This window comes from Odontesthes bonariensis, chromosome 5 (genome assembly GCF_027942865.1).
Source record: "Odontesthes bonariensis isolate fOdoBon6 chromosome 5, fOdoBon6.hap1, whole genome shotgun sequence".
Lineage (NCBI taxonomy): Eukaryota > Metazoa > Chordata > Actinopteri > Atheriniformes > Atherinopsidae > Odontesthes > Odontesthes bonariensis.
In genome coordinates this window covers 10478833-10550921 of record NC_134510.1, presented here as the reverse complement: position 1 = coordinate 10550921, position 72089 = coordinate 10478833, and the positions used below count along the sequence as shown (strand labels likewise).

General features: G+C 41.1%; 2 protein-coding genes and 1 long non-coding RNA gene across 3 annotated transcripts; all 3 read right to left on the bottom strand.

Moving 5' to 3' along the window:
• Positions 1-35394: 35394 nt before the first annotated feature.
• Positions 35395-36509, bottom strand: LOC142380662 (uncharacterized). Its single transcript, XR_012769853.1, has 3 exons — positions 36069-36509; positions 35896-35948; positions 35395-35785 (listed from the first exon to the last, which is right to left on the bottom strand). It is a non-coding gene; the product is annotated as an uncharacterized LOC142380662 (long non-coding RNA).
• A 6070-nt stretch (positions 36510-42579) lies between these two features.
• LOC142380541 (general transcription factor II-I repeat domain-containing protein 2B-like) lies at positions 42580-56685 on the bottom strand. Its single transcript, XM_075466458.1, has 3 exons — positions 56625-56685; positions 42819-44060; positions 42580-42728 (listed from the first exon to the last, which is right to left on the bottom strand). The coding sequence occupies exons 1-3, from the start codon at positions 56683-56685 to the stop codon at positions 42580-42582; spliced, it is 1452 nt and encodes a 483-aa protein (XP_075322573.1).
• Positions 56686-62324: 5639 nt separating this feature from the next.
• On the bottom strand, positions 62325-71027 carry spag16 (sperm associated antigen 16). Its single transcript, XM_075466457.1, has 4 exons — positions 70745-71027; positions 69132-69772; positions 67310-67414; positions 62325-62972 (listed from the first exon to the last, which is right to left on the bottom strand). The coding sequence occupies exons 1-4, from the start codon at positions 71025-71027 to the stop codon at positions 62325-62327; spliced, it is 1677 nt and encodes a 558-aa protein (XP_075322572.1).
• Between the last annotated feature and the right edge of the window lie 1062 nt (positions 71028-72089).

The window sequence follows — 72089 nt, the reverse complement described above, 5'->3', positions numbered from 1 at the left end:
GAGGGGTTTCTAATTCAATTTGAACCGGAAAAAAAAAAAAACTTAATGCTGATCCTGAACTGTCTGTGGACGGCTCAGCATCCCGAAACACAGCCACTGGGAAGAATTAAACAACATTATTACTAACTAACAAGTGAGAATTAAGCAGATTATGCTGAAATTTTATTTTTAACGCTCTGACCTGAATTAAGAGAGGACAGACAATATTTATCCTAAACAGGTTAATCAGTTAGTCATTGGGAAGAAATGGCTGCTTTCTTGATGCTGTGCTGCTCCCAAAATGAGATCTAACCACAAACATTTCTGTCCTGCAGCAAAGAACAACACAGGAGGAGAAACTGCAGTGGAGCAGTTCGGCAATTAATGAAAAATTAATTAACAATTAATCATGGTTTACTAAAACTTCTCAAATTTTCCCAAAAATTCTGTGTGTGTTTTTGTCTTCTTTTGTTTTCTTCTTTCTTTTGTTCTGTGTTGTGTTGTGTTGTCTTGTGTCTCTGTGTTGATGTGTTCTCTAAATGATTTGAATTTTTTCCACAACAGAATAAGTTGATAATACAGAATTTCTCATGAATGCTGGACAGCAACTTGGTGAGAATTCTCGTATTGTCCTAAAAACAAGGGTTATTATTAGATTCGGTTCTTTTAGTAGGAGGCTCAAGAACGGACCGAAGTAATTCAAGTGAAAATGAAGTGTTTATTGGTAGTCACACATCAAAGCATATCAGCGCTGGGCTCAGTGGAACAGAGCTCCCGCAGGAAGTCTGTCAGACTGGCCATGATTTCCGGTTATCATGTTTATTTATAGTGTCATAGGTTGGACTCACATTCGACCGAGTATGATTGGACATGAGTAGGTTCAACATGCTTCGTCATATTCTCTGGATCAGCCCAAAACAATGTGTGTGTGTGTGAATCTGCCCTTGCTTTCCCAGGCTTTCCTAATTGTTTTGTCTTTCTACTCCTGGATCACTTTAGGTCATATGGAAAAGTACTGAGACTTATTTCATTCATAATGTCTAAGAACAAAGCCAATTTTAACAATCCCCCTTTTGAAGTGATTTTATCATTTCAACTAATTCAGTTAAATAACTGAGGTAGGAATGTAATATTCTGTATTGTGTCACATCTGTATTAGCAGTAGCCAGACTTTAGCAGCCACCCCCCAAACTGCAAGAGCCACTTACCTTTTGAGATGTAGCACAACCAGTTAGGAGACGTCTGTCATCCCCCTTTTGATGTGACTTCATGTGTTATTATGTAAGCTTATATGAAAGCTGTTCATCATTGCAATTAAAGCAGCAAGCAAGTCTTCGTTGCACAGGCATGGAAATAGTAAACATAATTCTAATGCTTAAGCTACACCTTCAAATCCGGACTATTCCATCATTTTACTCGGAACAGAACCTCTTTCCGAGAGGGTTAAGACCTTCATAAGTCACTGATTATAACTTTGCAAATGAGCACATTTAGAAAATAATTCTGATGCTTTAGCAAAACCTTCTATATCAGGAGTATTAATCAAGATTCTAGAAACAGAGACTCTTTTCTAGTAAGTTTAAAACCTTCCCCACTCAACTGATAATAACTCCGCAAATGAGCACATTTCTTAATAGATTATATGTAGAAAATGATAATTTGCTATATGTATTGTGTGTATGTGGCCTCGAACCCATCGTCTGTGTGTACTCTTTGTTCATTATGGCCTAAAACCTTATGTGGCTAGCAAGGCCTCGCTCCCTCATAAGTACCATAACAACACAACACTGATTAATCAAAAAATTTCACATCATTTCTATTCTACTGACACTCAAACATTGCATAAGGCAATTAACATTACCAGCAGGTTCGTCCACCGTTTGCAGCGAATAGGAGCGAAACCCGATGGCTTAACCGGGAAAAATTCACCTATGGCCCCTAGTTGCACTTGGCGACCGACCATTACCGTTCAAAGTCTAAGGTCCCGCTCCAAACACCCGAGTCACCCCACTGGCAATGGACATTCTAAAAATGATTCATTATCAGCCTTTAAGAGGAATTAGCTAAACACTTTAAAAAGTGAAACACAACAAATATAAATTTAACCAAGGCTCGACTATATGAGTATATTAGCCTCTTGAACAATTATGATTAACTTTTCTTTTAAATGATATATCTTTCTTAGATGACCACATGACGAGTCGTGTGGTCTCTTGTGGTCCAATCCTGTCGGTGCTCGGTTCTCCTCTTGGCTGAACGTCTGTTCAGCATTCTGATCCGGAACTAATCTTGGAAGGAGAGGTCACCAGTACATCGCTTCCTTGAGGGATATTCAGCATCCCCTCCCTAACTAATTTTCTTTTGTGACAATTTCGTTGTGTAGTTCTCCACCATCATCTTGGCATGATGGGAAAGGCCTCCCAGAACTCAAGCTTATGAGTCCTCCGGCTGTACGTCCTGTAGTGGTTCTGAATCTGTGGAATAATATTAGCAAATCTCGCAGCGCAGTAGTGCAAAATGTCATTTGCACTGTATTTCTATACTAGGGTATCTCTCTTTGATATGTTCAATTTCAATGCCCAATTCATTCTTTATTTATTTATTTTTCAGATGGACCCCAAACAAAACCAAAGTCAAAATAAACAAAACAAAAGAAAATCAAAGAAATAACAAAATAAACAGAACCCAAAACAAAACAACTGGTCAGTTGGTATAACCCTTGCTTTAAGGAACCAGAATAGTCATCAACCTGCTGTGCAGCCTCAATGAGAAATCCAGTGCCATCTCCTTATTTTGCTGTGAAAAATTCAAATTATTTAGGGAACACATCATCACAATCAACATCAACATCAGCACAGCTGGTATAATCCTTGTTTTTAGGATAATTCTGCTGTGGAAAAATCATCATTCAGTTTTGGGATCATAACAACACACAAACAAAAAACAAACAACACTCAACACCAGACATCACAGGTTAGGACAACAGATGACAACAGATGACAAACATATATCGCATTTCTGGGTTTGCCCAAGCAACCCTCATGTCTTCATTTAGGCCTAAGTAAACAAACAGTGGTTTTCATATTATGAGTTTGATCCATGTCTTCCTCTTCCAGGTCCGGGAAGTCTTAATGCAAAAGAAGACACAAACACACACAGAATTTTTGGGAAAATTTGAGAAGTTTTAGTAAACCATGATTAATTGTTAATTAATTGCCGAACTGCTCCACTGCAGCTTCTCCTCCTGTGTTGTTGTTTGCTGCTGGACAGAAATATTTGTAGTTAGATCTCATCTTGGTATCAGCACAGCATCAAGAAAGCAGACATTTTTCCAATGACTAACTGATTAAGTTGTTTAGGATACCCATTGTCAGTCCTTTCTGAATTCAGGTCAGATCGTTCAGCATAACCTGCTTTATTCTTACTTGTTAGTTAGTAATAATGTTGTTTAATTGGTTTAATAAAGTGGCTGTGTTTTTTTTTTTTTGATGCTGAGGCGTACACAGATAGTTCAGGATCAGCATTAAGTTTTTTCCGGTTCTAATTGAATCAGAAACACCTCATGTGGTACCAATGGTGTGACATCAGAGCTGTTCCTAACCACAACATGATACCATAACATGTTTCCATACAGATATTAAAAGCCTAGTTTAATTTTATTTCTTTATTTATCCTAATTCATTTTTTACTTTTCTTTGAGGATCACATTGTGGTCCCTGTTTCCAGTATGTGTGGCGTGTGTGTGTGCGTGGCTTTATATGTGAGTGTGCATGTGTCTGTATGTGGCCTTGGGTTTCACTGCTTCGTTTGATCTGAAAGGTCTTTGTTCTATATTTTCTTGGGTTGAGAAGTGCTATATAAACTGCTATATAAATAACGTCTGATTGATTAATCGATTTAGTGTAGTAGATTAAAACTTTCTGGTCATCTCTAATGGAACGTCTTCCGATGACCCAAAACAACTAATTACAGAACATTTCATTCATCCCATTCATATCCTTTTTCTTTCAACCACAGGCAATGACTCAGCACAGTTTGAATTTCCATCACGCCACCTACTGGCGTCCTTCTCCTCCCCCCTCAGGTAGCCCTTGTCCCCCAAGCCGTTAGTGCCCCCTTTGGGAACTCCCCCTTTGGGAACTCCTCAGCCCCCACTCACCATGGCTGTCGCTTGGCAACCGAACCTTTTTCCCCACATTAACACAAGTCCTCATAGTGTCCCAAAAAAGCTATGGACAGGGTATTTTCTCCCCGTCCAGGCCTCATGTGGGACAACCTGAAAACATTCATATATAGGTCATATATTATATATCATATAAAATAGTAGGTTAAATAATGCATAATATAATGCATAATAGGGATAGCTTCAGCCAAATTAAGTCTGTGTCTGCATAGATCGTTATTTTGGCTAACCAAGTCGCACTCTGCTCACTGTTTTTAAATGCGCCATAAAAACAAACCTTGACTTGTCTTGTTATGGCTCAGTCTTTGCTGCTGCTGTCCTGTTGCTATTCTCCCAATGCCCTAATCTATCCAAACTTCTATGAAGCACTTTGCTGCTTTATTAAGTTAGCATATTAATTGTTTCATAAATCTGTTGCAGTTAAGTAGTTAAATGATTTAGTTAAATAGTCAAATGGTTTAGTTTGAATCTAAATATTGGTGATAACTATTGACTCCGAATTGGTGACAAGAGGCAGGAAATTCCGAGCAGCTAAAATTTTAAAGTCAAGTTAATATCTCCTAATAAGAATAAAGGCCAAGCCTCAACAACTTTAATATGTTATCAAATTGTTTGACATCTGACCGTCTGGCCGCAATATTAAATCCTAAATCCTGTTTTTTTTTCCTTTTAACTTATGTCATTTGGTCTGACTGCCTGCTCTCAGTCCTGTTTCAGGTGGAATCATAAAGTTTCACTTTGTAAAACATTTTTTCAGATTATATTTTAATTAAAGGAGCAAATCTCCTAAACACTCTGCTTGTGTATTTGACTTTAGCTCTTTAAGAGAGCTGTTAAATCTTATTTTGCAACAATTTGTATGAATGTCTCAAAAACTGTTCTTCCTGGATTTATTGTTTCTTATCTCATCTCTGCGATTTTTTCATTATAAAGCTGTTTTCAGTTTATCTACATACTTTGGTGTCTTTCCTAATCATATGCATTTTAAAATGGATGGATGAATCAATCCTATTTGCTCTAATACAAACTTAAACCTCTATTATAAGCAGTATATCATTCTAAACTCAGGCCAATGATCACCCAGAGTCTGTTTGGATTGTTCTCACTCTCAGGGCTGAATGAGAGAATAAACAGGGTTGAGAAAAGACAATCTTAGGGTGTGCGCATTTATGATAAAGAGAACAACTATAAAATTAAATTGAGAATATTATGGCTCAAAAAGCGTTTGAGGCTTTTCATTATTTATTATTCATTATTCCTGTAATGCTGCTGCACAGCTGATTTTTAGTTAGTAACTTCAGGCCTCAGGTCAAGCCTCCAAATCTGTTAATTTTTTCCTTATAGGTCTCTTATTAGTACGTTGATGCTGAAAAACAAAATGATCAACTTTTGTCAACCTTCGGGATCAAATATATCATACATCAACTTTTTCCTTCTGTATCATGCATGTGCTTGATTCTTAGTCTCTCGTTTGTTTTGAAAACATTTTGAACACACACACTCAGCCTCAGTGGAGCAAACTCGCACACTCTTTTTTCTGCATTTCTCCAGTCTAATTTATCTGTCCCTCGTTTTACTTCTCTCCTCGGGATCATTTCTTCCATCTTTCATTCAATTTTTGTGACATATTCAAAAGTTATACACGTGTTATTCAAAGTAGCCTATATGGAAGACGTAATTGCCCAAATGCTGAAAGTAGTGAAGTAACTTCTATGCAGAACGCTGTGTTCTGTGCGCTCCACCTCTCGGGGTTACCCCACTTATCAAAGCATTTGTTTGTTCCAAAACTTTGGGTCACACCATAAAAATACTGATTTCCCCAAACAAAGCGACCCGTATAGCACACGCAGCCACTTGTTCTCCCCCCCTTTAATGTATACCAACCCCAATATTGAACACAACCCACTCGAGATCTGCTGGCGCAGTCAAATATCTTCGAACGGCGAATCCCCCCACAGTTGCATGAAAATTAAAAAATCTGACCCTGTGCCATGCAAGTATAAATTTATTCTTGTCAGACCGACTCTGTTTTGGGATTATAGACCGCTTCGCACTCCGGGAGACTCAATCCCTCATCCTAACTTTCGTCAGAGGAGAATCTTTCCGTGTCGGAATTAGACCACTAATTTTATTTATTTAGTTTACCCACATATTTTGGGATTTTATAAACTACTTCGGCCACACTTAGCTATTAGTGCACGGAAAATAATTTTGAAGACAAGTTCCCCTATTGGGATATTCATTTATAAAATGAATTTATCTTGTCACTTTGTTCGAATTCACTTGTCAGGACACTTATTCACTTTCCCTGTGTGAAAGTATGTGTTTAAACACTGGACGTGTTACCATTCAATCCAAACATCAGACAGTACATTAACACTTGGATTTACCATGACCAGAGGACAACTCAATTCAGACAACTTCATTTAGTTTACCCAATATGCAGAAATTTCACATTTAGTCATTAAGTGGTGTTCTGCTCACCTTAATCTTGGCGCCTGATTGTCTGAATGAAGTCGTCTCTCCTATCACCTCGAGGCGCCCTCCCTCGGACGGGGTCGGTCTCACGACACGGTGGTCCTTTAACCTTCCAACCTCGTGTCACGGCACCATTTATTAGATTCGGTTCTTTTAGTAGGAGGCTCAAGAACGGACCGAAGTAATTCAAGTGAAAATGAAGTGTTTATTGGTAGTAACACATCAAAGCATATCAGCGCTGGGCTCAGTGGAACAGAGCTCCCGCAGGAAGTCTGTCAGACTGGCCCTGATTTCCGGTTATCATGTTTATTTATAGTGTCATAGGTTGGACTCACATTCGACCGAGTATGATTGGACATGAGTAGGTTCAACATGCTTCGTCATATTCTCTGGATCAGCCCAAAACAATGTGTGTGTGTGAATCTGCCCTTGCTTTCCCAGGCTTTCCTAATTGTTTTGACTTTCTACTCCTGGATCACTTTAGGTCATAATGGAAAAGTACTGACACTTATTTCATTCATAATGTCAAAGAACAAAGCCAATTTTAACAGTTCTCTAAATGATTTGAATTTTTTCCACAACAGAATAAGTTGATAATACAGAATTTCTCATGAATGCTGGACAGCAACTTGGTGAGAATTCTCGTATTATCCTAAAAACAATCCCAACTGGCCAGTTGTTTTGTTTTGGTTTATGTTTATTTTATGATTTCTTTGATTTAATTTTTCTTTTCTTTTGTTTTTGTTTTGGTTTGGGGTCCATTTGAAAAAATAAATAAATAAATGATGAATTGGGCATTAGGATTGAACCTTTCAAAGAGACATGCCCTAAGTATAAAAATACAGTGCAAATGACATTTTGCACTACTGCGCTGCCCGATTTCTTGTCCTTCTAATATTATTCCACAGATTCAGAACCACTACAGGACGTACGGCCGGAGGACTCATAAGCTTGAGTTCTGGGAGGCCTTGCCCATCATGCCAAGATGATGGTGGAAAAACCACACAACAAAATGATCCCAAAAGAAGATTAGTTAGGAAAAAGGGTGGTAAAGACCCTTTATGGAGTGACGTACTGGTAACCTCTCCTTCCAAGATTAGTTCCGGATCAGAATGCTGAACGGACGTTCAGCCAACAGGAGAACCAAGCACCAAGCAGTGACAGGATTGGACCAGAAGAGACCACACGACTCGTCACATGGTCATCAGAAAAAATATATGTATCATTTTTGTTCATTTAAAAGAAATGTTAATCATAATTTCTCAACAGGTTCATATACTCATGGTATCATGCCCTGGTTAAATTTGTATTTCTGTTTTCATTTTTAAATCATTTAGCGAATTCCTCTTAAATGTTGTTAATGAATCATTTTTAGTATGTCCATTGCCATTGGTGTGACTCAGCTGATCAGAGTGGGACCTTAGACATTGATTAATACTCCTGATATAGAAAGTTTAGCTAAAGCATTAGAATTATTTTTACTATTTCCACATGCCTGTGCAATGAAGACTTGCTTGCTGCTGTAATTGCAAAGAAGAACAGCTTACACATAAGCTTTCATAATGACACATGAAGTCACTTCAAAATGGAGATGGCAGAAATCTCCTATCTGATTGTGCTACATCTTAAAGGTAAGTGGCGTCTTGCAGCTTGGGGGGACTGCTAAAAAACTTGCTGCTGCTAAAACAGATGTGACACAATACAGAAGATTACATTCCTACCTCAGTTATTTGACTGAATTGGTTGAAATGATAGAAATCACTTCAAAAGGAATTGTTAAAATTGGCTTTGTTCTTAGACATTATAAATTAAATAAGTCTCAGTACTTTTCCATCCAGGAATGGGAAGACAAAACAATTGGGAAAGCCTGGGAAAGCAAGGGCAGATTCACACACACACATTGGGCCTCATGCAAGAACCGTTCGTACGCACAGATTTGTTCTTAAACCGTGCGTACGAGTGATTTAAGAGAATTTGCGCATTCACCAATCTTTTCGTATTTTACGTTTTCTTTCAGGTACGAACAGAATTTACGAGTGATCCAGACCTGTCGTAGGAGATTCGTAAAATAATCCGCTGTTATTCAAATCAAGTTTGCTTGACTAATGGATTGTATATTTAATTACTTTGAAGCAAACATAAATAAATATATACATTATACCCATAATTATGCTGACATTATTCTGTTTGACTTAAAGGTTAATCTGACTCTGTATATAACACGAACCAGCGGCTGACTTGCTACTTTTGGATGCCTTAGTGCGTCAGGCTCTTGGAAGAGACCGTGTAGATATCCTGCGGAGACAGACGAATGGCTGACATCGCGATTAAGACTGCCAAGGACTGCGCTGCTGCAAATATGCAACTTGCTAGAGCCACAACTCCAGAGAGAAACACGCTGATCTAACCCAATTCTACCACACGCCCAGGTCCTCACCACCCTTGGAGTTTTGGCTACTGGAACCTTTCAGAGCGAGATTGGAGATAGATCGGGGGTGTCCCAGTCCTCTGTGAGTCGTGCGCTCCCCTTGGTCATCAAAACTCTCATCAGGTTATCACCCACGGTACATCAAATTCCCATACACCACTGTCCAAGAAGTGCAAATTAAATGAGACTTTCATGTCGTGGCTGGACTGCATATCATAATTGGAGCACGAGACACATATACGCATCAAGGCATGCCAGATTTGCGCAATATTTCCATGAACGAGGGTCTCCACCTGAACCAGCCCAGGCAGACCAGAAGGTGTGGTGCCAGAAGACCCCCCTCATGGACCACCCCATCAAAGAGCCATCATTTTTTATTTTATTTCTTTTATTTAACCTTTCTTTAACCAGGAAATGGTCCCATTGAGTTACAATAACTCTTCTGCCAGGGAGTCCTGGCCAAGAAGGCGGCTTAAAAAAGTTACATTACAATAAAACACAAGAGACCAGACAAAACCACTACTACATCACATCTAAACAGAAGTAGACATATTAAAAACTGAGTATACACAGACACTAAAAATCATAATGAAGCAACAACTGATTGCACGGCTTTAGTTGCAGTCATCGAGCGCCTGCCCATGGCGAGACGTCTGTCACGATTTGATGAGAAGTGTGGACCCCGGAGCGGATACACAGAGACAGGTGAAGTAGATGGTATTCCAAAGTATATTTATTTTAGGATGACGTAATCCAATATTCCAAAATTCCAAAAACATGAAACAAGACGATAACTCTGAAAGACCAGGATAACGCATCTAATGCAAAAACAATCTGGCAAAGAAAAGGGGAAGCAACCAAATATTTATAGAAGGAAGAATAATTAACAAACAAAAGAAAACTGGTGTGTCATGGCAGCATGGCATCCCCTCCTGCTGGTGGAAGGAAAAACCAGGAAAAGAAAAGAAACACTTAAGCTGGCCCTGGAGTTGCAGCAGTGGCTGTGACAACGTCTTTTTTTAAAAGCTATTTTCATATTAAACCATTTCTTTTTTTATTATTTCGGTGACAACTACAGGTGACACGAAATTAACAGCACTCCTAATTGCTTCCCATTTCTTCGCTTTAGCAGGTCCCGTAATTCCACTGCTGACACTGCTGAAAATGACAGATTTTCCTTTTTGGATCTCTGAAAGCAGAACTTCAGTCTCAGAGCCCCTAAAGTTGTTCTTTTTGCGCCTTGATGCCATTCTCATGACTCAACACTCAACACTTCCTGGCACGGGAGCGAGGAAGCGCAGCCTATTATGGTATAATCTTGGGCGTGGAGTATGCAAATCTACTATCCTCGTGCACGTAGATAGTAGATACGCACGAGTGGGATTCATCATTTACGCAGGTCGTTTACACACTTTTTCCGAAGTTAAGAGCGTTTGTTGAATCTGACGTGGCGTGTTCTGAGTGTTTATCAAAATCCCTTCCTATAATTGTACATTTTAGTTAATAGAGTCAAATAATCTGAGTTGGAGACAGGATTCTAAATTGTTAGTGTTGTTGGGTTTCAGGGTGAGAAATGAATTACATGTTAAAATGAAATGAGGGCTGAGTCTTTGTACTGACGAACAGAACTGGGAGTTCTATAGTTCACTTCCTGTAAAATACTAAAGAACAAACATGAAGATGGATCACTGAAGGTTTCTTTATACCTGTAATGGAAAACAAACACAGTTTTGTTGCTTCATATTTGTTCTAGCATCAATTTCACTGAAAAAAGAACTTGAATTTAGATTTTTTTTCTGTATTAGATACATAAAAAGGAAGAAACTGAAACATTTCCACTCAAATTCATATAAACTATAAACTGTAAGTTATCGTCTGACTCTGTCTGAATATTATTCATGTAAGAGAAGGACTGGATCAAACACTGTAAACAAATACAACAACACAATGTTAAAACATATTTTCAAGAGAGAGAGTTGAGGAAATCTCATCTGTTTCACTCATCATGTAAAAGCTCAATTATAAAATGATGAAGCTCAAAGGGAAACATGAAACTGTACAAATGGAACACAGAGATTCTCCTGTATGGATGCTGCTCCATTCATCAAGTTTTCAAAAACTGAGCTGGGATTTTCTGCAGGAATGAAAACGATCCAATCACTTGTCAGTCTTTGCTGCTCGATGCCGCTGTAGTGTTTGATGACATCAAAATGTCGTTTACTTCAACAAGCTGAAAGTCTGATAAACGTGAGAGTCTCTCGCCGGGTGCTGTGGCGCGCGCCTGTAATCCAAGCTACCGGGAGGCTGAGGCTGGTGGATCGCTTGAGCTCAGGAGCTCTGAGCTGCAGTGGGCTATGCCGATCGGGTGTCCGCACTAAGCTCCGTACCGATATGATGCTCCTGGGGGAGCCCGGGACCACCAGGTCGTCTAAGGAGGGGAGAACCGGCCCAGGTCGGAAACGGAGCAGGTCAAAGCCCCCGTGCCGCTCAGTAGTGGGATCGCACCTGTGATTAGACGCTGCAGTGCAGCCTGAGTCATACAGCGGGACCCAGTCTTTTTACACTCTTTGTTCTCTCCAACAAAATACTGGGACAACACACACGCTCCAACATCACCTCTTTACACGTTACAGCAGTTTCTCTATCTTCTCTTTTCCATTGAAAAGCACAGCTGTTTCTTGGATCTACAGCGCCCCCACCTGGAGAAGACGAGCAACGACCATCAGCCACATCACTCACCGCTGCTTCACAGATACACTCTGCTCCATCACTCATTCAATCAAGCTGCTGCTGTCACATCACACACACTTTGAGGAGACTTTTACTGCTTTGATTAATTGAATACGTCCACAGAGATTCTTTTGGGGTGACAATGAGACACACACAACATAAATATGCAAACATTTTAGACTGTCTATCGTGTGACCTTCTCTACAGTTCTTGGATGTTTGTTAGATTGTAATATCAGCACTTGACATCTCCGAGTGTGTGCAACACTCAGACTATAAGACAGTGATGCAGATGAACTGCAAGAATTCTTACTGTTAAACAGCAGAAGTGTAAAGTGAAACATGCTGTGTGTGTTACTGTGCTCATGAGTATTATTTCATGTCTTCTGCTGTGACAGAGGTCGTACTAATTCTGTGAATTACAACATTCGCTTTGCTCCAATCGTGCAGTTGTGTGGCAACATCACACTTACACTGATTTTTATTTGAAAATGTCTCTGACTGTTTCTGCAGAGGTGACATGTGGTTTTATCACAAGTGCTTCTACTTCTGCTCAGTTAACATGTTAAACATGATCTTTTTAAAACAACCTGATGTGTAATTTAAAGTGTGCGTTCTTTATCTCAACAGTTAGGTGTTAGAAATGAGCAGTTTCTCCTCTCTCAGGCAGATGTGGTATTTATCAAAATCCCATCCTATAATTGTACATTTTAGTTAATAGAGTCAAATAATCTGAGATGGAGACAGGATTCTAAATTGTTAGTGTTGCTGGGTTTCAGGGTGAGAAATGAATTACATGTTAAAGTGAAATGAGGGCTGAGTCTTTGTACTGACGAACAGAACTGGGAGTTCTATAGATCACTTCCTGAAAAATACTAAAGAACAAATATGAAGATGGATCACTGAAGGTTTCTTTATACCTGTAATGGAAAACAAACAGTTTTGTTGCTTCATATTTGTTTTAGCATCAATTTAACTAAAAAAAGAACTTGAATTTAGATTTTTTTTCTGTATTAGATACATAAAAAGGAAGAAACTGAAACATTTCCACTCAAATTCATATAAACTATAAACTGTAAGTTATCGTCTGACTCTGTCTGAATATTATTCATGTAAGAGAAGGAGTGGATCAAACACTGTAAACAAATACAACAACACAATGTTAAAACATATTTTCAAGAAAGACAGTTGAGGAAATCTCATCTGTTTCATTCATCGTGTAAAAGTTCTATTATAAAATGATGAAGCTCAAAGGGAAACATGAAACTGTACAAATGGAACACAGAGATTCTCCTGTATGGATGCTGCTCCATTCATCAAGTTTCCAAAAACTGAGCTGGGATTTTCTGCAGGAATGAAAACGATCCAAACACTTGTCAGTCTTTGCTGCTCGATGCCGCTGTTGTGTTTGATGACATCAAAATGTTGTTTACTTCAAAACAGGGCTGTAGTACTCGAGTCCGGACTCGAGACCGTTTTTTTATGGTCTCGGACTCACTGGTATTTGACTTGGACTTGTCTCGGTCTTGGCCACTGGTCTTGCCAAATATGGTTCTTGGTCTCGACCGAGTGCAGGCGTCTTTATTTTGTTACAATATTCAAGGGAAAAGTAACCACTTGATAACCAATCACACACCAGTTTATTTCCGCGCGCCCTACATCTGAGCCTTGCCAACGTTCTTATCCTTATCGTTCATTTATTGATTCACACACAGTGAGAAGATGTCGGCCAATTCCGCTCTAGTGAAATTTGGTTTTACTAATCACAAATAATTTCTCAGCACATCACTGAAAAAAAAAACACAGGGCAGATTGCAGATTCTGCAAATCGACTATCTCGGAGACATCTGGGACGACTTCAAACTTCGTGAGACACCTGCAGAGGCATCATTCATCTCGGTAAGTTAACTGCAGAGCTAGGCGGTGCTTAGCCTCATAGGCTAGGCTATGTGTTATGCATTAGCTAACATAGCGGAAGATAAGCCAAGGTAATGTGTTTTTGGACATAGTTATCATCACTTACTGTACGTCTGGTATTACTGGTTTCATGACATAAAAAATCAAACGATTGTGAATATGGAATAAGCGATTGGTTGTTGTGAATTACATTTGTGGTTGTGTGATACTGTACTTGTGTTACAAAGGGTAGCAGCTACACGAACGCTCGAGCGTTTACGTTAACGTTCACTTTAGGGAAAGGTAAACGTAGGGTAAAATAAATGGTCGGGTAAAGTAAACTGGGTGTTGTGACACTATTTTTGCTTTTAGATCAACAAATAATAACCCAAAATGATTGACTTTATACTGTCATGCATACAACTTGTTCTTTTCTGTCCTGGACTCGGTCTTGACTCGGACTCGGTCTTGTCTTGGAAAGGTAATGTGTAAATTGTGGAAAAACAATCACTGTAATGTTATCTTTTTCAATTTGGGATCAGAAAGGCATTCTCTCTTGTTTGAATTGAATTGAATCCTAACTCATAGACTGTCCTTTATCCAAATAAGGTACCAACTCCCTGTCAAAAGATTACATTTGACCCCTAACCATGATCATTTCCTAAGCCTCGCTAAGAAGTCTGGATTTTTAAAGTCCCAACCCTGCGTTATTGGCTAAACCTAAACAGGACGTGACAAAGTTCCATCCTAATGTGTTGTGTTTACATGTGAACAAGACCACAAGTAAAATGAACACTACTTTTATGTGCGTCTGTAAGTGATTATGGTACAGAGAGGCCAGTTATTTCAAAGTAAAAGCTTGAGATCTGTCATATTTAGGAGCACTTTCACATGTGACTGTGTGGGTTTTTCCTTTGATCAGCTATCACAGTCTTGAAAAGCAGGTGTCCTGCCCAACAATTGGGTCAGCCCCACTGTCTCATAAGATGAGTTTTTTTTATCTTTCTTTGCTCAGAGGTGCTGTGATATTCAGGCTCAATAATTACTCTTAAACTATGATTCCGAGCTGCAGGACTTTCAGGTTAAGTTTGCAGTTCCGTGAGAGGATTCTTAGCTTTCTGGCCACAGCCCAGAGGAATTCCATGATCGCCATGGTTCCCTCCTCAGAAGCATCATCGCAGCATCATTTAAAAACAAACATAAACACCATCAGTCTACAAAACTTTTTTTCTTCACATTTCACTCCACCAGTTGTGGAAGATTCTAACTTCTGCTGAGGACTTGTTGCATCCCAACATGAAGAAAACACTCTCAGAAACCCAGAAAAGTGGAACAACATACTTCCAGCAGGAAAAATATCAGGTTTGAGAAATGTCAAAGTCTGCACTCTTTTCTAAAGTTTCCACTGAGAAGATTTTGAAAAAGTTCATAGTCACTCATATTCAAATGACCAAAAACCTCTGAAATAAAAACTTCCCACCTTCAGCTTAAAGGCAAAGTATGCTGAAGTCAGGTTTAAACTCGTTTCAAAAGAAAAATCAGCATCCAAACATTAGCTCTTCTCAAATTGGACTAAGTGTAGAACAGGGTCTTTTTTTTTATGAATCAATCTTTCTTATAGTTACACATAGAAATTGGTATGTAGAGTTGAACATTAAATCATATATATTCATTTATACAGCTGATAAAACTATTCACAGGACAGAAGTCCTCAGCTTCCTGCTGGGACACATAGTCACATGTAAAGGTAATATGTTAATTGTGGAAAAACAATCACTGTAATGTTATCTTTTTCAATTTGGGATTAGAAAGGCATTCTTTCTTGTTTGAATTGAATTGAATCCTAACTCAAAGACTGTCCTTTATCCAAATAAGGTACCAACTCCCTGTCAAAAGATTACATTTGACCCCTAACCATGATCATTTCCTAAGCCTCGCTAAGAAGTCTGGATTTTTAAAGTCCCAACCCTGCTTTATTGGCTAAACCTAAACAGGAAGTGACAAAGTTCCATCCTAATGTGTTGTGTTTACATGTGAACAAGACCACAAGTAAAATGAACACTATTTGTATGTGCAAGTGATTATGGTACAGAGAGGCCAGTTATTTTGTTAAAATTGGCTTTGTTCTTAGACATTATGAATGAAATAGTCTCTTTACTTTTCCAAGATAACCTGAAGAAATCCAGGAATGGGAAGACAAAACAATTGAGAAAGCAGGTGCAGATTCACACACAAACACACACACATTGTTTTGGCTGATCCAGAGAATATGACGAAGCATGTTGAACCTACTCATGTCCAATCATACTCGGTCGAGTGTGAGTCCAACCTATGAGGCTATAAATGCAAATGATACCCGGAAATCGAGGCTCAGTCTGACGGATTTCCTGCAGGAGCTCTGTTCCACTGAGCCCAGTGCTGATATGCTTGACGTGTGACTACCACGTCAAGACTTGAAATCCAAATCCAGACTTGAAAACAGAGTCTCTTCAGTCAAAGGCTTCTTCAGTTTGGATGCAAAACGGACCGCTACAGGAAATCTTTCCTGCCCACAGCCATCAGCATCTATAATAACTCCCTGATTTAATTGAGCTACATCAACATTTAATTTCCCTCTGGGATAAATAAAGTATTTTTGAATTTGAATTTAATTGAATAAACACTTTATTTAACTTGAGATTCCTCCGGCTTGTTCTTGAGCTTCCATTGAAAGAATCGATCTAACATTTTATAATAGAACTTTTACACTTTTAGATGAGTGAAACAGATGAGATTTCCTCAACTGTCTTTCATGAAGATTTGTTTTAACATTGTGTTGTTGTATTTGTTTACAGTGTTTGATCCACTCCTTCTCTTTCATGAATAATATTCAGACAGTCAGATGATAACTTACAGTTTAGAGTTGATATGAACTATATGAGTGGAAATGAGTCAGTTCCTTTTTAAGTATCTTATACAGAAAAAAAGAGTTCCTCTTTGAGTTAAATTGATGCTAAAACAAATATGAAGCAACAAAACTGTGTTTGTTTCCCATTACAGGTATAAAGAAACCTTCAGTGATCCATCTTCATGTTTGTTCTTTAGTGTTTTTCAGGAAGTGAACTATAGAACTCCCAGTTCTGTTCGTCAGTACAAAGAATCAGCCATGTAAATATTGATAAATATCTTGAGACTCGGGCCCTTACAATCACTGACCAAGTTGGTAACCTCGGAGTGTTGATAGTAGTCAGGTTCACTGTGTACAAAAAAATACTTTTGTGGGAATTTTTTGGGGATTTGTTGACCTATATATTTTTGGAATCTGCAGACCTTGGGGATTCCAAAAACCAATGTTGCCACTTGAACAGACACCTGTATGGCGGCCATTTTGGAATTTCAAAATGTGCGCCATAAAATGTTAAAACTTAATTTAACATGCCAATCCTATGTTTTCTTTGTCAAGGAATCCAATGGTGACATCAAAATTATGCTCAGACTCGTGCTGTGGTGCCCCCAAGGGGTGGGTAAGAAAATCCCTACCCTTCTTACTGCCCCCTCAAGTAATATACATCACTGATTCTTGAGAGTTGGGACAAAGCATGTCTATATATATATATTAGGTTAGGGTTAGCTTTAAAAGAACATTAGGTTAGGGTTAGCTTTAAAGCTTTCATTCATTTCTAGAATGCGCTGCTGAGGGTGGCAGCACGTTGGAGTAGCTCTGTACCTCACATTGAGATTTATTCTTTTTTCTAAATTTCATTCCTGTTTTTTCTTGGAAGAAATTGCATTTTTTAGATAACTGTTCCTTCCTGCCTTGGATGCTGTGCAGCTGGATTGATTTTTCCCAATACTTTTGTATATTTTGCTCTTTTGTTATGATGCATAACCATAGCAACAAGGTGGTTTACAACAGGGAGCAGCTGATTAACATTGGAAAAGCAGAAATAATTCAACAACTGAAGCCAGAAATCCCACTGGAATTGAAAAGGAGGCGTCATGGATGCAGAGCAGGAGCAAAGAGGAGAGAAAGAAAGAAGAAGTTCAAACCATCTCTGCCATCCGTCATCATGGGCAATGTAAGATCGTTAGCTAACAAGTTGGATGAACTTCTAGCCTTGACAAGGACTCAGCAAGAATATTTGGAATGTAGCATTATGTGTTTTACTGAGACATGGCTGCAGGATCATATCCCAGACTCCAGCGTCTCTCTGCCGGGCTTCCTGACTGTACGAGCAGATCGAGATTTAAATAGTAGCAGGAAAAGGAAAGGGGGTGGATTGACAGTGCTTGTCAACAACAGATGGTGTCACCCAGGACATGTTACTGTTAAGAGTCGTCTCTGCAGTCCTGACATTGAACTATTGGCAGTAAGTTTTCGTCCATATTATTTGCCAAGAGAGTTCACCAGTGTTGTTTTGGTGGCTGTTTACATTCCACCCTCAGCTGTTGCCGACACGGCATGTGATGTCATCAGTTCCGTTGTTGCTCAGATACAGACACAACACCCCAATGCTTTTATGGCAATATCTGGTGACTTTAATCATGCCTCACTCTCTGCTACACTGCCAACTTTTCAACAGTTTGTCAGCTGCTCTACCAGAGAAAACAAGACAATGGATTTGTTTTACACAAATGTCAAGGATTCATACATTTCCAAATCAAGACCTCCCCTGGGTAAATCAGATCACAACCTTGTTTTTCTCTGTTCAGCATATAAACCCCTTGTCCAGAGACTACCTGTCACAAAAAGTACTGTTAGAAAGTGGTCACAAGAAGCTGAAGAAGCCTTACAGGGTTGTTTTGATGCAACCGATTGGATTTCTCTTTGTAAGCCACATGGAGAGGACATTAATGCCATGACTGAGTGTGTGACTGACTATATAAACTTCTGTGTGGACAACACCATCCCCACCAGAACAGTGAGATGCTTCCCTAATAACAAACCCTGGATCACCAGTGAGCTAAAGGAACTATTGAACAAGAAAAAAAGAGCCTTTAGGGAGTGAGACAGGGAGTTACTGAGGAGTATACAGAAGCAGCTCAAAGTCATGATCAGAGAGAGCAAAGAGGTGTATAGAAAGAAGCTTGAGAGTAAACTGCAGAGGAACAATATCAGAGATGTGTGGTCAGGAATGAAGAAGATCACAGGCCTCAAACAGAGGGAGGATCGGATGGATGGAAGTCTGGACAGAGCAAATGAGCTGAACACATTCTTCAACAGGTTCAGTTCAGGAACAAGCTCACCATCCTCCCCTCCTGTTCCCAGCCAAAGAGACATCCCACCCTCCTCTGACCCACAGCTTTCCTGTAACATCTCCACCTCCACCTCAGTCATGGATTCTTCTGCTTCCACTAGTTTGTCTTCAACCCAATCAGGAGATGCTGCTGTCCCCTTTGCCTCCCCCTCCCACTTTTCTGTTTCTAGAAGTCAGGTGAAGAGGCAGTTGGAGAGACTGAACCGGAACACGGCTGCAGGTCCAGATGGTGTCAGCCCCCGAGTCCTGAAGGCCTGTGCAGAGCAGCTCTGTGGGATTCTGCAACACCTTTTCAACCTTAGCTTGACCCAAGAGAAGGTACCACTGTTGTGGAAGACATCCTGTCTGGTTCCGGTACCAAAGAAAACTCATCCTTCAGACATCAATGACTACAGACCTGTTGCCCTGACATCCCACATCATGAAGGTCCTGGAGAGACTCCTGTTGACCCACCTGTGTAAGCAAACCAGCACATATCAGGACCCCCTGCAGTTTGCTTATCGCCATGGAGTTGGAGTTGAAGATGCTATCATACACCTGCTTCAACAAACCCACTGTCATCTGGACAAAGCAGGCAGCCCTGTGAGGATCATGTTCTTTGATTTCTCCAGTGCATTTAACACAATCCAGCCTGATCTGCTTCGTCTGAAACTCCAGAAGACTCAGGTGGAGGCCTCAACAATCACCTGGATTAATGACTACCTGACAAACAGACCACAGTTTGTCAGACTGAAGAATTGTGTGTCTAACCAGGTGATCAGCAGCACAGGAGCACCACAGGGGACTGTACTCTCACCATTCCTTTTCACTCTGTACACTTCAGACTTCCAGTACAAGTCAGACTCCTGTCATCTACAGAAATATTCAGATGACTCTGCAGTTGTCGGGTGTATCAGAGATGGACAAGAAGCTGAGTACAGAGAGCTGGTGGACCGCTTTGTGGCATGGTGTGGGAACAATCATCTCATCTTGAATGTTAACAAAACAAAGGAGATGATTGTAGATTTCAGGAGAATCAGGGTCAGATCAAACCCTGTTTCCATCATGGGAGAAGAAGTGGAGGTGGTTGAGGAATATAAATACCTTGGTGTTCATCTGGACAACAGACTGGACTGGAGACACAACAGTGAAGCCATCTACAAGAAAGGACAAAGCAGACTGTACTTCTTGAGGAAGCTAAGGTCCTTCAAGGTTTGCAACAAGATGTTGCAGATCTTCTACAAGTCTGTTGTTGAGAGTGTCATTTCCTCTTGCGTCATCTGTTGGGGCAGCAGCATCAGAACCAGGGACCTAAAAAGACTCAACAACCTGATAAGGAAGGCTGGTTCTGTTCTGGGGACGACTGTGGAACCTCTGGAGACAATAATGCAAAGAAGGATTTTGCATAAAATCAAGAGAATAATGGACAACCCTGAACATCCTCTCCATGAGACTGTTATCGGAAAACAGAGTCTCTTCAGTCAAAGGCTTCTTCAGTTTGGATGCAAAACGGACCGCTACAGGAAATCATTCCTGCCCACAGCCATCAACATCTATAATAACTCCTTGATTTAATTGAGCTACATCAACATTTAATTTCCCTCTGGGATAAATAAAGTATTTTTGAATTTGAATTGAATTGAATTGAATTTAAAAGAACATTAGGTTAGGGTTAGCTTTAAAAGAGCATTAGGTTAGGGTTAGTTTTATAATAACATTAGCTTAGGGTTAGGGTTAGCTTTAAAGAACATTAGGTTAGGGTTAGCTTTAAAAGAACATTATGCTTAGGGTTAGCTTTAAAGAACATTAGGTTAGGCTTAGGGTTAGCTTTAAAAGAACATTAGGTAAGGGTTAGGGTTAGCTTTAAAGAACATTAGGTTAGGGTTAGGGTTAGCTTTATTTAGTTTAGTTGCGCAGGTGGGAATTATGAGACCGTGACACATCAAAAGGCTGAAGGACAACATTAAAACCACCAACCACCAGTGCAGAGGCTGCCGACAACCCACCACCAAAAAGAAAAGAAAAAAAAAACTGTCAGCAGACAGTATCATGAAAGTTACCCGTCTTATGGCTTCAGTTGGACCGGGGCTGTCAGCAATCCTCAGCCCGAGTGCGTCCTGTCGGGAGAAGTTAGCTAATGCTAACTGAACTGCTAGTTAGCTCATTCTTCTGTATCGGACTACCCAGAGTGGTGTAAAAAGATATGTGTCTCTGCCGCTCCAAAAAAGAAAAACGTTGATAAAATACATCGTCGGTGAAGTGATCAATGCACATTATGGGTCAATATTTACCGAAAATTGCGTCGTAAATGTTAAAGGTATCATTTTTGTGCTCCGTCCCGCTAAAACCCGTTCAAACTGACTGACAGCGCTGTGATGTTTGGAACTACGGAGGCTCACATGAACCACGTGACCAGTGATGCCGGTAACGCGTTAATTAGTAACGCGTTACTGTAGTCGGACTACTTTTTACAGTAACGAGTAGTCTAACGCAACTACTATTTCAAAAATAGTAGTCAGATTGAAGTTACTTATCTAAAACATCGTACGTTACTATTTCTGCATTTCAGGGGAACATATATTTGGCTTTTGTCAACATATATTCACGATTATTACAACCATACATTTGTATTGAAATAATTTGGGATAATTTCGTTTTCTTATGAGTTATAAGTCTCTGCTCTGGTTAAACATGAAGAACAACAGGAGGGCACGGCTCTCTGTTCTGTGTCACCGAGGATTAAAGAAACCTGCGCGCCCCGACAGGCACATGTATCTTCACTAATTTGTAAGTAGGCAAAATATTTACAATAGCACATGTTTCAATGCTGTTTGCTGAAATGTTGCAATGATAATTTGTAGTTCAGGACCATGGACAAAGTGGCTTCCTTGCATTGACAGTTCTCTGTGCTAAATTTCTGCGTGCTGAGTTTCCTTTGCCTCATTTTTAATTTTGTGACTCTCTGGTTTAAATGAGTGTTGCTGCTTTGATGAAGCCTCATTTGATAAAGTTTCAAATTAATTTTTTAAATATTTTGTTAATAAATATTTCATGAGTAATAGTTGTCTTGTCACATTGTATTTGGCATTAGTAAATAATTATGCACATTTACAGATATTTTACATGATATGAATGATAACACATGTTATAAGGGCTATTTGGCACAATAGGTGTGCCTTGAGATTTTTACTTGTCCTTTGGTGTGCCTTGGGCACAAAAAGTTTGGGAACCACTGGGCTAGTGAGACCAAAACCTGTCTTCCAATTCATTACATTTTTTTGTGGTAGAAGTATCGGCATCGGTACTCGGTATCGGCAAGTACTCAGATCCAAGTATCGGTATCGTATCGGTTTGAAAAAAAGTGGTATCGGTGCATCCCTAATTGTGTTGTTACTTTTACTTAAATGTATAAAACATACTTCCTAATTAAACGTAATACAATCTGAGCAGTATGACAGTGAAGGTGATCTCGTACGAATGAAGTTTTTAAAAAAGTATTCTGAAGCTGAAGCGATACATTCACAGCAGTCCACTATGGCTCTCTATTACTTACTGTCTATCACCTCGCTGATCTAACTTTTTGCCCTTTGACAAAGTCTAAGTCCTTGTATTTCAGAAAAATGTCTAAAATGACAGTATTTTAAAGAAGCCACATAACTGTAAGCCACGTTGGTTTCTCTCAGTACAGTCACTTTAGAGCTCTTTTTTTGGAGAACGTTACATTTATTCTAGAGAATACATTCTAGTTAAAAGTTAAAAAACAAACAAACAAAAAAAAGATTGATAAGTAACTAAATAAATGTCTGTGCCAGTGAAATGAATTGGCCTGGCTATGAATAACATGATGCAAATAATGAATAAAGTTAGGATAAACATATAGATATTATAACAGAACAAATATCATTGAATAAACAAATAAATAACAAATCCATTATTTTTCATTTTCCACCACTTTACAAACTACTTTATTCTGGAAAACTGGTACATTTTTGTGGACATTTCACTTTTTTCATATCTCTGATATTGAAATGAAAGAGTGCAGCTTCCATGGCGTCAATCCCAGCTGCCATTGAGCGTGATGCAGGTGACACCCTGGACAGGTAGCCAGTCTATCCCAGGACCAACACAGAAATAAATGAGACAACCATGCACACACACTCACTCATAGGGTCAATTTAGAATCACCAATTAAGCTCACATGCAAGTGTTTGGACTGTAGGAAGACGCTGGAGTGTCCAGGGAGCAGCCACACATGCGCAGGGGGAACAAGCAAACTCCACATGGAAAGGCTCCAGCTCAGATTTGAACCACCAACCTTCTTGCCGTGAAGTGGCAGTACAAACCTTCAGCATCATGCAGCCAGCATAAAATGATCCCTGAAGCTGTTAAATCTAGCAAGAAATGATATGAAAATTCATTGGGAGGAATAAAAAAAAAAATACAAACTTTAGATTTGTTGACTGAAACAAAAATGTTCTATCCAAATTTTGATAGCCAGTTCCTTTTAAGAAGTTAAATGTCCCCACACAACTCCATTCTAGAGGTTCCAGAATGCCGCTGCCTTAGAGGCAGGCAGCCTGATGCAGTAGTTCTGGACATACTGTCTTGGGATTTTCTACTGAGCTTTTTTTTTTGGAGCAGCTTACTGAGTTTTCCAATGATACCTGTCTCTTTACCCCAGATGTTAAACTTTTGGCTGTGAGTTCCATGTGGTCAACTGAGAGAGTTCACCAGTGTCACCTTCCAATGTGCTGCATGTGCACTCATCAGCTTCCAAAACAACAGCCCATCCCACTGATGGCCATCTCTGAAGATATCTACCATTCCTTCCTCCCTCCTACACTTCCATTTTTAACATGTTTGCCATGTTTAATGCTGTTATTGATTTTTATATAGCATCTCTTTAAGTGTAATTAATTCATACTGCAGCAATATCATTTCCCTTTGGGGATTAACAAATTATCATTGAATTGAACTGAATTCTCCAGAGCACTTTTGTGTAGAAACTTGTTTCCATAGCAACTCTTTGGAGGAGGGGCTTAGGCACCTTGATGTACTATGACATCATAATACATCAAAGTGCTTATGACATCATCAAGATGACATCATCAAGATGACATCATCTTGACTTCCCCACAAGTATACTACCATAAGGCTTAAGATAATTTCCAGTATAATTATTATCATTATTGTGGTTATCATTATCAATATAATTATTTTCTGCTGTACAGTGTCTTTGTTTCTCACCACGATGGCTTTTAGACAGAGAGTGGATCAGCTGGTGGCAGAAAGGCAAAACCTTCTCCAGTCGAGAAAGTGTGAGACCAAGAATACCTCTATTGAGAGTGAGACGTCCGCTCAGCAAGAGGAAAGAAAAGCAGTAAAGAGAGCTTTCCAGGAGGCCAAGGAAAAATTTGAAGAGTTCGTTAAAAAAGAAAACGAGGACAATAGGAAACTGCAGATGGAGGAAAAAAAGCTAAAAGCTCAAATGGAAGCAAAAAACAAAAAACTGCAGCAAAAGAAAATGGAAGCCGAGCAGACGGAACAACTTGAAAGAGCAAAGATAAATTTGCTCTTTAAAAAACAGCCGGAAGAGGAGGAAAAATCATGTGAGGAGAGGAATAAAACAGAGGAGGCGATTGCAAAACTGAACAAGAAAAAGGAGGAACTGGCAAAATATGTCGAGGAAGAAAAAAAACAGATTGAACTGGCAAAAAAAATCATAAACAACGAGATGGAAGAGTCTAAAAAAATACCGGACAACGAGAGGGAACAATTAGAAAGTGAAAAGATGCAATTACATAAAGAGAACACACATTTGAAGGTACTGTTGGAGGACAACATAAATCTCAAAGAAGAAATTAAAAGGACGCAGATAGAAAAAAAAGAACTGCAGGAGGAGAGGAGAGCCTTGGCTCAAATACAGAAACAACGAGAAGAACAACAGAAAGACCTCAATGAGGAAATGAAACTCCTGCGGACAGCCCAAAGCCATCAAGAGGACGAAGCTAAACAATTAAAAGATGCATTCTTAAAACTGGAAGCAGAAAAGAAAGAGTTGGAGGTGCAGAAGAAAGAACTCCAAGAGGAGAGGACAGAATTAGGCCAAAAAAATACAAATCTACAAGAACAACAGAAAGATCTAGATGAGAGAAGCAAATGCCTGCAGGCAGTTCAAAATGATTTGGAGAAGGAAAAGAAAGAAATTCAGGAGGAAAAGATGAAAATTGCTGAAGAGACAAAACAACTGCAGCAGGACAAAGAAAAGAACACGCCACCTCAGGATAATCAACGACTGGAGGCGGAAAAGCAAAGAGTGTCGGACAAGAGTGAGTTGAAAAACAAGGAGAGACGCTGGTGGACGTTGCACAGAAAGAAGAGCAAAAAACAAAAGACAGATGCAGGGGAAGAGCAGCAAGACAATGAAGTTAAGACAGCGAAAGGAAAGAAGAAGAGAAGGTGGGGATTCTTGAGCTGGCTCTGCACAAAGGATCACAAAGAAGCTGGAGAAGAAAGAACTCCAAGAGGAGAGGACAGAATTAGGCCAAAAAATACAAATCTACAAGAACAAAAGAAAGATCTAGATGAGAGAAGCAAATGCCTGCAGGCAGTTCAAAATGATTTGGAGAAGGAAAAGAAAGAAATGGAGGAGGAAAGGACAAAATATGCGGAGGAACAGAAAAAACAGATGCTTCTATCTGACCTGGCCTCCATCTATCTTGATCCTCACCTCTCCCATCTTACCTGCTGAGTCACACACCTACATCACATTCTCTCCACTCCTCCTCTACTTGTCATCGACCTACCTCACCCATTCCACCATCTCCGCATTCCTGTCTCCCCCTCTCTTCCTTTCCTCCTTCTCTTCAACCCCCTCCACCTCTCTTCCTTTCCTCCTTCTCTTCAACACCCTCCACCTCTCTTCCTTTCCTCCTTCTCTTCGACCCCCTCTATCTCTCTTCCTTTCCTCCTTCTCTTCAACCCCCTCCACCTCTCTTCCTTTCTCCTTCTCTTCAACCCCCTTCACCTCTCTTCCTTTCCTCCATCTTTCCATCCCCCTCCTCTTCCTGTCCTCCATCACCCTAATTCACTGTCTTTCTACTTCAACAATGATCACTTCAACGATCAGCAAATAATAAAAAAAAAAATAAAAAAAAAATAAAAAAACAATTTCTTTAGTTATCATAATTTAACAGGAAGAACCTTGTGCACCAAAGGTTGCTGTTAATGCATACATTGTAAACATTTCATGTTCACACAGCATTGCTGTGACAGAAGTTGGAAATAAAAAATAAAAAATCTGATTATCCCTTTACTGGTTCTTGCTTAATTTTACTGTCACTGTTAAGGAAAAAAAGAAAATGGTATCTTCAGGATGATAACAATCAGATCTCATCTGATTCCTCAGACTGTTTAAGGATAACTGGTCAAAACATAGCTCAGTTAACACTTACCCAGGAAGCAGCTCGGATGAAATTCAATGTGTGATGTGCTTGTTTCTCATTTTAAGGTTTTCAGGCGTTTATCTGAAGATGTGACAGACGAGCATTGCACAGGTTACTTTCAGAAATGGGTTTTTATTTACCTGAAAATAATTGATAAAGAATTTAAAACAATCAAGAGCATGTGACAATGAACCCTTATATATGTCTCCACTTATACATATATATATATATATATATATATATATATATATATATATATATCTTTGTATGGTCTCTTTCGTCTTTTATGACTTTATAATTACTCATTTGTTTTATTGGTGGCGTTTTCTTATAATTGTTTTTATGTATTTGATTGTAAAGCACTTTGTGATCTTTATCTGTGAAAGGTGCTATATAAAATAAAGTTTACTTACTTACTTAAAGGAGAACAAAGTGAAAAAATAAACTCTACTAATAATAACTTGTAACAACATAACACGCTCACTCAACCAACTGACCTAATGCAAAGGGGAAAGTTTAATAGTAGTCAGGTTCACTGTGTACAAAAATGTACTTTTGTGGGAATTTTTTGGGGATTTGTTGATCGTTCCAACATTCCAGCAATCAGCCAGCTAATTTTGGCAGTTAGGCTACTAACTAGCAACTGTCTTAATAATCTGAATAAAATACTATAATTAAATCCACTATTGTATTTTATATCAAAATAGCAAAAATAGCAAAAAATGGTTGACTTACAAGCGCGTGGTATTCTTGCATTCACCACAGGCAGAGGAATGGAAAGAGGTCCTCAGGGATATCACAGACCATGTTTTTTCCTGATTTTAATGGGATTCGTGAACTGCTTGAATTTTGATATAAATTTCACTTTTCTATGTGGGACATGCTTTGTCCCTACTCTCAAGAATCAGTGATGTATTTTACTTTAGGGGGCAGTAAGAGGGGTAGCGATTTTCTTTCCCACCCCTTGGGGGCACCACAGCACGATTCTGAGCATAATTTTGAAGTCACCATTGGATTCCTTGACCAAGAAAACATAGGATTGGCATGTTAAATTAAGTTTTTAGGTTGTTTAGAGGCCAAGGTAGCTGAAATTCTGTATTTTATGGCGCACATTTTGAAATTCCAAAATGGCCGCCATACAGGTGTCTGTTCAAGTGGCAACATTGGTTTTTGGAATCCCCAAGGTCTGCAGATTCCAAAAATATATAGGTCAACAAATCCCCAAAAAATTCCCACAAAAGTACACAGTGAACCTGACTATAGACTCAGATCTGACTTTCAGCAGCCACATCAAAGCTGTCACCAAGGCAGCTTTTTACCATCTCAGAAACATCAACAGAATTAAAGGTTTCCTCTCCCAAAAACACCAGGAGAAACTCATCCATGCATTCATCTCCAGTAGACTCCATTACTGTAACACTCTTTTAACTGGACTAAGAGATCTGAGCACATCACAGCAGTTTTAAAATCTTTACTCTGGCTTCCAGTCAGTCACAGAATAGATTTTAAAAGCCTGCTGATGGTTTACAAATCCCAGAACGGTTTAGGCCCAAAATACATCTGTGATATGTTCAGAGAATATAAACCCAGCAGAGCTCTTAGATCCAAGGACTCAGGTCAGCTGGTCCAGTCCAGAGTCCAGACTAAACATGGAGAAGCAGCATTTAGCTGTTATGATGCCAACAAGTGGAACAAACTGCCAGTGGAGATTAAACTTTCACCAAATGTAGACATTTTTAAATCCAGGTTAAAAACATTTCTGTTCTCATGTGTCTATGCATGTAATCTGCACGATATCTTTGAACTTATCTGGACTGTTGCTTGTTTTTAAATTCATTTAAATGATTTTATTTGTTTCTCTTTATATTCTTTTATGTATTTTTAATGCTTCTTCCCTGCTGCAATGTTTTTATTTTATGTAAAGCACTTTGAATTGTTTTGTACATGAAATGTGCTACAAATAAATTTGATTTGATTTGATTATTTCACTTTAACATGTAATTCATTTCTCTCCCTGAAACCCAGCAACACTAACAATTTAGAATCCTGTCTCCATCTCAGATTATTTGACTCTATTAACTAAAATGTACAATTATAGGAAGGGATTTTGATAAACACTCAGAACACGCCACGTCAGATTCAACAAACGCTCTTACCTTCGGAAAAAGTGTGTAAACGACCTGCGTAAATGATGAATCCCACTCGTGCGTATCTACTATCCACGTGCACGAGGATAGTAGATTTGCATACTCCACGCCCAAGATTATACCATAATAGGCTGCGCTTCCTCGCTCCTGTGCCAGGAAGTGTTGAGTGTTGAGTCATGAGAATGGCATCAATGCGCAAAAAGAACAACTTTAGGGGCTCTGAGACTGAAGTTCTGCTTTCAGAGATCCAAAAAGGAAAATCTGTCATTTTTAGCAGTGTCAGCAGTGGAATTACGGGACCTGCTAAAGCGGAGAAATGGGAAGCAATTAGGAGTGCTGTTAATTTCGTGTCTCCTGTAGTTGTCACCGAAATAATAAAAAAAAGAAATGGTTTAATATGAAAATAGCTTTTAAAAAAAGACGTTGTCACAGCCACTGCTGCAACTCCAGGGCCAGCTTAAGTGTTTCTTTTCTTTTCCTGGTTTTTCCTTCCACCAGCAGGAGGGGATGCCATGCTGCCATGACACACCAGTTTTCTATTGTTTGTTAATTATTCTTCCTTCTATAAATATTTGGTTGCTTCCCCTTTTCTTTGCCAGATTGTTTTTGCATTAGCTGCGTTATCCTGGTCTTTCAGAGTTATCGTCTTGTTTCATGTTTTTGGAATTTTGGAATATTGGATTACGTCATCCGAAAATAAATATACGTTGGAATACCATCTACTTCACCTGTCTCTGTGTATCCGCTCCGGGGTCCACACTTCTCATCAAATCGTGACAGACGTCTCGCCATGGGCAGGCGCTCGATGACTGCAACTAAAGCCGTGCAATCAGTTGTTGCTTCATTATGATTTTTAGTGTCTGTGTATACTCAGTTTTTAATATGTTTACTTCTGTTTAGATGTGATGTAGTAGTGGTTTTGACTGGTCTCTTGTGTTTTATTGTAATGTAACTTTTTTAAGCCGCCTTCTTGGCCAGGACTCCCTGGCAGAAGAGTTATTGTAACTCAATGGGACCATTTCCTGGTTAAAGAAAGGTTAAATGAAAGAAATAAAATAAAAAATGATGGCTCTTTGATGGGGTGGTCCATGAGGGGGGTCTTCTGGCACCACACCTTCTGGTCTGCCTGGGCTGGTTCAGGTGGAGACCCTCGTTCATGGAAATATTTCGCAAGTCAGGCATGGCTTCTCTGGGCTATAGAGCAGTTTGCCCCCCGCTGTATCGAGACGCACTCACCTGGCCTTCAGCTCAGTGCGCTGCACAACGGCACGGGTGCTTTGATGCGTATATGTGTCTCGTGCTCCAATTATGATTGGCAGTCCAGCCACGACATGAAAGTCTCATTTAATTTGCACTTGTTGGACAGCGGTGTATGGGAATTTGATGTACCGTGGGTGATAACCTGATGAGAGTTTTGATGACCAAGGGGAGCGCACGACTCACAGAGGACTGGGACACCCCCGATCTATCTCCAATCTCGCTCTGAAAGGTTCCAGTAGCCAAAAATCCAAGGGTGGTGAGGACCTGGGCGTGTGGTAGAATTGGGTTAGATCAGTGTGTTTCTCTCTGGAGTTGTGGCTCTAGCAAGTTGCATATTTGCAGCAGCGCAGTCCTTGGCAGTCTTAATCGCGATGTCAGCCATTCGTCTGTCTCCGCAGGATATCTACACGGTCTCTTCCAAGAGCCTGACGCACTAAGGCATCCAAAAGTAGCAAGTCAGCCGCTGGTTCGTGTTATATACAGAGTCAGATTAACCTTTAAGTCAAACAGAATAATGTCAGCATAATTATGGGTATAATGTATATATTTATTTATGTTTGCTTCAAAGTAATTAAATATACAATCCATTAGTCAAGCAAACTTGATTTGAATAACAGCGGATTATTTTACGAATCTCCTACGACAGGTCTGGATCACTCGTAAATTCTGTTCGTACCTGAAAGAAAACGTAAAATACGAAAAGATTGGTGAATGCGCAAATTCTCTTAAATCACTCGTACGCACGGTTTAAGAACAAATCTGTGCGTACGAACGGTTCTTGCATGAGGCCCAATGTGTGTGTGTGAATCTGCCCTTGCTTTCCCAGGCTTTTCCAATTGTTTTGTCTTCCCATTCCTGGATGGAAAAGTACTGAGACTTATTTCATTTATAATGTCTAAGAACAAAGCCAATTTTAACAATTCCTTTTGAAGTGATTTCTATCATTTCAACCAATTCAGTCAAATAACTGAGGTAGGAATGTAATCTTCTGTATTGTGTCACATCTGTTTTAGCAGCAGCAAGTTTTTTAGCAGTCCCCCCAAGCTGCAAGACGCCACTTACCTTTAAGATGTAGCACAATCAGATAGGAGATTTCTGCCATCTCCATTTTGAAGTGACTTCATGTGTCATTATGAAAGCTTATGTGTAAGCTGTTCTTCTTTGCAATTACAGCAGCAAGCAAGTCTTCATTGCACAGGCATGTGGAAATAGTAAAAATAATTCTAATGCTTTAGCTAAACTTTCTATATCAGGAGTATTAATCAATGTCTAAGGTCCCACTCTGATCAGCTGAGTCACACCAATGGCAATGGACATACTAAAAATGATTCATTAACAACATTTAAGAGGAATTCGCTAAATGATTTAAAAATGAAAACAGAAATACAAATTTAACCAGGGCATGATACCATGAGTATATGAACCTGTTGAGAAATTATGATTAACATTTCTTTTAAATGAACAAAAATGATACATATATTTTTTCTGATGACCATGTGACGAGTCGTGTGGTCTCTTCTGGTCCAATCCTGTCACTGCTTGGTGCTTGGTTCTCCTGTTGGCTGAACGTCCGTTCAGCATTCTGATCCGGAACTAATCTTGGAAGGAGAGGTTACCAGTACGTCCCTCCATAAAGGGTCTTTACCACCCTTTTTCCTAACTAATCTTCTTTTGGGATCATTTTGTTGTGTGGTTTTTCCACCATCATCTTGGCATGATGGGCAAGGCCTCCCAGAACTCAAGCTAATGAGTCCTCCAGCTGTACGTCCTGTAGTGGTTCTGAATCTGTGGAATAATATTAGAAGGACAAGAAATCGGGCAGCGCAGTAGTGCAAAATGTCATTTGCACTGTATTTTTATACTTAGGGCATGTCTCTTTGAAAGGTTCAATCCTAATGCCCAATTCATCATTTATTTATTTATTTTTTCATATAGACCCCAAACCAAAACAAAAACAAAAGAAAAGAAAAATTAAATCAAAGAAATCATAAAATAAACATAAACCAAAACAAAACAACTGGCCAGTTGGGATAACCCTTGTTTTTAGGACAATACGAGAATTCTCACCAAGTTGCTGTCCAGCATTCATGAGAAATTCTGTATTATCAACTTATTCTGTTGTGGAAAAAATTCAAATCATTTAGAGAACTGTTAAAATTGGCTTTGTTCTTAGACATTATGAATGAAATAAGTCTCAGTACTTTTCCATATGACCTAAAGTGATCCAGGAGTAGAAAGACAAAACAATTAGGAAAGCCTGGGAAAGCAAGGGCAGATTCACACAGACACATTGTTTTGGGCTGATCCAGAAAATATGACGAAGCATGTTGAACCTACTCATGTCCAATCATACTCGGTCGAATGTGAGTCCAACCTTTGAGATTATAAATAAACATGATACCCGGAAATCAGCGCGCAGTCTGACAGACTTCCTGCGGGGACTCTTCCCCACTGAGCCCAGCGCTGATATGCTTTGACGTGTGACTACGAATAAACACTTCATTTTCACTTGAATTACTCCGGTCCGTTCTTGAGCTTCCTACTAAAAGAACCGACTCTAACAGAACACATCAACACAGAGACACAAGACAACACAACACAACACAGAACAAAAGAAAGAAGAAAACAAAAGAAGACAAAAGCACACACAGAATTTTTGGGAAAATTTGAGAAGTTTTAGTAAACCATGATTAATTGTTAATGAATTGTTCATTAATTGCCGAACTGCTCCACTGCAGTTTCTCCTTCTGTGTTGTTCTTTGCTGCAGGACAGAAATGTTTGTGGTTAGATCTCATTTTGGGAGCAGCACAGCATCAAGAAAGCAGCCATTTCTTCCCAATGACTAACTGATTAACCTGTTTAGGATAAATGTTGTCTGTCCTCTCTTAATTCAGGTCAGAGCGTTAAAAATAAAATTTCAGCATAATCTGCTTAATTCTCACTTGTTAGTTAGTAATAATGTTGTTTAATTCTTACCAGTGTCTGTGTTTCGGGATGCTGAGCCGTCCACAGACAGTTCAGGATCAGCATTAAGTTTTTGGTTTTTTTCCGGTTCTAATTGAATTAGAAACCCCTCATGTGGTACCAACAGTATGACATCAGAGCTGTTTCTAACATCACATGATACCATAACATGTTTCCATACAGATATTAAAAACATAGGTTCATTTTATTTCTTTATTCATCCTAATTCATATCCTTTTTCTTTCAACCACATGTTATGACTGAGCACAGATTGAATTGAACCATACCATCTTGTTTCTCATTAAATTGCAATTGAAGTGGGTTGTTGCCATTTTCCAGAGATCCTTTAGCCACCTGGGGGGTATTCCTAGAAGCTGGCTTAGCGGAAAGCCTGGCTTATTTTGCTACTTCTGGCTAAATTTAGCGAGACTTCCGTTCCATAAAGGTGGCTTATTTGAACGCCCGCTGAGTAACCATGGTAATTTATGCTGCTGAACTAGCCTGGTCCCGGGCAGGCTAAAGTTGAAGCTTAGCTTAGCTGCAACTCAAAAAATGTCCGACCGGCTGGAACCGACTCCCGAAAGAAATGTTCACCAAGAATTCTGCGCTCCCGCAACTCATGTCTTGTCTAAAAAACGAAACAAAAACTGTGGTTATCATATCACCACTTTCACTGTCTCGAAAAATCAATCAGTCGGTGCCAGTGCAACTAAAGAAACGCAACTATACACACGTATTGAACATGAAATTAAATGAGAGAGAACATGGTATTCATTAAAACTAATCAATACCTAACAAACATCCGATCTACACCCACGTAGGACCAGACTAAGAAAAATGGGGGACAGGTAATAATGTTAATGATACAAATTATTGAAAGCTCCTTTCAAAACAGTCAAGGACTGTACAAACAAGATATTAAATAAAACGCAGGAATTAAAAAATCTTACCATATTAAAAATACACAGAACGGAGCAATAAATGGAGGTAAGCAAAGTTAAACGGATGGGTTTTGAGTTAAGACTTGAACAGAGGGAGAGTGTCAGTATTGCGAATGTCGGAGGGCGGACCTCTGTCCTTTCAGGCTGCTGCTCCACATTTATAGTAGCCGATAATGTAAAACAACCTACTGAATTAAGTATTTGCATTAAGTTCGTCATCTCCCTCAGGCATCCCCAATGTTATCGGTGCACTACACTGTACCCATGTACGCATCCAAGGCAAGGCAATTTGTAGAGCATAATTCGTACACAAGGCAATTCAAAGTGCTTTACAGCTATATAAAATCACAAGGCGGCAATAAAATCATTCCAAAAAACAAAAATATCATTAATTAATTCATTTAAAAGTGAAGAGTGCAGATGAAATACTTTCAGGTGTCATATGCACATCTAAATAGAACTTTCAGTCTGGATTTAAACATTGTCACATTGTCCAGGCCCCTGCTGGACCCGTGGAGGCTGACTATGTACACCGAACATTTTTCCATATGCTAAATGTACAGGTACACTTGGGGATAATTGTCCATAGACTCTGAACTGGATTTCTCATTTTGAAAAACACCACATCAACCCCTTTGAGTAATTCTGAGCAATGTTACATTTATGCCCTGTGAAACCTCATCATTGACTCCTATCCTCCGAGCATACAGATGATCTGTGCTGGAGGTCATTTCATTTCCAACATTGAGGCTAAATGGCCGGGATCAGTTCATGATTCTAGGATCTTCCGAGCATCCTCACTGGCACAGAGGTTTGCACAAGGTGCAAGAATTTTACTTACCTGAAGGAGTGTACTTTTGAAGTAAGGTGTAGCATAGGCAGAATTTTGGTAATGTAATGAGAGGTCAGGTGTAGAGATCATCTTAAGGAATTTAAAGTGCTCGTCATACTTTATTATAGATAGCCATATAAGGCACATATTGCATCAAATTGCCAAGTCTTAACACATGTATCACTGCACGAAAAGAGGGATTTGTGTCACTGTGGACGGCAGTGAACTTCCGCGAATTTGCCTAATTTTCGGACGCACCTGGGCGCTTGCAGGCAGACAAACTTTAAGTTTGTTGAGCGACAAAATCGTCGGAAACGAACCCAACTCGCGGCGGGCTCTCACAGCGGGGTGCTAATGGCCCAGCGATTAGCACCCCGCTGTGAGAGTGCCTGGACCTCTCACTGGCCTCGCTGGTATTGGACAAAAAAGGCACGTGATTACATGAAAAAGCTCCTGCAAAGCTGTCCGCCCATTGGCCAATAAGGTTAATATATGCATACTTTATATGGGCATATCATTCAGCAATTATGATTAATAATTGTGATTATGATTACTAATATTCCTGGGATGTTTGTGTACTTCATATATTCACGTCATTCTTATAAGCTGCACTATGACTAGGCTAATGCAGGCATGAATGACGTGAATCTATTGAGAATGAAAAAGGAAACTTTTTTTTTTTTTAAAGCGCTTTTATTGCCACACCACACAATGTACATAGCTTACATTGTAATAAGAACCATGTTGATAATAAAGAATTGAAAACTATATACACACACTGCTGTAGCCTACGATATACACAATAAGTCTAAACGCCGCCGTTTGGAATCCGCATTCTTCGCATTCCTCCGGTCCCTGCAGGGTCTGTGGGAGTTGTCAGACGTCCTCATCCTGGATCAGAAGCTGGCTTCTGGGAGCTGTTGGAATAACCAATAAATAATCCATGCACAGCATATTGACAACTTGTCTATAAAGTAACGAAAGTCATATTGACAGCGTATATGTTCTTACTCTCTTTCACTCTTCTGTGGTGAGACTGTGAGTATTTCGGGTTGGCTTCAAGACGCGCCTGTAGCACAGCACACAGGTCCGTCACGCAGCTAAAAACAAACAAACAAGAGGAATGAATAAAATGACCAGTGCTTAAAAGTATCAGTACCAGCCGTGGTAAAAGTCAGCGCCGCTCACCCTCGATAGTGTCCCCGTCTGCCTCTCTGAAGTTCGGACTGTTTGACACCGCCTCCTTCAAGCGACTCGTTACATCCATATTGTGAGGTGACAGTAGCCTGTAAAAACAACAGGCCTATGGTTAATAAAAAAAAAAAAACTGCATTGACGTAACGTAACATCGGGTCCAACTCAACTAGATATTGGGAGAACATTCACTTATTCTCACCCTTGACCTGGATTATAATGCCACGGTGAGTTATGCAGGCGGCGAACTGCTTCCTATAAATTGAAAACACGAAATTCATTTTTTTTAAATAAAGCAACTCACACTGGTTTTCACGTGATGGACACAATTAAGTTGAGTTTAGCCTAAAGCCACAGTCAATAACCTACTCTTACCGCGATTTTCGGATTCTGTATCCGCCTTCTCTTGCGCTCTTCAACTTCTCTGGAATGTAACTCCAGTCCGTTCTCGACGGCCATCTTGCCTCCAACCTAGCGAATCTCTGGTCCATTCCCTCCAGCACCCTCTCCACGACCGTATCCACGGTGCTGGCCACCATACGAGACATCCCGGTCATAGCATTCAACAGGACTTTCATTTTATCTGCCTGTAAGCAAGTGAGTAAGTAAGTTTAATATACAGCACATTTAAAATCAGCGAGAACTGTCCCAAGTGCTGTACAGTGTCAACAAGACTAAAATTAAACAATCAAATGGTCATGTGCAAGTAGAAAAAAACACACAAACCTGTAGACCCGCAGAGAGTTGCTGGGGAGTTGAAAGCTAGTAGTCTTCCAGCCCATTGTATTCCGCATACCAGGGCAGTTTTCAGCGATTTCTGTCTGCCTTTCTGCCGCCAGATCTGCTCCTTAAACTTTTTGTTTACACTGCACACACAATGTTTCTCATACGTGATTGAACGAGAGCTTATGCGAGCCGTTAAGCTCCACCAATCATATGCGTATACGTCATTACACGGAATACTCGCGAGACAACCTCCCGTCCTTTTGCTATTTAATGTTGTCTGACCACAGCTGGCAATTTGCACTGTGTTGACACAAAAATGGACTCTGCAAGGAGAAAGAAAAGACCTCGGCGATATTGTGACCATTGTGACACCGAATTAAGCCATACACAATAAAACACTGAGCGCACTACTGCACATTATGTATACAGGCCAGATTTCTATATTTTTATTTCTATTTTATTTAAGAAACCTTTTAGAATATTGCTGTTGCATGCTTATTTTATCTTTATCTTATCTTTATTATTATACATTTGGACATCCAGTGCGGGCAACAAAGAAAAGAATTTCATTGTTCAGGGAAACACGTTTCTAACTGCACACATGACAATAAACCTTTGAAACCTTGAATCCTTGAATTTTGCCCACAAAAAGCGGTATTACAAAAGAGGTGTTTGGGAGAAAAAAAACCAGATATGCATCACCTGTCACCAGCAGACAGCGTGCACCTCTTCTTTTTCAAGACAACACAGCAACAAACTTGGCTGGAGTTGGAGGTGATGGTGAACGTGTAGAAACAGGCCTGCCCACCCCCCACCTCACCTCACCCCACCCCACTTGAAAATGACTGTGGCACCTCCTGACCTGATCACTGGCATTTACATATTAAAGGCTCTCCTAAGTAGGGGAGGGGAGGGGGGCATGGGGGAGCAGTTGCCAGGTCAATTTGCGACAATTTGGGCCAAGTTTTCACTTTTACCACCGCAAATGCAGGGGCTCAACGTATGCGGACATGTAAGGGGCCACATACATCCGCAAATCCCTCTTTTCATGCAGTGTATATCCATCCAACATTTCTCTTATTCTGCAGGAGAGTTCAATGGTGTCCTGCTTGGGGACAGAGGCTATGCATGCTGGCCGTACGTCCTCACACCATAGCCTGATCCAAGAACAAGGGCATGCACATGCACATGCTAAAAAGAGGGCACGGATAGAAATGACCTTTGGCCAAATTAAATACAGGTCCATTGCTTAAAGTTCTCAGGCACCATGGCTGACTTCTGACAGAGCCATCTTAAATTAATAGTATACTTCATATTTTATACATTTTGTCTTGTGGATAACTTTTCAGGCTCAAGTCTTTTCTTCGTTCAGTTCTAGTGCCTGAAAGGACTCAGTTTCTCCTGACACAGTGAGGGACCTATACAGGGACACACATTTCCTTTGATCCTTATTGTTGTGACCTTTGAGTTAGAACTCCTTTTCATCATTTACCATTGACACAGTAGCAGTTTAAGTCAGAGCAAGTGTAAGAAGGCTAAATGGACAGATATGATTTATAACTTTCCACACGTTTAGGTCATGGCACCCCACTGGAATGATGCCTGGGCCCGCCGACAGTGTCGTCAAATATTCCTTCCGCGTGACAGGCGGAGATACTGTCCATTATACTAACGAGGAATTTCTGTGTGCCTGACACAGTCATCAGACGAAAAGACAACTATCGCCAAGGAGTGAAATAAGATTTTGGTGTCCCGTTTCAAGGTGCAGGAAAATTGCTATCACAGTCCCATCACTCAGAAGGAGAGTCTTCCATGAAGCTGCATGTCTCGTCAATATTCCCCTTCAACACGAACACAACGCAGACCCACATATTCGCTGGAATGATGCCTGGGCCCGCCGACAGTGTCGTCAAATATTCCTTTTAGTAGTCAGGATGGCCGAGCGGTCTAAGATGCTGCGTTCAGGTCGCAGTCTCCCCTGGAGGCGTGGGTTCAAATCCCACTTCTGACATTGCATTCTCCTAGAGAAATATTTTCACTGGCAAGGCAACCCAAGTTTACTCCTTGCTTAGCAATACCATGTCGTATTGCTATTGTGCCACTGCATCATCTAGTTTAAAGATTATTGTGGCCGCTTTACCTCCGAAGAGTTCTTGCTTCCAAATGCTATGCCTACTATTAGTTTGCCTCAGGAGCCCTGTTAAACAACAGCCAAGACACTTGTTGCATGAGAATCATCTGACCACAGCTCAACAAGCTGTGTTGTCACAACCTTCTACAGTGCTTTGGGCGGGACAGAATCATTAGCAAAAGGAACATTGTTGATTTTAAGGTCTTGGTTTGCACTTAACACCATAGTAAGGCCCAATCCCAATTCACCCCTTGGCCCTACCCCTTACCCCTTCCCCTCCGTTTTGCGCGTTCACGTGTAGAGGTAGTGTTGTCCCAATACTCTTCCAAAGCCCTTCCCCTTAGCCCTACCCCTCCGTTGTAGCCCTTGAAACGGAAGGGTTCGGCCAGGCAGACTCCGTTTGAAGGGGTATGATATATTTCCCAGAATACAACCCGACTACCGGGAGATCGCGAGTCTTTTTAAAAATGGCAGAAGCGAGAGCACCACACAAATGTAAGTTCTTCTATTTTTTTTGCCATAATTGAACTGTTTTAACTGTTTTAGGTTGTGATAACTGGTGTATTGTGTGAGTTTAACATGGTGGCAATGTGTAGTTATTTTCTGTTATAAACGCACATGGGAAAAGTCGCTATTTTACATGGAGTAATCGGTCAATGCATGTGAAGGTGCTGTGAAAGAGTTGTCATTTTTTAAATTGTAACATGAGTATTTACAAGCAATGTAGTTGGTTAACCATAGAGAAGTTCCTTTTGAGTGACATGAGCGTCATTTCGCTACCTATTATCACAAGTATTCATATACGTGACTGATTCACAGGGACTCAAGCACAAACAAAGAGCCTGATCAGGTTTAGCGCCCCAAACGAAGATCTGTTTCTAAAGTCATCCCCATCCCCAAAAAGAAGTAGGAAGTCCAATCCCATAATGGATTACCTGATACAGGAGAGCCTGAAGGAGCAGAAGCGCCACGAGCAGAAAACGGAGCGCTTTTTAGCTCGGTTTGAGCGCATGATAGACAAACTTTACGGTGAGTTGATGCGCCATGCACCTATTGTACACACAGCCACCACTACCGCATTCTGAAACACCTTTTTTTAATTTTTTACAATGGATGAAAGTGCATGCTATAATGTCGTGTCGTGTCTTGTTCCCCCAGAACATCACAGAGCCCAGCACCTCCGATGCGCCCTCCGCTGTTCCTGCTCCAGTCATCTCGTTCTTGATGATTGCACTGTTGCCCGTTTATATTCATACTGTTTATATTCATACTGTTTATTGTCCATATTTGCACCACACACTTTACAGCAGACACTTTAAGCTGTTATTTCTGAAAATAAGCTGCCTTACCAGTCTGTAATGTGAGCCTAATAAAAGAAATTAAGGACAAAAGGTTTGTGAGCATGATTATCACATCAACATCATATGAACGACTGGAACGGATATTGGTATGAAGAGATTTATTATGCAAGGGATAACAAAAAAATTGGGGTACATGTTGTGGTCCAATGGGCAATAATTTGTAGGATGACCCGTCTGCTGGAAAGAAAAACATGGAAAGATCAGGCTTTCATCCTCCCAAACCAACACATTGATAGCACACACAAGGCAGTGCATTTATTTAAGACATCAAATCTGAACCTGGTACAAAGAAAACCGCTTCAAAAACGCATGAGCTGCATGTTTATTCCAAACGGAACGAGGTGAGTAACAAAGGCTAAACGTTAGCTTATGTTTTCAGCTAGGTTAGCCAGGTTAGGATACTACTCCAGTCAATGAATCAGCAAATCCAACGAGACAAGCAAATTGTTTCTATATTACACGATATCACAAATGTACAGTTAGAAGCACTTTCAAACACAAACACACAATCATTTTCACACGCCGGCTCTGGAAGCTACCAGCTGCTCACTCACACGCGTTATTTGTATTAATTTATAATTCTACATACCGTAACAAGACCCAGCAATGCTCCCAGATGTGGAAGACGCCTTTGCCTGATGGCACTCCGTCGATTCGACGCAGATATTTCTAAAAATATCCGAATAGCCCAGGACAGCGCGAACACCACAGCACCGGTCATGTTTGTTTACTTCTGGCTAAAGCTGTCGCTTTTGGTTACGTAACAACTGACGGCGCGAACTTATTACGTTCGTGAGTGTGAAGTGCTGTCCCAATTCGAAGGGGTGACATTCTTAGCCCTTCGCCTACCCCTCCGTTTGAAGGGGCGAGGGGTAGGCGAAGGGGTAGAAAATAGAATTGGGATTGGGCCTAAACGGGAAAGGGCTTTTGACCGAAGCAACCTGGCCTCATGTTAGGCTATTTGAAGGGGGCTATTGACATTTAGGCCGAAGATGGGTGAGAGTATCAAAGCAATCATCACTTGGTGGCAGGCAGCTGATAAAAGATGGAGCTCTCCCCGTCGAGGAATCGAACCCCGATCTTACGCGTGACAGGCGGAGATACTGTCCATTACACTAACGAGGAATTTTTGTGTGACTGACACAGTCGTTAGACGAAAAGACAACTATCGCCAAGGAGTGAAATAAGATTTTGGTGTCCCGTTTCAAGGTGCAGGAAAATTGCTATCACAGTCCCATCACTCAGAAGGAGAGTCTCCCATGAAGCTGCATGCCTCGTCAATATTCCCCTTCAACACGAACACAACGCAGACCCACATATTCGCTGGAATGATGCCTGAGCCTGCAGACAGTGTCGTCAAATATTCCTTTTAGCAGTCAGGATGGCCGAGCGGTCTAAGGTGCTGCGTTCAGGTCACAGTCTCACCTGGAGGCGTGGGTTCAAATCCCGCTTCTGACATCTCCTAGAGAAACATTTTCACTGGCAAGGCAACCCAAGTTTACTCCTTGCTTAGCAATACCATGTCGTATTGCTATTCTGCCACTGCATCATCTAGTTTAAAGATTATTGTGGCCGCTTTACCTCCGAAGAGTGTGGGTTCAAATCCCACTTCTGACATTGCAGACAAGTGCCATGGGTTTTCCTGGCTGCCGTCATTGTAGTATGCTTGTTGAGTGGTGAAGGCTAGTGGTAAAAAGGATCATCCGTGATCCGTTCGGATCAATTATTTCAGTTCGGCACACACATGATCCTCGGATTGATTTATGAAAAAAAAATTGTGGGCTTGTTCAGTCCTCACACAGCCGTTACCATTCCGCTAGTTCCAGGGACAGAGCTACTTTCCATGCTCTGGGTAAAAGTCTGCAACAGTTCCCTCCTCAATAAGCAAACAGTCCTATGGCACGTTTGTGATTTATTGTCCTCAGCGTACAACATGTAGAACAGTGGGCATGGGAAATTAAAGTAGGCTAGACTTCGGTGACTACTGTAACGATAACTGCTGCCTCTAGTGCTACGTCTGTTTCCATATACTCGCGCTGCCACATAAACCTGTCGCCTAGGTTACCACACAGACATAACACGTAGCTGACATAGCGATAGCTAACATAAAGAAAACCCCTCACCTGCAACACAGCGTGGTCATGGCGAGCGGAGGAACAGAAGAGCTCCACGTCATTTAAATCCCCTGTTTGGGAGCATTTTGGCTTCCCTGTCAAATTTAATGAAGAAGGAAAGAGGTTGGTGGATAAAACCGTGACAGTGTGTAGGCACTGTGGTACAAGAAAGCCACACAGCAGTGGAAACATATCGAGCATGGCCACGTATTTGCAGCGATATCACCCCGGTGTTTCACTGACAGGAGTGAAACCGAAAACGGCTCAACAACCGGTCATCACCGCGTTAAGCAGCCCCCTTCCTTCACAATCCGACCGGGCTAAAGCGATCACAAACGCTAGAGACTGGTAAGTCTGACAAGAAGCTATTAAAATTGTGACCCAGCATTCCAGTCTGCACTCACTGACTCCGGCACTGTGTAAAAAGTGTTTTGACAGGCTGTCAGTGTGAGTTAGCTTCAGTTGTCAGTGCAGTGCTTATCCCTCTCGACAAAATTATTTATGCCTCATCAACATCGTCCAGACTCGTGGCCTAGACCAAACACAGTGTATGCTCACCAATCGGCATTCTGAAGACGACCAAAATCACCATCATCGTCCCCACTGCACTCGGACTCGGACTCCGACCCACTGTCACTGGCAATGGCTGGCTCGAACCTGTATGGTTGTAGCCCCAATCCCTCCTCGGTTTCTTCTTCAGGCTCTTCATTGTCATCAACAATATTCGGATCGAAATTTGCCGTGAAGAAGCTGTCCAGGTCTGCCAAACTGCTGGCTTCGCTACTAGAATTACTAGTATCAGACATGTTGATTGTTGGGGGTTGTTCCAGCAGCTTTTCATCCTCGATTGTTCTGAGATCTTCAAATCTCCTTAAAAACTCACAATGCAATGCTCCTAACATGGATGAGTACCTGTGGAGGTGATCAGCTGATGGTGTGACTTCTTTCAGGGTTTGCACGTGAGTGAGATTGTTGCTCTCCACTTGGCTTGAAAGAAACAGCATCTTTCTCATGAAAGCCTTCACCAGGGTTTGCATTTCATGAACAAAAAGGCCCCTGCCTTGCAATTTGGTGTTCAGTTCATTCATCAGTGCAGTCACATCAACAGCAAATGCAAAATCTGCCATACAGTTCTCATCTGAGAGCTCTGGGATGTCTTTGCCTTTTATCTGACAAAACTCTCGAATCTCTGTTTTCAGGTCCCAAACTCTTTTTAGCACTTTGCCCAGGCTGAGCCATCTGACAGCTGTGTGGTAGCCGATGTCACTATGCTCAGACTCATGGTCCTCCAAAAGTGCAACAAACTGTCTGTGATTCAATGCCCGTGCCCTGATGAAGTTTACTATTTTAGTAACAACATCAATAACATGGTTCATTTTTAGCAGTGACTTGCACAACACATGTTGGTGTATAATACAATGCAAAAATACCAATTTCTGATCTGTGTCGATTTCAGTCACTTTATCTTGCATACGTTTTAAAAGTCCCACATTTTTCCCTGTAAGATTTGGACAACCGTCCGTTGTGACACTTGCCAGTCTGTCCCATTTCAGTCCCAGTGTGTCCATGCACGCATTTACCTCCGTGAAGAGATCGCTCCCTGTAGTCGTCCCTTTCAGCGACTGCATTGCTGCCAGCTCCTCCGTAATCTTGAAGTCCGACGTTATCCCGCGGACAAATACGAGTAACTGGGCTGTGTCACGGACATCACAGCTTTCGTCCAAAGCCAAGGAGAAAAAGTCAAAAGTTGCCACTTCACGTTGCAGCTGAAGCTCCAGATTCCCCGATATGTCCTCGACCCTTCTCGTCACGGTTCGCCTGGAGAGCGGGACTTTCTCAAATGCTTCTTTTTGTTCAGGGCATATTAGTGTTGCAGAGTCCACCAAGCACTCTTTGATAAACTCCTCCTCCGAGAATGGCTTACTGTTTTTAGCGATTTTGTGGGATATCACAAAGCTGGTCTTGGTTGCTGCATCCCTGGATGTGTGAAGCTTGGCAAAAAAGCCTTGCTGCTTTTGCAGTTTAGCTAGCAAAGCTTCCGATGTCCGCGCCCTTTCAGCATCAGTCACGTTCTTGAATTTCTCCGCGTGTTTCGTCTCCTAATGCTGACTCAAATTGTAGTCCTTAAACACGACGATCTGCTCCCCGCAAACTAAACACACGGCTTTACCTCTGACTTCAGTAAATAAATACTTAGCAGTCCAATTTTTGTTGAAAACCCTGCATTCGGCATCTACCTTTCTTTTTTTAGCACGAGCAGACATTTCTGAGGGCTAAAGTCGTCTTGTGACTTGCTAGTGACAACGATCCAATCATGTGCATGTCTCGATATACGTTTTACATCATCATGTACGTGAATAAAAAACAACTTCAAAATAAAAATAAAATGCAGCTTCAGTCCATGCATCACGTAAAATAAGAAAATATGTTTATTTTGTAATTTCCAATTAACCTTACACGGGCCGGTCAGAGTCAACCAAAGGGCCGTATGCGGCCCGGGGGCCGTACAATGCCCAGGTCTGCACTAGACCATCAGGGACCCGAAAGCAGCGCACACGGTACAGGTTGAAACACTGTGGTAAACTCTTCCTAACTGGCAAATTAATTGGCATTGTACTGAAGTTGTGAACATTTTAGCCTTAGATGAAAGCAATTCTGCGCATCTGGAGAATGAATCCAAGCAAGCAGAAGTTTCACGCTTTAGACTTCTCTCTTATTTCAGGGAGAAATAGAAAGATTCCTGAGTAAGAGTGAGTGTGTCATAGCCCTGCAAGAAAAACAGTTGATAGATGACTAAATAAATAAAACATTCCTGACCTACACCACGACAGTGAAAACACCAAATCCTAGCCAGCAGACCACCAGGGAGCCTTTGATTTTTGTGAACTATGGATGTTGCCTCTTGTGCCTCGTTGTCCATTTAGCAGCGGGCTATGTGTAGTCAAACGGACGAGGTATGTACAGACACCCTTTTAAAGAATGATCTTAGGTGAGCAATATAATGGATCGGATCAGTGATGGAAAAGGGAAATCTGATTTGAAGGAATTGGACGAAAGCATTTAAAACTCCCAAATAGCTTTTTATGCCTGCTGAAATTGTTGGGGCATGTCACGGCAGTAGTCTTAAAGTGGAGAGCATACTACAGCCTCTCGCCAAGCAATTTACCTACGTAGCATTCTCGTTCCGTTGCGTCAGCTTCCTGAAATTTTTCAGTACCCTGTGAAACAAGAGTTGTACACAGGGTAGTTTTTCCATTTACTGGCTTGTTTTATCTTGCAATGTCATTCCCCTACCTGTGTTATCTGTGGATATAAATGCAATGTCAGGAATATAGGGTAGTTACCCTCAATGTAAAGGGCTTACACAATCCAATCAAGTGAGGCAAGGTTCTTGCAAAGATGAAGAGAGAGAAACTGCATGTAATATTCTGGCAGGAGACCCATCTCGACAGAATGAAAAGTTAAAAAAAATATGGTTTTAGAAATACATTCTACTCATGTTATAAGAAAGGGAGAAAATGAGGGGTAGCAATAATGATTCGTAATAGAGTGAATTTCCAAGTGGTTTCTGAAATCTAGGGGTTCCTTAAACAGAAAGAGGTCACACTAGTTAATGTGTATGTACCACCTGGCAAGGATAATTCCTGTATTAGAGAAATTTTTGGTTTGATTGCTTCCGAAGCCACTGGGGTTTTAATATGTGGAGGAGACTGGAATATGCAGCTACAATGTAAGCTAGACTCCTCTAACACATTAAAGAGATCTGCTCCCACACCAGAGTAACTGTGTCCTGCTGACACATGTTGACAGAGCTCGGGATGATTGATGTATCGAGGGAGCTCCACCCAACAGAAAGACGGTATACATTTTATTCAGCAAGTCATAGAGTGCACTCAAGAATTGACTATTTCTTTACATATAACTCTGACAGACACAGACTTAAAGAGTGCAGTATAGGGATTTGAGATGTCATTCACCTAGCCTGATTAACATAGACTTTCAAATCTCCTCGAGATTCTGGTCTGACCAAGACCATAACGAATACGATTCGAAATGGCCTGGTCAACCCGCCTCCCTCGGGTTGCTACTGGTTGTGGCCAGAAAAGGCTGTGCCTAAGCTTAAGCCAATCACACCACTCTTTCCTCTGACGTATGATTTAGCTACCAGCGGGGCTAACTGGTAGATTAAACTCTTACCAAAGCCAGTAGGGAGCAAGGCGAAAACGTCTTTCCTGTCAAGAAATGATTCAAGGGCTGTTCTTTGCTCGATTTTTAACGAGAATCTCCCGTCGAACACTTTCATTACAGCATCTACAGCAGTGTCAAAAGCTTGACGCTGCTCCATGTTGATATTAAATGAAGCCCTTCCGTGTACAATCCATGGGTTGAGTGGCAGTTCAACCACGTCACTACCTTGAACACGCCTCTACCCTGGGCCGTTGGCACTGCTCAAAGTTGATTGCTTCCCGACAAAGTGGATGGAGTTCCCATTTTTTCGGGAACTCAAATCCACCTGAATGAGCAGTTTGCCTGAGTAAGTGTAGCAGAGCCGAAGGTGTTGCGTCACTGCGAGGGCGGAGCCTGGGTATCATTCACCTGTTTATCTGACCCTACACATAGACAATAAAAAGAAAAACACGTCTTGGCGACATAATACAAGTATCTTAAATGATAACCAGTGTTGGGGTAGTTACTCAAAAAAGCCTCTGTGGGCTTCCTGCTGATGGAAGGACCAGCGGATGACAAAGAAACAACAACTCTGACACCAACGGAGGACAAAGTGGAACACCTGAGCTACCGCAGGTAACGTATTGTGCAAAACAGGTGAGTGCATGATTCCGTCTAACTAATGAATGAAATCTACAGAAATGAATGTGTGCTAGCTCACACATGTTGAGTACTTGTGCAGTTTTTCCTTCCTTTTCCTGCTGTGTTTTACCGAGGTGATCAGGGATGAGATGAGACTCGAGCGCAGGTCCGAAGGAGAGAGACTGTGGACCCGACATTGCCGCTATGCACCCAGGGTTTCCGTGACGACGAGGAGCTCCCAGTCGGATGAGAGAAGCTGATGTTAAAAAAAAAAGAAATAAAGGAGGACTTGGGGTAGGTCCTTTTTAGTGTCACAGAGCGTGATAAGTTAAACGGCACATTATATACTGCATTTAGATGATATTAGCTGATATTATAGAGAAAAGTAAGGAAACAAGCTGCTATTTTAAAAACAAAAGATGACAAAATTGTCACAAAGTTATGCTTAAGCTTAAATCATGACTTTCTTTCTGTCTTCCTTGTAGCACCTCACAGTGGACATGGACCATTCCCAGGAAGCTCCAGCAGCACAGCCGTCCCCTGAACACACTCCAGCACCAAATCTGCTCCCAGACACCGGACTGTTGATCGGCCCCAGCTGAAACGATGAAAAGCATCCCACACCGAGCCGTACAGATGAAGCCGTCTCCGTGTGTGAAGCTCCTCACAGACACAGAGAAGATCTGCTCACCTACACCTGCAGAAATAACACAGTCCAGACAAGACGCAGACAATTGGGACTGAAAGACAACCAGTGGGACAGTGTTGTTCTTTAAAGACATTATTTGTAAATTATGTATTTAAAAAAAATGGTTTGCATTTACATTTTACATGCTGCTTTGGTGCTGGAATCAATAAAAATGAACAGTTTTTACACTTACCCTCTCCTCTCTTAAATGAAACACCAAACAATAACTTTGCCTCAGAGAACGACCATCTTCTGATGCAACACTCTTAAAAGCAGACCCTACAAAGCTTTCTGCAGTCTGTCAGACACATAAGGAATATTTTACTAATCCGAATTCTAAATGATCAGCTATAACATTTGATTTAGTCTTTCTTCTTTGACTAATAGCCTCATTCCACAGATATGACAGAACAAACATGGCAGGCAGTTTACAGTAGATATCATCCTGTTGGTAGAATGCCTTTAAAACTCAGAAAAAGCTTTTTTTCTACTCATTTCTACTGAAGTGCATCAAATTAAATTGTATTATCCAAGAGTCTGTAATTTAACAGGTTTTTCTTCAGGTTTCCTTAACAATGACATGACATCACAGCTCTTTCAGCTGCATCATGTGGAAATATTTCAGGTTTTTTTGCCTGGCTCAGTCTAATGAATTTATCTGGAAAATGCATAGTACTGAGGAGGATGTTGTTTAAAACTCCTTAAACCAGCCATATTCATTTCTGGATATGTGTTATAAAAATAATAATAATAAAAAAAACATTTAAAAAAGAAAGTAAATAAATGTAAAAGCTCTATTATAAAATGATGAAGCTGAAAGGGAAACATGAAACTGTACAAATGGAACACAGAGATTCTCCTGTATGGATGCTGCTCCATTCATCAAGTTTCCAAAAACTGAGCTGGGATTTTCTGCAGGAATGAAAACGATCCAAACACTTGTCAGTCTTTGCTGCTCGATGCCGCTGTAGTGTTTGATGACATTAAAATGTTGTTTACTTCAACAAGCTGAAAGTCTGATAAACATGAGAGTCTCTCGCCGGGTGCTGTGGCGCGCGCCTGTAATCCAAGCTACCGGGAGGCTGAGGCTGGTGGATCGCTTGAGCTCAGGAGCTCTGAGCTGCAGTGGGCTATGACGATCGGGTGTCCGCACTAAGCTCGGTACTGATATGGTGCTCCTGGGGGAGCCTGGGACCACCAGGTCGTCTAAGGAGGGGAGAACCGGCCCAGGTCGGAAACGGAGCAGGTCAAAGCCCCCGTGCCGCTCAGTAGTGGGATCGCACCTGTGATTAGACGCTGCAGTGCAGCCTGAGTCATACAGCGGGACCCAGTCTTTTTACACTCTTTGTTCTCTCCAACAAAATACTGGGACAACACACACGCTCCAACATCACCTCTTTACACGTTACAGCAGTTTCTCTATCTTCTCTTTTCCATTGAAAAGCACAGCTGTTTCTTGGACCTGCAGCGCCCCCACCTGGAGAAGACGAGCAACGACCATCAGCCACATCACTCACCGCTGCTTCACAGATACACTCTGCTCTATCACTCATTCAATCAAGCTGCTGCTGTCACATCACACACACTTTGAGGAGACTTTTACTGGTTTGATTAATTGAATACGTCCACAGAGATTCTTTTGGGGTGACAATGAGACACACACAACATAAATATGCAAACATTTTAGACTGTCTATCGTGTGACCTTCTCTACAGTTCTTGGATGTTTGTTAGATTGTAAAATCAGCACTTGACATCTCCGAGTGTGTGCAACACTCAGACTATAAGACAGTGATGCAGATGAACTGCAAGAATTCTTACTGTTAAACAGCAGAAGTGTAAAGTGAAACATGCTGTGTGTGTTGTGCTCATGAGTATTATTTCATGTCTTCTGCTGTGACAGAGGTCGTACTAATTCTGTGAATTACAACATTCGCTTTGCTCCAATCGTGCAGTTGTGTGGCATCATCACACTTACACAGATTTTTATTTGAAAATGTCTCTGACTGTTTCTGCAGAGGTGACATGTGGTTTTATCACAAGTGCTTCTACTTCTGCTCAGTTAACATGTTAAACATGATCTTTTTAAAACAAGCTGATGTGTAATTTAAAGTGTGCGTTCTTTATCTCAACAGTTAGGTGTTAGAAATGAGCAGTTTCTCCTCTCTCAGGTAGATGTGGTATTTATCAAAATCCCTTCCTATAATTGTACATTTTAGTTAATAGAGTCAAATAATCTGAGATGGAGACAGGATTCTAAATTGTTAGTGTCGCTGGGTTTCAGGGTGAGAAATGAATTACATGTTAAAATGAAATGAGGGCTGAGTCTTTGTATTGACGAACAGAACTGGGAGTTCTATAGTTCACTTCCTGTAAAATACTAAAGAACAAACATGAAGATGGATCACTGAAGGTTTCTTTATACCTGTAATGGAAAACAAACACAGTTTTGTTGCTTCATATTTGTTTTAGCATCAATTTAACTAAAAAAAGAACTTGAATTTAGATTTTTTTCTGTATTAGATACATAAAAAGGAGAAACTGAAACATTTCCACTCAAATTCATATAAACTATAAACTGTAAGTCATCGTCTGACTCTGTCTGAATATTATTCATGTAAGAGAAGGAGTGGATCAAACACTGTAAACATATACAACAACACAATGTTAAAACATATTTTCATGAAAGACAGTTGAGGAAATCTCATCTGTTTCACTCATTGTGTAAAAGTTCTATTATAAAATGATGAAGCTCAAAGGGAAACATGAAACTGTACAAATGGAACACAGAGATTCTCCTGTATGGATGCTGCTCCATTCATCAAGTTTCCAAAAACTGAGCTGGGATTTTCTGCAGGAATGAAAACGATCCAAACACTTGTCAGTCTTTGCTGCTCGATGCCGCTGTTGTGTTTGATGACATCAAAATGTTGTTTACTTCAAAACAGGGCTGTAGTACTCGAGTCCGGACTCGAGACCGTTTTTTTATGGTCTCGGACTCACTGGTATTTGACTTGGACTTGTCTCGGTCTTGGCCACTGGTCTTGCCAAATATGGTTCTTGGTCTCGACCGAGTTCAGGCGTCTTTATTTTGTTACAATATTCAAGGGAAAAGTAACCACTTGATAACCAATCACACACCAGTTTATTTCCGCGCGCCCTACATCTGAGCCTTGCCAACGTTCTTATCCTTATCGTTCATTTATTGATTCACACACAGTGAGAAGATGTCGGCCAATTCCGCTCTAGTGAAATTTGGTTTTACTAATCACAAATAATTTCTCAGCACATCACTGAAAAAAAAAACACAGGGCAGATTGCAGATTCTGCAAATCGACTATCTCGGAGACATCTGGGACGACTTCAAACTTCGTGAGACACCTGCAGAGGCATCATTCATCTCGGTAAGTTAACTGCAGAGCTAGGCGGTGCTTAGCCTCATAGGCTAGGCTATGTGTTATGCATTAGCTAACATAGCGGAAGATAAGCCAAGGTAATGTGTTTTTGGACATAGTTATCATCACTTACTGTACGTCTGGTATTACTGGTTTCATGAGATAAAAAAATCAAACGATTGTGAAAATGGAATAAGCGATTGGTTGTTGTGAATTACATTTGTGGTTGTGTGATACTGTACTTGTGTTACAAAGGGTAGCAGCTACACGAACGCTCGAGCGTTTACGTTAACGTTCACTTTAGGGAAAGGTAAACGTAGGGTAAAATAAATGGTCGGGTAAAGTAAACTGGGTGTTGTGACACTATTTTTTCTTTTAGATCAACAAATAATAACCAAAAATGATTGACTTTTTACTGTCATGCATGCAACTCGTTCTTTTCTGTCCTGGACTTGGTCTTGACTCGGACTCGGGTCTTTTGGACTCGGTCTTGTCTTGGTCTCGACCGGTCCTGGTCTTGGACTTGTCTTGGACTCGACAAAGGTGGTCTTGACTACATCCCTGCTTCAAAAAGCTGAAAGTCTGATAAACGTGAGAGTCTCTCGCCGGGTGCTGTGGCGCGCGCCTGTAATCCAAGCTACCGGGAGGCTGAGGCTGGTGGATCGCTTGAGCTCAGGAGCTCTGAGCTGCAGTGGGCTATGCCGATCGGGTGTCTGCACTAAGCTCGGTACCGATATGGTGCTCCTGGGGGAGCCCGGGACCACCAGGTCGTCTAAGGAGGGGAGAACCGGCCCAGGTCGGAAACGGAGCAGGTCAAAGCCCCCGTGCCGCTCAGTAGTGGGATCGCACCTGTGATTAGACGCTGCAGTGCAGCCTGAGTCATACAGCGGGACCCAGTCTTTTTACACTCTTTGTTCTCTCCAACAAAATACTGGGACAACACACACGCTCCAACATCACCTCTTTACACGTTACAGCAGTTTCTCTATCTTCTCTTTTCCATTGAAAAGCACAGCTGTTTCTTGGACCTGCAGCGCCCCCACCTGGAGAAGACGAGCAACGACCATCAGCCACATCACTCACCGCTGCTTCACAGATACACTCTGCTCCATCACTAATTCAATCAAGCTGCTGCTGTCAACTCAAAGACTGTCCTTTATCTAAATAAGGTACCAACTCCCTGTCAAAAGATTACATTTGACCCCTAACCATGATCATTTCCTAACCCTCGCTAAGAAGTCTGGATTTTTAAAGTCCCAACCCTGCGTTATTGGCTAAACCTAAACAGGAAGTGACAAAGTTCCATCCTAATGTGTTGTGTTTACATGTGAACAAGACCACAAGTAAAATGGACACTACTTGTATGTGCGTCTGTAAGTGATTATGGTACAGAGAGGCCAGTTATTTCAAAGTAAAAGCTTAAGATCTGTCATATTTAGGAGCACTTTCACATGTGACTGTGTGGGTTTTTCCTTTGATCAGCTATCACAGTCTTGAAAAGCAGGTGTCCTGCCCAACAACGGGGTCAGCCCCACTTCCTCATAAGATGAGTTTTTTTTATCTTTCTTTGCTCAAAGGTGCTGTGATATTCAGGCTCAATAATTACTCTTAAACTATGATTCCGAGCTGCAGGACTTTCAGGTTAAGTTTGCAGTTCCGTGAGAGGATTCTTAGCTTTCTGGCCACAGCCCAGAGGAATTCCATGATCGCCATGGTTCCCTCCTCAGAAGCATCATCGCAGCATCATTTAAAAACAAACATAAACACCATCAGTCTACACAACTTTTTTTCTTCACATTTCACTCCACCAGTTGTGGAAGATTCTAACTTCTGCTGAGGACTTGTTGCATCCCAACATGAAGAAAACACTCTCAGAAACCCAGAAAAGTGGAACAACATACTTCCAACAGGAAAAATATCAGGTTTGAGAAATGTCAAAGTCTGCACTCTTTTCTAAAGTTTCCACTGAGAAGATTTTGAAAAAGTACATAGTCACTCATATTCAAATGACCAAAAACCTCTGAAATAAACACTTCCCACCTTCAGCTTAAAGGCAAAGTATGCTGAAGTCAGGTTTAAACTCGATTCAAAAGAAAAAACAGCATCCAAACATTAGCTCTTCTCAAATTGGACTAAGTGTAGAACAGGGTCTTTTTTTTTTATGAATCTATCTTTTTTATAGTTACACATAGAAATTGATATGAAGAGTTGAACATTAAATCATATATATTTATTTATACAGCTGATAAAACTATTCACAGGACAGAAGTCCTCAGCTTCCTGCTGGGACACATAGTCACATGTAAAGGTAATGTGTAAATTGTGGAAAAACAATCACTGTAATGTTATCTTTTTCAAATTTGGGATTAGAAAGGCATTCTTTCTTGTTTGAATTGAATTGAATCCTAAATCAAAGACTGTCTTTTATCTAAATAAGGTACCAACTCTCTGTCATAAGATTACATTTGACCCCTAACCATGATCATTTCCTAAGCCTCGCTAAGAAGTCTGGATTTTTAAAGTCCCAACCCTGCGTTATTGGCTAAACCTAAACAGGAAGTGACAAAGTTCCATCCTAATGTGTTGTGTTTACATGTGAACAAGACCACAAGTAAAATGGACACTACTTGTATGTGCGTCTGTAAGTGATTATGGTACAGAGAGGCCAGTTATTTCAAAGTAAAGGCTTAAGATCTGTCATATTTAGGAGCACTTTCACATGTGACTGTGTGGGTTTTTCCTTTGATCAGCTATCACAGTCTTGAAAAGCAGGTGTCCTGCCCAACAACGGGGTCAGCCCCACGTCCTCATAAGATGAGTTTTTTTTTTTTCTGTCTTTGCTCAGAGGTGCTGTGATATTCAGGCTCAATAATTACTCTTAAACTGTGATTCCGAGCTGCAGGACTTTCAGGTTAAGTTTGCAGTTCCCTGAGAGGATTCTTAGCTTTCTGGCCACAGCCCAGAGGAATTCCATGATCGCCATGGTTCCCTCCTCAGAAGCATCATCGCAGCATCATTTAAAAACAATCATAAACACCATCAGTCTACACAACTTTTTTTCTTCACTTTTCACTCCACCAGTTGTGGAAGATTCTAACTTCTGCTGAGGACTTGTTGCATCCCAACATGAAGAAAACACTCTCAGAAACCCAGAAAAGTGGAACAACATACTTCCAACAGGAAAAATATCAGGTTTGAGAAATGTCAAAGTCTGCACTCTTTTCTAAAGTTTCCACTGAGAAGATTTTGAAAAAGTTCATAGTCACTCATATTCAAATGACCAAAAACCTCTGAAATAAACACTTCCCACCTTCAGCTTAAAGGCAAAGTATGCTGAAGTCAGGTTTAAACTCATTTCAAAAGACAAAACAGCCTCCAAACATTAGCTCTTCTCAAATTGGACCAAGTGTAGAACAGGGTCATTTTTTTTATGAATCAATCTTTTTTATAGTTACACATAGAAATTGGTATGAAGAGTTGAACATTAAATCATATATATTTATTTATACAGCTGATAAAACTATTCACAGGACAGAAGTCTTCAGCTTCCTGCTGGGACACATAGTCACATGTAAAGGTAATGTGTAAATTGTGGAAAAGCAATCACTATAATGTTATCTTTTTCAATTTGGGATTAGAAAGGCATTCTTTCTTGTTTGAATTGAATTGAATCCTAACTCAAAGACTGTCCTTTATCCAAATAAGGTACCAACTCTCTGTCTAAAGATTACATTTGACCCCTAACCATGATCATTTCCTAACCCTCGCTAAGAAGTCTGGATTTTTAAAGTCCCAACCCTGCGTTATTGGCTAAACCTAAACAGGAAGTGACAAAGTTCCATCCTAATGTGTTGTGTTTACATGTGAACAAGACCACAAGTCAAATGGACATTTCTTGGATGTGCGTCTGTAAGTGATTATGGTACAGAAAGGCCAGTTATTTTGTTAAAATATGCTTTGTTCTTAGACATTATGAATGAAATAGTCTCTTTACTTTTCCACAATGACCTAAAGTGATCCAGGAATGGGAAGACAAAACAATTGAGAAAGCAGGTGCAGATTCACACACACACATTGTTTTGGCTGATCCAGAGAATTTGATGAAGCATGTTGAACCTACTCATGTCCAACCTATGAGGCTATAAACGCAAATGATACCCGGAAATCGAGGCTCAGTCTGACGGATTTCCTGCAGGAGCTCTGTTCCACTGAGCCCAGCGCTGATATGCTTGACGTGTGACTACCAATAAACACTTTATTTAACTTGAGATTCCTCCAGCTTGTTCTTGAGCTTCCATTGAAAGAATCGATCTAACATTTTATAATAGAACTTTTACACTTTTAGATGAGTGAAACAGATGAGATTTTCTCAACTGTCTTTCATAAAGATTTGTTTTAACATTGTGTTGTTGTATTTGTTTACAGTGTTTGATCCACTCCTTCTCTTTCATGAATAATATTCAGACAGTCAGATGATAACTTACAGTTTAGAGTTGATATGAACTATATGAGTGGAAATGAGTCAGTTTCTTCCTTTTAAGTATCTCATACAGAAAAAAAGAGTTCCTCTTTGAGTTAAATTGATGCTAAAACAAATATGAAGCAACAAAACTGTGTTTGTTTTCAATTACAGGTATAACGAAATTAATTAATTTCTCACCCTGAAACCCAGTAACACAAACAATTTAGAATCCTGTCTCCATCTCAGATTATTTGACTCTATTAACTAAAATGTACAATTATATGAAGGGATTTTGATAAATACCACATCTACCTGAGAGAGGAGAAACTGCTCATTTCTAACACCTAACTGTTGAGATAAAGAACGCACACTTTAAATTACACATCAGCTTGTTTTAAAAAGATCATGTTTAACATGTTAACTGAGCAGAAGTAGAAGCACTTGTGATAAAACCGCATGTCACCTCAGTCAGAGACATTTTCAAATAAAAATCAGTGTAAGTGTGATGTTGCCACATAACTGCACGATTGGAGCAAAGCGAATGTTGTAATTCACAGAATTAGTACGACCTCTGTCACAGCAGAAGACATGAAATAATACTCATGAGCACAGTAACACACACAGCATGTTTCACTTTACACTTCTGCTGTTTAACAGTAAGAATTCTTGCAGTTCATCTGCATCACTGTCTTATAGTCTGAGTGTTGCACACACTCGGAGATGTCAAGTGCTGATATTACAATCTAACAAACATCCAAGAACTGTAGAGAAGGTCACACGATAGACAGTCTAAAATGTTTGCATATTTATGTTGTGTGTGTCTCATTGTCACCCCAAAAGAATCTCTGTGGACGTATTCAATTAATCAAAGCAGTAAAAGTCTCCTCAAAGTGTGTGTGATGTGACAGCAGCAGCTTGATTGAATGAGTGATGGAGCAGAGTGTATCTGTGAAGCAGCGGTGAGTGATGTGGCTGATGGTCGTTGCTCGTCTTCTCCAGGTGGGGGCGCTGCAGGTCCAAGAAACAGCTGTGCTTTTCAATGGAAAAGAGAAGAGAGAGAAACTGCTGTAACGTGTAAAGAGGTGATGTTGGAGCGTGTGTGTTGTCCCAGTATTTTGTTGGAGAGAACAAAGAGTGTAAAAAGACTGGGTCCCGCTGTATGACTCAGGCTGCACTGCAGCGTCTAATCACAGGTGCGATCCCACTACTGAGCAGCACGGGGGCTTTGACCTGCTCCGTTTCCGACCTGGGCCGGTTCTCCCCTCCTTAGACGACCTGGTGGTCCCGGGCTCCCCCAGGAGAACCATATCGGTACCGAGCTTAGGACAGACATCCGATCGGCGTAGTCCACTGCAGCTCAGAGCTCCTGAGCTCAAGCGATCCACCAGCCTCAGCCTCCCGCATTGGCGTCAATTGAGCCAAAGCTAAGGTATGGCAATGTCACTATAGTCACATGACTACAGTATCAATAAATCAATAAATATACAATAATCACCACAAAAGTCTGCTACGTAGCTTATCTGTGTGCAAATGCAGTCTCACTCACATAGCCGCTAACATAACAATGGACTCGTCTCATTCTCCCTGTTAGCATTAGCATTAGCGTTAGCATTAGCATTAGCGGCGGAGGTGCTGAAGTGGACAGCCTCGTTAACAGCCTTCACTACCTGGTCCTCCTTCCTCCGCCGCTGTGGCAACATTGGACCCATCATCACTGCCCTTTTTTTTGGTGATCAATAAATCTAAAGTTTTCTGCTTTCTTTCCATATTTTACATTAATTAGCAAACAACAAATCGCGCTAATAACATCAGCTTTGACTTCCAGGCTCCGTCATCTCGTGGAAGGGAGGGGAGGCTTGGAGATACCACATTTCAAAAGGGAAGATGATACTTAGATCAATTGATTGTGTTTTTCAGAATTTCATTTGTAGTTCATTTATATGTATTAAATAATAGAATAATCAATACAAATTGACACAGAGTAATAGGGCTCGGGCACGTGACGTCACTACGTGAGTGGCGGCCATAGAGCTTGAAAGTCCCGCCTCCTTGACGTCATTCAACTTCCTCCCCTCGGGACCACGGAAGTGTAATAATTTGCAATTCAAGTCAATGACGGAGCCAAGGCGGAATAAAACTATTTTTTGCGCTTGATGGAATTGAGTCTTGCATTTCACATATGTTGTGTAGGACATTTTTTAATATTTTTTCATACCAGTAGTGTAACAGTTTAGCGGGCATAAGTGCTTCATTGTTAAGTTATTTTTCTGAGCATTTCTCGAACTACAGCATGTAGCGTTTGGCACGGAAAATAAACGTCATCACGTTTGGGCGCGCGGAGGAGTGGAAGAATGGCGCTGTCGTTGGCCAGTTTCACTCAGTTTTTCGAGGGCGAACGAAAACTTGTGAGCCGAGGAGAGAACCACTACCAGTCGGGGCACGTGGAGAGCTTCTGCTATGCTGGTGGTGATATGTCTGGCTTCGTCCATGCCAGCCAGCGAGACCGCCGGTATACAGTTGATGTGGGATCAGTGACGTAGCATATGCGACGCAATGTAGTCTTTTTACCCTAACTTTTTTTTACAACGTTTAACCAGGCACTCCTACGACAAATCGCCAATGTTTTTGCATGAACTCATCCATATTTAACCCCAGCACATCATGCGTGTACTGTAAAAAGGCATATAATGACTGGGAACAGAAGACATCATCCTGCCCATGTCAATAGATCCAGGCATGAGGTCCCATGGGGACGACGGAAGTAGGAAGAAGAAGCAAAAAAGGGGGCGGGACTTTCAAGCTCTATACTGGAGGCTCAGAGCTGTTTTGTTTACATTGTTTTCCACTGCGCGCAGACGTACTCCCGTCTGGTGTCGGAACTTTCTTCGTTGGTTTATCTATTTTACTTATTGTCTTTGCCACTATGGTCGCACGTTGCTGTGTCGTGGGGTGCAATAGCGTAAGCCGTGACAGGAATGGGGGGGGGAATCGTAAATGGTTTATCTTTTTACCGGTTTCCTGCTTGGAGGCGCACCCACGGAGACCAAGTGTCCGAGATAACAAAGCGTCGTCAACTAGCATGGATCGCTGCTGTAAGACGAACAAGCATAACTTTCCACTCAATCCCGGTGTCGATGAGAGTGTATTCTCTGTATTTTCATTCTGGTAAGTTACAGACTTTTGTGTGCTGAGGTAAAGATCCCCGCCTTCACAAGAGGACACTGTCAGTTGGAAGCAAGGGATGTCTCAATGGGTTAAAAGCGGAGGACAAATTTCATGTGTATGCATGTATACATGAAAATAAATCTGATCTTAATCTTAATTTAATGTGGAAAATACAAGGAAAATTGCCCATCTCCAAATTCACATGGAAAGGGCGATTGGAACTGTCAGAAACAATAGGCTACACCTTTTTGTCAGCAAAAGTACCTATCAACATAGTTTTGCCATGCGACGGTGAAGACAAAACATTCTTTGACAAGATTGTGTCTGTATGTTGTACTCTGACCACCATGAGCAGGAGTGTTGTGCAAAGTTGAAGTCGTCTGAAATAAATATGCTTTGAGATACAGCCAAGTGTGTGTGTTTCATTATTTATTTACAAGTAGAGTAACATGACAAAAGTGTAAAGTGTCATTAGAATTGAAACTGTTGCAAAGTATAAGCACTGACACCACATACTATATACGCAATTATGTCCGAAAGGGTGAACTTAGGCAGTAAATCTTCGTCGACACTCCATTCCTTGCTCGGTATTTCATAAGGGTCCAGTCCGTTTATAACGCCAATCTTCTGCATGTACCGATCTCTGGCTTCCTTCTGTAATGTATCCCGGTATATCCCACATCCTTTCTTCGATTTTAACATGCTTTTCTCTTACTTTTCTCTCACTGTTTGGTCCTTGATCTCCGTCTTGCCTCAGGGTTTGTTTACGAGATTGTGCCTCCAATATGGCGACCATATCCCAGAATGCAACGCGTGTGCCCGAGCCCTATTCCATAAATATATCTATATTTTTTTTAAAGAAAAACGAACATTTACATTTTCCCCTGGAGCCAAGGTGTGTAAGCTGCCATACCTTGCCATACCCAATTGACGCCCATGCCCAATAACCGTGTCACATGCTGTAGTTTCATATCCAGTACCTTCATTGACAGTGAGGATTAAAACCGATTCACATGAAGTTTGGGTGTTTCCGCATTAAATACAGCCGCGAAACAGAACAGAGAACATGAAAAAAGTCATTAAAGTTTATTTTCCATCCGCGCACCCAGCAGAGAAGAGAGCTGTTCCTCTGTCATAAATAATATTATCAACAAAAGAAACTCTCTTGCTGTTGTCCTCCTGGTGGTCATGTGACGAGCTCATCTGACGTAGCCACAGGACCGCACTCAGAAACCTGGAGCGCCATCTGTCGGCTAATCCCGATATTACTTCAGTTTAAACATTACATACTTACATATAAAAACTATAGCTGGGCAACGATTCAAATATTTAATCTAAGTAATCACATGATTTCCCTGATTAATCACGATTAATAGCATTTGTAAGCAAAATCCAAAAATGAATCCAAAAGTAGCGTATAGCTTTTAGCATTTAGTTTTATTTTAAATGTACTGCCATATGAATGAAAGAGCCATAACATTTGTTGTGCAAACACACTTTTAACATCAGCATTTTTATGTAGAAGCCTCGCTCCACAGTCTGTTTCCTTGAATGACTTGCTGCTATCAGTTGTGTGTTTTGCCTTTAAGTGATATTTTAGACTGGAACTACTACGCTGAGAAGACAATTCAACTTGGCAGAGTTTACAGATGACTTTGGTTCTGTCGACTCCGCCGTCTGGAAGAACTTTAAAATGAAAATGGCCGAGTAAAAGTTCCGTACCCTTCTCCATGTTTGGTGGATCCACCGATTACTTTCTTTTCCGGTTCTGCAGCAGACAGCAACAGACTTTTACAAAATAAAAGCCTGTGAGCAACAGACTTTTACAAAATAAAATGAAAAATAAAACAGGTGGTCCGTGGCGTAGTGGGTTGAGCAGGCGCCCCATGTACAGAGGCTATAGTTCTCGCTGCAGCTGACCCCGGTTTGAGTCCCGCATTGGATGGCCCTGTGCTGCGTGTTGTTCCCCCTCTCTCCGAACTACCCTATCCATTAAAGGCAAAAAAGCCCCCAATAATAATAATTAAAAAAAACTGTGTTAATGCACCGACATTAAAGGATAGTTCGCCTCTTTTGACATGAAGCTGTATGACATCCCATATTAGCAATATCATTTATGAACATTGACTTACCCCCCGCTGCGTCCTGTGAGCCGAGTTCCAGCCGAGTTTTGGAGTTGACGAAGGTAGTCCGGCTAGTTGGCTGGGGGCACAAAAATAAAGCATCTTGCTTCTCAAAACAATATGCGTTCAAAAGAGTAATACATTTGCATCACAAAATCGTTGTCCAGGAAAAAGTCAGACCTCACATCGCTTGGCTCTATTTTTGCCTCCCTTGATATCAATGCATCCAATGTAAAACTGTGCAGACCGAAGTGCAGACGGAGCAGTCCCCGCTTCCGAGCAGTAAACACCGTAACAGGTGCGGCTATCGCTAGGTGGCTGAGCGCATTGATATCAAGGGAGGCAAAAATAGCGCCAAGCGATGCGAGGTCTGACTTTTTCATGCAAAACGATTTTGTGATGCAAATGTATTACTCTTTTGAACGCATATTGTTTTGAGAAGCAAGATGCTTTATTTTTCTAGCCCCAGCCAACTAGCCGGACTACCTTTGTTAGCGCCAAAACGAGGCTGGAACTCGGCTCACAGGACGCAGCAGGGGGTAAGTCAACATTCATAAATGATATTGCTAATATGGGATGTCATACAGCTTCATACCAAAAGAGGTGAAATATCCCTTTAAATAATTAACAAGTTAACTTGCCGAGCCCTAGTTTATAAGTAATCACACCACTGACAAGGTTTATTTTGCATTTGGTCTCAACGCACCATTTTTATTTTTGAAGAAAAGCTCATTTCTAATTAAAGGATAAGACCGTTTTTTTGACATTGGGCCCTTGATTTCACATTATAACATGATGTTCTACTCACCCCTGCTTGTTGTTGAACATTTGGAGCTGTTCCGAAGATATTCGCGAGGCGTCTGGCTGCTCTCTTGAGATATTCGGCCATGAAACGGTTTCCTATGGGCAAGCTTATACAGGCACAAACTATGCTGTTTATAATTTATTAATTACTGTACACTAGCACTGATAACGTGGAGGTGCGTCACTTACTTAAAAAAATCCGGGTTACTGTAATTTTGCATTTTTGTCGTAAAGTGGGTGTTACTGACGTCCTCATTGTGCTACTGCCACAGACAGCCCACAGACCTGCTGCCTATTCATTCATTCGGCTAAAATTCAAAATTAGTAACCCGGATTTTTTTGAGTAAGCGACGCACCTCCACGTTATCAGTGCTAGTGTACAGTAATTAATAAATTATAAACAGCATAGTTTGTGCCATAGGAAAGCTTGCCCATAGGAAACCGTTTCATGGCCGAAATATCTCAAGAGAGCAGCCAGACGCCTCGCGAATATCTTCGGAACAGCTCCAAATGACCAACAACACGCAGGGGTGAGTAGAACATCATGTTATAATGTGAAATCAAGGGCCCAATGTCAAAAAAACGGTCTTATCCTTTAAGATAAAGAGCTTCATGAAAGATTTATTCTGTGATCACAGCATTGAAATGGAAAATGAGAACCCCGTCACTCCCAGATGTTGATCATCAGCCCGTCGCTCCCAGATGTTGATCAGCCCGTCACTCCCAGATGTTGATCAGCCCGTCACTCTCAGATGTTGATCATCAGCCCGTCGCTCCCAGATGTTGATCATCAGCCCGTCACTCCCAGATGTTGATCATCAGCCCGTCGCTCCCAGATGTTGATCATCAGCCCGTCACTCCCAGATGTTGATCAGCCCGTCGCTCCCAGCCGACAGCAGAGTCTCCCCCATGTGGTCAAACGTCACACTCTGCACACTGCTGCTGTGCCCCACCAGGCTGCTCGCTGTGCAACAGTCCGTATCTATCAGCCTCACCACGCCATCGCTGCTGGACACTCCCAGCAGCCTCCCCGATTGGCCGAACGCCACCTGATTGGCTCCCAGAGGTCCGGCATCGACAGCAGCCATCGGCGACGCACATTTCCTGACGTCCCACAGGTTGATGATCCCACCAGAGTCGCACGAGGCCACGAGATGCGTCTCAAAGCTGAAGGCAGCGTGGTTGCAGGGGTGCTGGTGTCCACGTAAAGTGGCGGCGCCTACGCCCCGCCTGGCGTCCCAGAGGACCAGAGTTTTATCAGCGGAGCAGGTGAGCAGAAGGTTTGAGGAGGGCAGGAAACAGACGCTGCTGACGGCAGCAGTGTGACACCGGAGGGTGAGTCTGCAGCGGCGGCTGCTCAGGTCCCACAGCTTGGCGGTTCGGTCGGCAGAGCAGGAAGCCAGGAAGTGGCCGCAGGAGTGGAAGGAGCAGCCCCAGGTGGGCCGAGTGTGACCGGACAGAGTCAGCACACAGCTGCCACGAGAGAAATCCCAGAGCCGCACCTGCAAGAGGAGGAAGGAGGAGGGTGGAATAAAAATACAAAAAGAACAACCTCTGAAGCAGGCTTTAATTCTGATTAAGGAGATCTGATCATTACCAGTTATAACAGTATGGCTGCAATGATTTCATCTTGTTAATCTGTATGTGTGTGTGTGTAATCCCACCAAAATGTGGTCCAGGAGAGCCTTTAGATCGGGTTAAAGTTACAACTGTGCAAGAGCCACTCAGTGGGGTCACATGGCACTGAAAGGATCGGATTATTGGCTACATTACAATCAGAATGAGCTGAGCAAGGGTAATTCACCTAGGATATATGGCGGTGAATGAATGGGATCAGAGGCACAAAGCGTGTCATACCCCGGTGTGATAGGTGGCGCTGAACCCATTCCAACTATTGCTAATAGAGCCACTTCCTGTTGACCTCTTCACCACCACCAACAACAACAACAAACTCAGGCATTGGAGAAAGATGGAGAACGCAGAGCAAGATGAAGCTACGTCCCTCTACATTTGGTCTGTGATGAGCTGCTTGTTGCACAAACGCGATGCACAACGGAGCATTCTCCATCGCGTTGTTTGTTTCTTTCTGACGGCGACAACAACAGTAATCTCTAGTGATGGCAAAATGAGGCTTTTTGAAGCATTGTGTCATAAAGTGGTTCACTACCTGAAGCTTCGTTCAATTCCCTTGGGTGACATCTACTGGCAGTAGCGATTGTTGCACCAAATGAAGCCCTGCGAATGTGATGCATCTCTTGTGTATTATAATAACACTATAATAACACTTATCTATGTAGGTATGTGTGTTGTACATGTGTGTTTTTAGTACCTCATTAAAGATTGAGTAATTTACCCATGAAACAATAATCATTTAAAAACAATGTGAAAAATGTTTGGTTTGTCATTCATGTTTTCTTTGGGAGTGTGCTTGGTGTAATAAAGAGGGTGCTTGTGTTACTTCAGGTGTTTTTATTCAAGAAAACTAGTTTTTTCTCAGTGGAAGGGCTCAAATGGTTTCTTTTTTTTTTTTAGACAATTTCTCCAGCTTTGGAAAATACTCTGTCACAGGGAACAGAGGAGGCTGGTGTGACCAGGAACTGTTTGGCTCGAAATATTCCCACACTTGGGAACGCTTCCTCGATGGTTGCTCCATGACAGAATAATCCAAAACTCCGATTATCAAAAAACGAGAGCTGTTCGTAACGTATTATACGTGTAGAACGGGGACATGAACCGGGGCTTCGGCCATCTTGAATACACTGAATCGCGGCAAATGTTCAAAGCTCCGCCCATCAACTCGAAGCAGTCAGCTGACTCGATCTGAATGAAGCAGTGAAGTGTTCAAACGTCATCAGTGACGTCACATGAAGCAAGCGCCATAACTACCCTGTCGAGTTTGAAGCGAGCTTTGACGCTTCGGTGTTGGAGGTAACATCACTAGTAATATCTTCTCCTTTGACTTCCGGGTCACGACCCCGGGAAGACATCTGGAGCATGCGCAGAACGCAAAGTCTAAGGTTGTGTTCGAAACCGCCTACTACATACTACATCAGTGTTGTTTTCGTCAACGATGACAATGACGAAATCATTTCGTTGACGCCACTTTTTTTCATGACGATAACGAGACGGTGACGAGATAAACATAGCTCTCTGATGACGAAAACATGACGAGACGTGTGTGAGTTTTCGTTGACGAAAATGGACGAAAATGTTAGTGGGTGATCTGTCAGACGTTTAAAATGCATGACATTTCTGCTTATTGTGTGTGTCAATTAAAACCTAAAAAGTATCTGCTGCTGCCTACAGCAGATAATAAAACAGAGTGTATTGTGAAGGAAGACGGTGACAAATGTGGCCAAAAAGTAGGCGGAAAAAATACGACCAACCTTAAGCGGCACTTTAAGGCTCGCCACAAGGATATTTTTTCGAAGGTAAGTTACAAATGCTGTTAACATAATCGATCAATTTCATAGTAAGCTAATACATTAGTACGTTTTCCACATACTCCTGGCGCAAATGGGCTGCTAACTTCAGGCTAAAGTTAGCTTTTGTTACGCTAACGTCAATTCATTATGTGTGTGTTACTTTAGCAGCATGTTTAGCCATGTTTACATTCAGTGACGGTGTGGTTATCTCTTTGTGTGTACGTTCTGTCAGCACGTAACTTGATATGTTAAACAGGTCGAGTTACTGTTATACGTAGAGTCTGCTAGCTTTTGCCTAAAAGGCACAAGTGACGTTGTGCAGCCCTAACCAGGACCTGTGCGTTTAGTGCGCTTACAGTAAAGTTGGGACACACGCACAGTACAGAATGAAAAATCAGAAAGCTTTAGTACAGGGTCAGTTAATAAGCTATGTATTTTTGTTCTGCTTGTTTGATAGTTAAGACCATACTATTTTCTTAACACGGTAGTATTTTGAGTATTTTTATGGTATACATTTGATTGTTTTGTATTCACCTGTAAATCTTTAAAGGAGGTGTACGTTGTATACAGAGAAAGAGTAATTGTATCCCTTCTTTGTTTTTTCCTCAACCAGATCCCAGAGACCAAAACTACTAAAGAGAAACCTGGTGATCCAAATAACAACATTACATTACATTACATTACATTACGGTCATTTTGCAGACGCTTTTTACCAAAGCGACTTACAATAAGCGCACAGTCATCTATCCCAGCATATTTACATCTATCCTCATTTTTTTGGGGCATGTGTATGTTCATTGTACTTTAATTCTGAGAAATAAAGCCACAATTGCTGAAGTAGAATGTTTTTGTTTTTTGGCTTTTTTGGAGTAATGAACATTGATTCCACTGTTACCACTTTATCTGAATGTAATACACAATCCTTAGATCAGAAATTTGCCGTTGGGTGTAAACCTTATATGTCTAAAACCATTCCTTTATTATTGTTATTATTTGTGAAAAAAGCAGATCTGCAAGCTTACAATGTGTTGAACTTATAGATCTGCTGCTATTTTCACAACTTATGTGTGACACTGCCCAACAGCAATCTCCAATATTTATTGACCTAAATTAATTTGTTAAGACTATACTATACTTTTTTTTTTACTAAAACTAGACTAAAACTTTTTTGACTTTTCGTCGACTAAAACTGGACTAAAACTATCACATATAGAAGTGACTAAAATGTGACTAAAACTAATAAGCATTTTAGTCCAAAAGACTAAGACTAAGACTAAATCTAAGATGGTTGTCAAAAACAACTCTGTACTACATACTACATACTGCATACTCATCAATCAGACAATATGCAGAGCGTTTACCCACAATGCATTTCGCTCCTGTCCGAGCTGAAATCAGCCGGCCTGAAGCTGATTTCTCTTAAGCTCTAAACTCTGTAAACTTTAGAAACGTTTGAAACATTTTCAGGTGAGAAAGTAGTCGTTTAGATCCCCAATGTGTTGAAAACCTGACAAAATACCGGCTATTTACAATTTTGTTCCAACGAATTCGGCGCCACTAAAGCTAGCCGCAGTGAGTAACGCACTTCCGGTTATTTTCACAAAATAAAACACCCGTTACCTTTTATCATAGGGAAAGCCATTACCATACAATTGGTGCTTTTGTTCTGAAAACAGGAAGTGAACGTACCCTCGTTGTAGCTAGCTTGAAACTGCCGTTTTGACAGGAAATGACGATCGGTGACGTCACGTTACGTTGCATCTTGGGTAGTTTGAGTATGAGTAGTAACCTCACGATGCATACCCAACATTTCGGAGAATCTAGTATGCATCCGGGAACTTAAAAAAAGTTAAAGTTAGTAGGAGTAGTGGGAGTAGTAGGAGAAGTAGGCGGTTTCAAACACAGCCTAATTCAACACGTGCTTCAGCGTCTACAAGCAGGTTTAGAGTGACTTTCAACCCAGTTATCTCGGGGTCTTAATCTGATCTGATCCAATTCTTAGTCAGATTAAGGTGTTTACATGAACTTAATAACTCAGTCTAATTGTAATTTAGCCAATAATCTGATCCTTTGAGTGCCATGTGACCCCACTGACTGATGAAACGTTGCACACATGCAGCCCACGTGCAGCCCACGTGCAGCCCACTACCCCGTTTGCATGTTACACCCCACATTCTTTACTTTTCTATGAACTGACCCCATATAAAGCATGTCTCTGTGTGCACATATTTTCACTAGCTCCAACTGTAAAGCTGATACTGTTCTTTAATGTGGTCCAGGAGACAAGGAACGACCACTATTGTATGTTTTATTTCTCATTGTGTATTAACTGCAGGTGGTGTCCAGTCACAACACTCGTCCCCACCCGTGCATGAGTCCCGCTGTGTGTGGTGGTCTCACAAGGACAAACTTACTGTTGTGTCTCCGCTGGTAGTTGCCAGTTTGGATCCATCAGGGTGAAAACTGCAACCCGACAGCCAGTCAGAGTGACCCTCACCTGACAGCACCATGTGACCAACCTGGCAGCAGCACATGACAGTTCACCATAACTCACATTTCACTGTGTTTATCTCACAAAAACTAAATGCAGAATCTGTATTAAAAGTGTAACCTTTCATAGGAGTTAAGAAAGTAAGAAGCATTTGGGTGTGTGTTCAAACCGAGGAGGGGAGACTAAGCACTGCTTAGTCGAAGGAGCATCTTCTTTTGATAGATCCGATATAGATCTCAGATCTTACTAATCACACCAATACCCTAAGGCACCATATGAATATGTGTCACTATCAGATGTGGAATGTAGTCTCAAGCAAGGTGGTGACAGAGAAATGTTGTGCAGCTTCAGGGTACAAAGCTATAACTAAGTTTCTGAGTGAATAAGTCCTGCAGAAACCACTGATCTCCAGTAGTTTAAAAGAGCATTAAACATCTGCAGCTCATCCAGAACGCTGCTGCTAGAGTTTTAACCCGGACTAAGAGATCTGAACACATCACAGCAGTTTTAAAATCTTTACTCTGGCTTCCAGTCAGTCACAGAATAGATTTTAAAAGTCTGCTGATGGTTTACAAATCCCAGAACGGTTTAGGCCCAAAATACATCTGTGATATGTTCAGAGAATATAAACCCAGCAGAGCTCTTAGATCCAAGGACTCAGGTCAGCTGGTCCAGTCCAGAGTCCAGACTAAACATGGAGAAGCAGCATTTAGCTGTTATGCTGCAAACAAGTGGAACAAACTGCCAGTGGAGATTAAACTTTCACCAAATGTAGACATTTTTAAATCCAGGTTAAAAACATTTCTGTTCTCATGTGTCTATGCATGAAATCTGCACGATATCTTTGAACTTATCTGGACTGTTGCTCGTTTTTAATAATTTTAATTACTTTATTTGTTTCTCTTTATATTCTTTTATGTATTTTTAATGCTTCTTACACTCCCTGCTGCAATGCTTTTACTTTATGAGAAGCACTTTTAATTGTTTTGTACATGAAATGTGCTACAAATAAATTTGACTCTGACTTTAGTCAAAAGCACTTGATTGCAGTTGTTCCACTTTGGTAATAACTAGGGCTGGGCGAGTTAACTCGTTATTATCGCGTTAACTCGTGCCGATAAATATTTTATGGCGCATTAACGCAGGTTTTATTATTATAAAAGTCTGTTGAATGCATCACGTTCACACAGTTACAGCAAACACCACGAAGCATGGAGTGATAAAATAAAGATAAACTAGCAGTTCCTCCTCGGTTTCTGTGTGAAGCTAACGGAGCTAACCGGCGCTACTTCCTGTTTTACTTGTTTCAACATAAAAGCACGTCTTATCACTGTAGTAGTTCCAGTCTAAAATATCACTTAAAGGCAAAACACACAACTGATAGCAGCAAGTCATTCAAGGAAACAGACAGTGGAGCGAGGCTTCTACATAAAAACTACAGAAAGATGCTGATGTTAAAAGTGTGTTTGCACAACAAATGTTATGGTGCTTTCATTCATATGGCAGTACATTTAAAATAAAACTAAATGTTAAAGCTATACACTACTTCTGGATTCATTTTTGGATTCTGCGTACAAATGCGATTAATCGTGATTAATCAGGGAAATCATGCGATTAATTAGATTAAAAATCGTAATCGTTGCCCAGCCCTAGTAATAACTTTTAAAGGCTGGTGGTTTAGACGGCCTATGAGGTTAAATCTGACCCCTCTGATTGGCCCAACCACAGAAGCCCTGCTGCGTTACCTTCTCTTCATTGGTTGGGAGAGCCCACAGCCTCCAGCTGCGGTCGTCGCTGGCAGACGCCAGGAGGAGTTTCCTGGGATGGAGGGCGATGCAGCTGATTGGCAGCTCGTGTGCTCGGATGGAGCCTGACAACCTGAAGGAGTTTTGACCTTTCAGAGATTTCCCCTGGGCCTGCTGGGGTCTCTGCAGCCTGCTGCAGGCGGGAAACTCTGAGTCCTTTGGGGAGCTCTTTGCTGCCCTCTCAGTGCTCTCCTTCTTCTCTTTGGCTTTTTCCTGATCCAGTCCTGGGTCTGGGTCTGTGGACTTTTGAACTCGGTCCTTTTGTAAACTGATGAGCCCTTTCTGCCTCAGAGCTGTTTGGTATTTGTCGTCCAGCTGCCTCAGCACCAGCTTATAAGACTCCAAATGTTCCCTCAGCTGTTTGAAGTTGCTAACCAGCTCGTTTTTCTGCTCAGCGACTCGCTGATACTGCAGCCGATGGAAATCCCTCTCCCTTTGTGTCCTCGCCAGGCTCTCCGCTGTCGCCTGCACCTCCTGCCTGAGCTGGTCCGTCTCTCTGTGGACCGAGTCCAGCTCGAGCTGGAGGAGCTGCCCGTGTGTGAGAGCATCAGGGATGAAGAAGACGCCCGTTCCTGCCGTCTCTACGGTCGACAGGGTTTTTTGTCAGGAGCAGAGAAAATTTTACTCAAGTAAAAGTACTGTTACTTCAGAATAATATGACTCAGGTAAAAGTAAAAAGTAGTCATCCAAAAAATTACTTGAGTAAGAGTAAGAAAGTGCTTGGTGAAAAAACTACTCAAGTACTGAGTAACTGTAGAGTAACGTCTGATTTATTTGTTAACACAAGCATTCAATCAGACAGACAAAAATACTAAATAATCATCTTTAGGCAAATTAGAGTTCATGCATTGATAAAATAAATTAAAATGAATTAATTAATTACAAAATAGCTTAAATTGAAATAATCCAGGTAAATTCAAGTACTTCAATAAAAAAGAGAGGAAATGTTTAAAACATATGTAACCCATATGTAACCTAAAAAACAAACATTCACCTATCCATGGGGGAGTTTCTGCTGAAATGTGCGTTTGTTTTGGTTGACACAGAAGACACATAATGTAGCTGCTGTTTCTCACTCTTTGTAAGGTAAACATGCTTTCAGTATGAGGCCTCGTCTGCGTCTTCATTTCCCACCGTTGATTCTGACATTTTTCATCTGTTTCTTTGTTTGTTTGCTACGACTGCTAATGCTAAAGCTAACCCGTCCCGCCGCTGAGATCGAGTACGGTCACGTGACCAGACTGCACGGCTACGTCTGATTGGTGAAACACAGTCAGGTGGTAGAGCCTTTGGTGGAAGTCTCTCTCTCTGTCAGAATAAAACATTAAAATGAGGCGTACGCGGGGGGATAAAAATAATGAGGCGTAGAATACCAAAGAGGTAAGAAGAAAAGTAACCAGCTCATTGTAGCCTAATGTAGCGGAGTAAGAGGACAGTTTCTGCTGCACACATCTACTCAAGTAAAAGTAAAAAGTATAGAGATTTAAAACTACTCCTAGAAGTATATTTTTTTCAAGAACTTACTCAAGTAAATGTAACTCGTTACTACCCACCTCTGGTCAGGAGTTTCTGAGTGGAGCCATACCACTCTGCCTCAAAGCAGCCAAGAGTCCGATTCAGGCCGGCTCTGCGGAGGAAGTTCCTCAGGAAGTCATCCACCGTCTCTGGGGTGTTCAGTAGGATTTGCTGCTCAGGCGGCTTAAGTTTCCTCTGGGTGGAGGAGGCAGCCGCCTTCATGGCTTCCTCAAAGTCCTCATCTTCAGCACTCTTCTTTTCCTCCTCTGATAAATCCTCCCTCCTCCTCTGCTCTGCCGTTTCTCTTCTTCTTGCTGACATTTTCTCTGTTCTGCTCCTGAGCTGTTTGATTACATGTTGCTATGGTAACGGCTTCTGAGCTGTTTGGCCGGTTACCAAAGCAACCCTGTGTTTTACACTGCGTGATCTGATAGGTGCTTTTAGGGCTTTCATTTATTAATTTAGAAAAATAGAAATAGCAAAAAATACTCTATCCATCCAAATTCAAATGATCATGTAGCTCAATTAAAATATTTACAAAGATTGTAAATTAAATTAAATTTGGCCCTCTCTTCAAGCCTCAGACTAAGGTTTCTTATCTTTCCACCCTTTCAGTTTTATAACCAGAAATTAGAGGTCCCAAACGTTCCTCTTTCAACCAGATGTGCTGAAAGTGTGGTTTGTTTTAAATGATGACTAAAAAAACTATTCATATAAGCTATTTTTTTCACAAATATTTTAAACCTGCTCCTATGTTCAGTCATGTGCTCTTGACTGTGAATATCAAATGTGCGTTCACTGTATGTAAATATATGTATTTATATGTATATGATCCCATTTGTGAAGACTGTGTTAAAAGAAATTAGTATTATCATTCTATTATTATTATTATTATTACGTTTTGTGTTTGTGAATAAGACCTTTACACAGAAAGAAAAACATTAAAAAAAACAAGAAAACACTTGAGTCAGTGAGTGGATGATCAGCGTTGGCTTCCACAAACACCGGCAGCAGCGGTGGCAGCCTGAGTTGTCACAGCTTTGCAGCGGCAGCTGCCACCGGAAGTGACATTACTGCCGCCATCTTTTGAGTTTCCTGTTCCTCTCCCAACCTTGAGCTTGAACTTCTCTGCCCCTCACAGATTGGAACTTGTAAACCAGAAGGTTTTTTGGGACAATAGTCTCTCGCAATGTCATCTTCTGCCATATGTCCTTGTCGGCGTGAAAGGACTGCTGTTTTATTGATTTAACCTTTCAATCAGAACCCTGTGACGTTGTTGCAATGGCAATATGGCGGCAAGGCGCGAAAAAGTAAATCTAACTTAAAAATAATAGGTGTTAAATCATATAAAAAATAATCACATTATATTACAACATACCCAGT

Excerpts from the sequence above, each read along its gene's own strand:
- LOC142380541 (XM_075466458.1), bottom strand. The coding sequence starts at position 56,685 with ATGGTTCTCCTGGGGGAGCCCGGGACCACCAGGTCGTCTAAGGAGGGG. Across the intron at positions 44,061-56,624 it reads GGAGGGGAGAACCGGCCCAG|CTTTGCTAGCTAAACTGCAA; the intron begins GTCGGAAACGGA and ends GGACATCGGAAG. Across the intron at positions 42,729-42,818 it reads AATCAACATGTCTGATACTA|AGCCTGAAGAAGAAACCGAG; the intron begins GTAATTCTAGTA and ends ATGACAATGAAG.
- spag16 (XM_075466457.1), bottom strand. The coding sequence starts at position 71,027 with ATGTCAGCAAGAAGAAGAGAAACGGCAGAGCAGAGGAGGAGGGAGGAT. Across the intron at positions 69,773-70,744 it reads TCAGAAACTCCTGACCAGAG|AGACGGCAGGAACGGGCGTC; the intron begins GTGGGTAGTAAC and ends TGTCGACCGTAG. Across the intron at positions 62,973-67,309 it reads CTACCAGCGGAGACACAACA|GTGCGGCTCTGGGATTTCTC; the intron begins GTAAGTTTGTCC and ends CTCCTCTTGCAG.